The sequence below is a fragment of the Ixodes scapularis genome, unplaced genomic scaffold, assembly GCF_016920785.2.
Source record: "Ixodes scapularis isolate PalLabHiFi unplaced genomic scaffold, ASM1692078v2 PGA_scaffold2__306_contigs__length_199485367, whole genome shotgun sequence".
Taxonomy (NCBI): domain Eukaryota; kingdom Metazoa; phylum Arthropoda; class Arachnida; order Ixodida; family Ixodidae; genus Ixodes; species Ixodes scapularis.
Window position 1 is genome coordinate 5892588 of NW_024609857.1, and position 61198 is coordinate 5953785.

At 47.5% G+C, this 61198-nt stretch overlaps 1 protein-coding gene across 1 annotated transcript; it reads left to right on the forward strand.

Annotated features, from left to right (window-relative positions):
• The first annotated feature begins 25621 nt into the window (after window positions 1-25621).
• LOC115329251 (plexin-A4-like) lies at window positions 25622-59562 on the forward strand. Its single transcript, XM_042291677.1, has 12 exons — window positions 25622-26704; window positions 27252-27428; window positions 34913-35044; window positions 36102-36275; window positions 36555-36703; window positions 40693-40831; window positions 41683-41819; window positions 43757-43954; window positions 44891-45002; window positions 49497-49754; window positions 57937-58092; window positions 59328-59562. Exons 1-12 carry the CDS (start codon window positions 25622-25624, stop codon window positions 59556-59558), a joined length of 2946 nt encoding a protein of 981 aa, XP_042147611.1. The 3' UTR covers window positions 59559-59562.
• The last annotated feature ends 1636 nt before the right edge of the window (window positions 59563-61198 follow it).

Below are 61198 nucleotides of genomic sequence, written 5' to 3' on the forward strand. Positions count from 1 at the left end.
CGATGCTAACCTACAGACGCCCAAGATCTTACAAGGCTGGTCGGTCTTTGTTGCCATGGCAATCCTCTATCTTGTCCTTACAAATCTTCCAAAGGGTCGTTCTGAACCAGTCGTGCCAAGATCGCCTTGGAGCGACATCGTACTGAAAACGTTCCTTGCCAACAAAAGGGACTTTGACACTGCGTATGCCACAAACTTATCAGTCGGGATGATATCCACATATATCTCTCATAATGATATTCTTCTTTTGGTCTATTTAAAGACGGAAACATTATTTTTAAATATCGCCAAGCACCGACGCCGCTGGTGGCGGTGAGACCATATGTGCGCTTGTTTCGCTGGTGTGTGGATAACAGAATCTTGGTGTAAAAGGAATGTCTTTATAAAGCGGCCTGTCACCGCGAATTCGGACCAGGTCAGTGGAGAGGTCAAGGAGAAGCTGCTCATTCCAGGGACCAAAATGGCGACCATAAGGGGACCGTGGCCTTGACACTACCTTCCCAGGAGCAAGTGGGTTTTCTATGAAGGAGCTTATGCAGCGGCGGGGCAGAGCAAGACCAGGGCCACTAATCTGGACACTTGGCAAAAAGTGTCGACGGTGAGGGATTCGGCAGCCGTAATCGGATCGCGCCAAGCTCAAGCGCGGCGCCGACCAACCACGGCCGCTGGGTTCCTCACCAACTCTTTTGCCAAGTGCACAGATTAGATAAAGCCCCTGTATCCTGGGAAAAGTGGCGCCATTCATTGTGGTGGAAATGCTCGAGACACGTGCCGCGCGTCACTTCTGGGAAGAACACGGCGTCTGCAATCAAGCTCAATATGCTGCGCTGTGCCACCATGATCTTCTTAAGGGCTGCAGGTTGTACGTGCCTCGCGCATTGACGCACCTTGATCTGCTTTTAAAACATGAAGGGGCTTTAAGGGAGCGGTGCAACGATATTTAGTTGGAATGTTTTTCACTTGTCGCATAGTATCGGTAAGGAAACAATTTGAGCGGAAAATGGTTTGGCACTGTTCGGTGCTTCATTGAAGATCGAATCGTGTTACCAGCGTACGGCCTACATTTAAACGATCGCTTGTGTGGATGCGTCGTCTACTCCAGGTGAACTGCACTATTTATGTTTAATATGTGTTTCTTTTAAAAGAGATATGTATTGGTTCACCAGCGTGGGAATTCAACAGGACAATGAATTCCAACACGGATAACATAATACTGGTACTGCGGGCTGTGAAATCGCATGCTCTATGTATTTTGCTTTGACACTTTTAGCTTTTGCAGTAATATAAATATTTAGCACGAAGAGAAGTTAGTGCTGTATTGAAAATTACCGTGCTATTGTGTTCCACTGAAGTCAGTGCTTCCCTTTACTGTGCCAGGATGTGGGTAAATGTTTCGGGAATCGGAACAAACAAGAGAAACCGAGCAACGCAGTAGCGTGCATTTTATTAGATGCTTTTTTTGGTAGTGTTGTAGTGTAGTTCACCCGCTTCAACTTTCTCGTTGAGGGCCGCGGATGTTAAGCGGCTAATAGTATAAATTTATGGCTAAATAATCTTATATTCAAACATAGCAGACTCTGCAACATGAAATAAAAAAATGACCGGCTCCACGATACAGACGGCATCGGGTGCAGCGACATATTTTTACTGATGAGGGCTAGCGACACTCACGAGACTTTCCGATCAACCTCCGCCCACACAGAAAAGAAAGGAAGAAGAAGTGTTCAGAGCAAGAAGCTTGATTTTTCGCTCCTTCTAGAACCGAACGCTTTAGGCCAGTTAATTGAATTTTCATCTCGAAAGGAAACCATCTACCATCAGCAGTTCTGCTCAGCGACAGCCCGCCGACCACAAATGGAAGGCCAACCTCCTCTGTGAGTAGCAGAACGATTTTGACGCTCAATCCACAGAAAGCGTTTGACGCCCAATGACCGGGGCCTAAATTTGCGCTGCCTTGACCATAGCATTTTTGATGGTACGTAGATATCAATTAAAAGCTTTAATTTATATAAGAACGTATTCCAACGCGCGGCTATATTTAAAGATGAACTGAGTTCCTCAAGCTCCAAAAGAAAGGAACAGAGCTCTTCCGCAGAAGCAAACCCTTCTGGGAACACATTTATAGAAGTTTTAGCTTGAGGGCATTTCAATTTACCAATAACAACGTCGTAGACACTGATTCCTGGCAGAGCCGTTACAGAAGACATAAGAGCTTTTTGATTCGTAAAAAGGAGATCTGGCATACTGGCCCGTTGAATACCAGTTCTTTTTGGCAATAATAAGTTTTGGTAAAGATTCAAACTTGAAATAAAATTGATGAACAAAGAAGGCAACCTCTCCGTAAATGTCGCACCCCTGGACTCAGCAAACAAGCTTGTCGCTGTCACCCCTCACGGAGACATCCAGGTAACTGCTCATATTCCGGAAGCCTATCCCAGGAACTACGAAAAAGTGAACATGTGCTACTTGAATTTGTATCGCACAATTAAGCAAAAACCACGTAAAACAGCATCGTAGCCACGTGCACATTGAAACCGAAACCAACCAAATTCAAGCAACCTAATGGCGCCGAATGCGTGAGCACCCTCTATTCGCCGGTGAGGCAACTACTAAAATGAGAAGGTATATAGCGTGGGGGCCAGACGTGCTGCACGTGCCTTACAAGCTGTGTTTAGCACAAACAGATATATGACTCCGGTCTGGCTACATAAAAAGCTGGTTTTGTTTTCTCCGCCCTTTGTGCCCTGCCATTACACACCAGGTAATGGAACATCCGTTGCACCGCTAACGGACGGACTAAGGAATATCAGTTGCCATCATTACAAAATTAAGAAAATATACTGAATAAAAGGTTAGAAAGCGCGAACAAACAAGGAAAATAAAGAAACCATTTTTGCGCGTACTAATATGTTTAAGTTTTGCTTTTTCCCTCGCGCAATTAGCGACTAGAACGGTTTACCTCTCGAAGTATTTATCGACGCCAACTTTGTAGAAGGTCTCGAGCGTCTTGATAACTAGCATGTTTTGCTTTGTACATTGCTGCACCTTCATCTTTTTCGCATGGACATTAGGATTGTATAAACCTTCATACTACTTCTGGATAGGTCATTTTGTATTAGTGCATGATGGAATTACATACTGCTTGATGCTTGCTTCCCCCCCCCCCCCTCCCCTTTTTGAAATAATATATCTTGTATATTTGCTAGTTAGTTGTAATCCTTTTAATGTCGTGTTATTTGTTTTCGTTGTATGTATGAATGCATATGTTGTATCCCACACCTACTTGGGCCTTCAATGGCCTGTAGTATCCTCTAAATAAATAAAATAAAATAAATAACACGGACGACAGGCGCTTTACTCTCAACTGGTTTTTATTAACACCATTGTCACCTATATATACACATTGCCCAAACCACATCGGATTCAATCACCACAATCAGAGCCAACCTTCTAGAAACACCATCTCACTTTGAAGCACTTTGAAACACAGACGGAGCGCTGACACAATTGTTTTCCTTCTTTTTTATGTAGAATTCCTCTTTAATCTCTCTTTGCGCTTTTTCCTTTGCCTTTCTTAAAAACTTTATGCCAGTCAGGTCAGGTCAAGTTACACCCACATCGCCTACAATGGTCGGCGAGATGGCCCCCCGCGTTGTTGCACACACATAAACCTGACCTGTCTGACACCAAGTTTTTAAGAAAGGCAAAGGAAAAAACGCAAAGAGAGGTTATATAGGCATTCTAGCGCTCCGTCTGTGCATTTGCTTCAGTGTGAGATGGTGTTTCTGGAAGGTTGGCTCTGATTGTGGCGATTGAATCCGATGTGGTTTGGGCAATGTGTATATATAGGTGACAATTGTGTTAATAAAAACCAGTTGAGAGTGAAGCGCCTGTCGTCCGTGTTTCTTTACTGTCCTCGTTTGTTCGCGCTTTCTAACCTTTTATTCAGTAATGACCCAACTAGGCCCAAACCCGAGTTTTAAAGAAAATATAGTATGTAGCCAAGCACGAGTGTTCTCGATCAAAATAAATTTACCCGCTGCATTCTTACAGAAAAATAAGCATTATAATCTTTGCAGCGAAGTCGACCCTCGGATACTGAGTTTGGCCGTTTCGAGAGCGTGGGTGCGATTGCGGTCATTTCTAGAAGAAATACAAAAAAGAAAAAAAGGACGTAAAATTGCATTGAGCTAATTGAAAATTAATAGGATCGGTGGCAATAATAAAAGAGTTGAACGAAATAAAAAAAAAAATTCTCGATAAAGCGTGTTCAAAATATCGGTGAATATCATTTTTGACGATATTTCAGACTTCATAAAAATATTCTGTGAAAATTAACTAAACTAAACTTATACCCGTCGATAGCCCTAGGACTACACCTGCATAGTGTTTGGTAAGCGACAAATATATTACCTCATGAAATACAAAGCTCTGAGCATGCCAGCGAATTGTCCAAGAGACGATGTTTGGCATTTTTTACCTGAATAGAAACAAAATACAAAAATATCTTTATTTGAACTAAAAAGTAGTCGGCATGGTATACAAGCACACAAGAAATTACTGTAAGTTTTGTAAACCTTCCGTAGTCATACCAGCGCACAGAAGTGGGTAGAAAAATCACGGAGTAAAAAACAAATTTTCACCCTGCTAATATCTTTTGTGAAACGAAAGGTATTTATTTTTAGTGTTAAAAACCGGTCTTGTCCTTCACACGAATAGGAAAAATACTTATATTTAAAAAAATCGAAAGACCCACCCCGACAAGCGTGCTTCTACTTTTTTTTCCACATTTTGATCGTGATAGTTTCACTGGTAAATCAGAATTGAGAAAGCTTTTACCGCCGAATGTTTTACAGATTTTCGGACGCGGAACACTTATTATATAGTTTTAATTTTTTTGCAACTGCTTGTATAAAGCATACGTCTCCCGGTGTTCCATTCTGAAACACCAGAAAGAGGCCGCGTTCTTATAAAGTGGAGTAATTTTCTCCGGGAATTTGTGGACCATCCAATGAAGACGTGAGCACGCGAGGGACACCTGCCCGAGTTGCACAAGTGGTGAACGCCGATTTGCGCCCCCTAGCGTGCTTTTTGCTGCGATGCGTGCACAAGTGGCACACGTGCACTCGGAGTTGTCCACTTTTGGAATAGCGAAGCTACCGCGCATGCTCAGTGACCACGTCCGTTCCTCTTGTGTATGCGAACAGCCACTGATCTCTATTGCAGTAGGCTGGATCGCGGACCGCGGCCTCGGCAGCTGGGGCCCAGTGTCGCCACCGGCGGCCATTGATTGACACCAGCCAATGCATGGGACTCTATGGGAAGAACGAGAAAAAGTGCCGTTTTCCCCCATTTCTAAGCTGGTGTCGGCACTGAAACTTTTTGGATGCTTTTCGACAAGCCCGTCAAATAGCTTGCGTACAAACATTAAAACAGACAGCCCTCGCAATTCTTATAAATAAATATTTTGTGGTCGAGATTGACTCCGCCGTAGTGCAGCTCAATGAGGCGAGTTACCTAGAGTTACCGCGGAGTCGGTGGCGGTTTCGTTCAGTTGGATTTAGCAGACGACAAGATCGAAGGCTTCGCTACGCGGAATTCGCTCATTCCCGGAAAGCCGCTGTCGAAATGGAACTTCTTTGTCATTCATACACTTCTGGGCTTTCCTAAGGACGGTCTTATTTAACTCAAGTTCCTTTGTTTACTCCACTACGAGAGCAAACTTGCCAGCTCAGCCGCAGGTGCTTCCGTGCGTTTGATCTTTTTCTTCAGCGACCGGACGTCTGACAAATACCGATTCAATCTCCAAATACCCGACATAAGGATCGCAGCGCACCATAAAATACTCGCCTCCCAGTACAGCGTGCATGCTTCAATATGCTTACTTTTGTGCGTTTCTCCCATAGACTTGCGTGTATTGCCTCGTGTCAAGGGCTCTGGTGTCAAGCAATGGCCGCCGGTGGCGACACCGACGGGCTCCCGATCCGCGGTCCAGCCAAGGGGTCCAGCCTACTAAAATAGAGATCAGTGCGAACAGCGCTCGCAGCTGCCGGCGACGAGGCAACCCCGACTTGCCGTCCGGCTCTGCTCGGTCATGTCTCAGGCCAACAGTGGAGTCACGGTGGCCCTTGAGGGGTGTCCAGGAAACAGCGACCATACATGGGTTCTAAGGGGTAGCAAATTTCAGATATTGGCTCGGTGTGTATGTGTGGGTTGGGGGGGGGGGGGGGGGCGACTAATTTAGGCGGCGGGAGCGACCATCAAAGTCGCGGCGGAAGGCCCCCAGCAGATTATCTCGCTGCCTTCGTTGCCGTGTAACATGCCACCTAAACCAAAAAGACCTCAAAGCGACAGCTAACCATTCTCCTCTAAAGAGAGATGACAGAACTTAAAATAATTAGAACGAGTCGCGTTACTGTCATATCCGCGAAGTGAGAAGACACTACAGCCCGAATAGTCGTTGGTGTACTTTACAGGATGTCAGAGTCTATCTTGCACCATCAGCCGCTCGCTGTCAACGAGCTTGAGTTTACTCAAGCTCGTTGCTCGCAGTTCTATGAGTTCGCGCGTTCAAAGCTCACGCGCACCTCCGCACGCGAAACGATCCTCTTCTGTTTCTGCGCGAGTGGAACAGCGCTAGACATCACACTCCTACTCCCTCAGTCGTCGTCGCCGTATCTTTGAGGAGGCCGCCTTTGACGTTGAGGTAGGTCTAGACGTAGCCGTTGTCATAACCGCGTTTGGAACGGGGTGGATGTTCGGTTGAGCGCCTGGGGCATCTTGATCCTCGGTTGGTACCGGTCCCTCAGTGGTCGGAATGGTCCGCTTTGCTGGCAAAGCTTGTAGGCCATTATTAATATTTCGAGTCGCACTGGGTCCCGCGACCAATTTTTCTGAAGAGTCAGTGACGGTGTTCCTGATATGGTCTTTATGTCGCGGTACCCCGTGCCTTGCTCTGTTTCGATGATCCAAGAACGACATCCCAGTCTTTTTGTTACGGTTCCTCGGATCCCAGATGGCTTTCCAGCAAAGTTGTTTTTATATACTCTTCTTGGTTAGCCGAAATATTTCTTGGTGACGTAGTTGTATCCGACGTCCCTTCATCCCTTTCCTTCTGGCTTGCGGATGTAGTAGAGCGATCGCGGTTGACAACTGACGACCAAATATTAGTATAGCCGTAGTCTTTCCTGTCGTGAGACTAATCTTTGTGTGCCGTTTTAAAAGAAATCGAGCAAGTCGGCACGATAAACTTCGTGTCTTGTCTTCAGGCAACGCCTGCTTGGTTTCGTAAAGCATCCTATCCGCTTGACCATTGATCACCGGGTGATAGGGGGCACTTGTGACGTGGCGAATTTCGTTATTTTTTAAGAACTGTTCGGTCTCGCCTGACACTAAAGGCCTGTTCACACATGCAGTTGAGCGCTACAAGCATAGCGCTGACCTCACGTTCAGCGCGTGCTATCGGTAGCGTTCACCAGCTTTGAATGGCACGGTCAAAACTGTTGCTCATGGCAGACAATAAGTAGCTGACGGCACGTGAGAAGTGCTACATCAGCGCTTCGCTGCATGTGAGAACCGGCCTTAATAATGTACCATTGTCACTGACAACCTGGCGTGGTACGCCGAAAGTTCCGAACAAGTTACGAAGTTCCTGAATCAGTGAGCTTAAGTTGATACTTTTCATTTGACGAATTCCCAGCCATTTGCTGAAGGCGTCGACTACTATCAGCAACATTTTACCTTCAATGGGACCAGCGAAGTCAATGTGAAGTGTATCCCATGGTCTCGATGGTTGTTGCCATGTAAGGCAAGATGTTGCTGACAGCAGCTGACGCTTTCAGCAAACTAGCTTGTACTGATTACGGAAATAAAAATGAAACTGAAAGTTGCTAAACTACTTGGAAAAGTAGTTAAACTACAGTAACTTGAGTGGAGTAGTTGAACTACGAACAAGTCTCATTAAAACTCTGTACCGTTTTGACGTTGCATGTACGCAAACATGCCACATTAAAAAAAGAAAAAAAAAAGGAAATCGTTATGTCCACAGAAAAATTTAACATAATTGCCTTATCGCTTTTACGGATCTGATTTTGAAGGTATGTGTGATGAGCGAGAGAATTCATAACTTGGCGCCTAAAAACACGAAAATATTGAGGTGTATATTTTTACAAGTTTCGGGAAGAAGTAAGGGAGTAACGTAACTATGTTACCCGCTACTCGAAATAAGTGACGCAAGTACGCTACACATTACTGTTTTGAAGAAGGTAAGGAGCACATTACACCGCTGCCGAAAAAAATTGTAAGGCAAATTGCCAAGTAATTGCATTGCATGCCTGCAACATTCTAGCATAGCGTGAGATCAGGTCACGTGACGACAATTTCCCCGCTAAATTTAGCGGGGTAAATGAATATTCGTTGAGGTCACGAACGTCGATTTTACAGCTAAATCTAGCGGAGAAACTGAATTTTTGTTCAGGTCACGTGGCACGAAATACGACTTTACGAGATCCGGAGCAACTAGATTTGTTTACGGTAATAATTGAGGCCGGAGGCGACTTCGGCAAAACTTGTGGAGCAGCTAAGGTTGAAGCTTGGCCGAGTTGGTACAACATACTTAAGAGGTTAAGACAGCGCAAAAAAAAACGACGGACTGGATGAAGGAGGACGAATCCCGGAGAAAAGCTCACCGGAGAAAAGCTCACCGGAGAAAAGCTCACCGGAAATAAGCTCACCGGAGAAAAGCGCACCGCAAAATCGGCGGATGCGGAGAAAAGCTCACCGGCCATTGAGCGTATGCGGAAAAAAGCTCACCATTTTTTTTCTTTTTATATGGGGGCAGTTGGATCATGCGCAACCTATATCAATTTATTAACATTAAAATTCATCAGCTTTTGTAAAAAAGAAAATATCCTTTTTTGTAATATTTCTTAAGCTTATTGGGTATATTGCTCCTAATAATTGCGGGCGAGTGTTTTCTATGGCTTACCCTCTACGCAGCGAAGCCTCACTGAAAACTTTATGCACTTGAAGAACAGGAAAAAGTTGAAAACTTAATAATGTCTGCCTAAAACCTAAAAATCAAAACTCTAAATGCTATAAAGTCCGAAAGTGCATGCGCAACAACGCGGTGCCTGAAATTCTCTTTGAAGCTGTTGTTCACCTTTGAAAAGAGGTATGTATTCAGTAGGATATCGAGGCTTCTTTCTTCCGCGGACATGCACATTTTCTAGCCGTTCGTGCTGGTGTTTCCACTCGATGCCTTTGTGCGATAGTGCCCTTCTACTGCGAACCACCCATTACCTTCAGAGCTGCACACTGGCACCGTTGTTACTCGTGACCTATATAATAAGTAGTCTTGTGTGATGTAGCCAATAGCGCGAGTTGCTAAACGTTATACATGATGAAAACCGCTTTAACGACGACGACACGACGACAGAGTGAAGGCAACAAACACAACAGGACGAGGCTGTTCTTGCAACTAAAGCTTTGTTAGTGAAATTAACAGAAAGAAAACAGCGTAGCCGACACTGATTACATCAACAGATACCTACTTCTCTATTAGGCACTACAAAATATTTGGAGCTGAGCAGGGCCGTAACCAGGGGGGGGGGGGGGGGGGGGAAGGGGAAATGGTTAGGGGGTTCTGACCCCCCCCCCCCGAAATTTTTTTCTGGGTACGGCCCTGGTCGGTGCACTGGCAGCCAGCCGATTTTAATCTCCACCTCTGCGCACGCGCAGTGGCGCCGGTCGGCTACCGGGTACCAAACCAGGACCGGTTCTCCGGGTTGCTGTAACTCTCCATTATATGCCACCGATGCACACGATTCATAGGCGAAAATAAGACAATAGACACTTTTAAAATGGCCGCCGTTGTCCCCGAAACCCCCCCCCCCCCCCCCCCCCCCCCGAATTTTTTTTCTGAGTACGGCCCTGGAGCTGAGACTGTTCACCACACCGCTATTCATATTAGCTTGCAAAGAACAAACCTCTTTATCTGACAGAGCTACCGAAGGCGCACTGTCAGCTGTGAATAAATTGTTGTCTTTTCTTACCAGTGCACGATGTTCTTATTTTATACTTGCGGCTTATTTAATATACATAATGGGCGATTACTAATTTCTGAGGAATTAGTAAATATGCCCAATGAACTTCAAGAATATTACAAAGCCAGGAGATATTTTTAATGAAGTGACGAATGTGAATTGTGTTAAATTGCCACGTTTGACGCAGAACCCGCTAAGTTAAAAAAATTCGGTGAGCTTTTCTCCGCATCTGCCGGTTTTGCGGTGAGCTTTTCTCCGGTGAGCTTATCTCCGGTGAGCTTATCTCCGGTGAGCTTTTCTCCGGTGAGCTTTTCTCCGCCGCCCAAGGAGGACACAGACAGAGGGCTGACTCGCAACTAAACTTTATTGGACGCAACGGTGCAATATCTACACGCACAGCTGAGAACGTTGTTTTTCGGCGTAAATTGTTGGCGGAGAACACAACGTCGGGGTTTATGGGGTTGGAGAAAATAAAACACTTGCACGGGGATTCCCCAACCGCGTGCGTCCCGAATACTTGGCGCTACGTGAAGGAAGAGAGGTTCTTGATGAAGGAACCAGCCTTGCGGACAGTTCGTTTAGGGCCATGTTCCGGGTCAAACACAAGATAAAGCTGTAGATAAGAAATTTCTTCCCATGAGAGTGTTCTTTTGTGTGTGTGTGCGTGCGCGCGCGTGCGTGTGTGTGCGTGCGTGTGTGTGTGTGTTACAGGGTAATGCTTATCTGGGATGTTTTGGTTTTTCTGATTTTGATAAAACCAGCTTGGGGGGGGGGGGGGTACTTGTAGGGGTTTATTGGCATTTACCGAAAGCCGGGAACAGAATAGCCTTGACGGTGGCGCCAACAAAAATAGCAGCTCTTTCGCATCAGTCCCAGTTTATAAAGCCGCGGCAGTCCTCGGTAAAAGACGGGTCGTGGGTGTGAGGCACTGAGATCACGTATAAGCGAAAGGAGGAGGCGAGAGGGCGGCGAGGGACATCAAAACGCCGAGCTCTAGTCGTCCGCATTCGAATACGACTTGAAGCTTTGTCTCCGATGCACTCGTCGAACTAGCGCTGGTGACATATCAGCTAGCTCGACAGGCTTGCAGAGACGGAGGGTACGGAAGTCGCTTGGGATGGAAGCAGCGGTTCATGTTTGCAAAAGAGTAAAAGTGTCTATAGACCGTTTTTTCGTGTGTAACGCGGTTTCGAATACTCTAGCGCCATGCAGGGAGCGGCAGGTTCCGCGGCCATGCTGAGTGGTTAGAAACGTTGGCGAAAGTCTCTTCGGGGTGCCGCTCCCGCCTTGGGTCTGCTGGTTGGGTGCTTCCAAGTGCTGGGTACTCGGCTGAGGGCCTGTCTTGTGTCTTGCGTCTCGCGGATGGTGTTTTTCAGCTCATTGGGAAGGTTTCTCGCCTCGCATTATGGCGTCCACCAGCGCGGCCATGCCGAGAAGAACGGCACTGAACGCGCCACCGATAGAAATCGGAGGTGAATACTCAAAATATTGGAGAGTTTACGGCGATTAAATTTCCCTTCGTTTTTTTAATCGTTTTAGATGCAGTACATCGATACTATTTTTGTCGTTTCGTGTCGTCCACGAGCATTAAATTTAATGTGAACAAGGAGGCGCGTGAAGAGATTATTGCAAAGAACGACCGAAGGCAGCTGCCTCCGGCTTACAGATGTTTATAAAAGTTTTAATTGAGGGTCCCGTGCCGACGAGCGTGTTCTTCGTCTAGAATGGAAAACAGTAATGTCAAGGCTAATGTTACTAAACCACTCTAAATGTAAGTTTGTCTGTTTTTCTCGAAAACATTCCCCATCTCTTTTCAAATATTCTCTAGGCTCATCAGCAATTGAGTGTGTTCAATCGTACAAATACCTTGGCGTTCATTTTTCTTCCCGTATGTCTTGGACCCTCCACATTGACTCCATACATGCCGAAGCTTCCAGAACGCTTGGTTACATTTGACGTTGTCTGCACTCAGCCCCTCCAGCTTTGCGCCAGCTGGCCTACGAAACTTTTGTGCGTCCGAAGATTGAGTATGCTGCTGCCATTTGGTCCCCACACCAGATTTACCTCACTAACACCTTAGAATCTATTCAGAATCGTGCTGCCCAATTCATTGTTTCTAATTATGAACGCACTGCCAGTGTGTCGGCCATGAAGGCTTCCTTATGCCTCCCCACTCTCATTTCTCGCCGAAGAATATCACGCATCTGTCTTTTCCAGTAGATTTTTTTATTACCACCCTCTACTCAGACAGTCTCTACTGTTAGAACCGCATCGTTCATCCCGACGACTTTTTAACTCCCTTAGTGTACGTCGCATCCATGGTTCCACTGTCACCTTTAACGACTCATTTCTTCCCCTTGCCATAATAGAGTGGAACAATCTACCGGACCGTGTAGTGCTCATCGGTGACCCCGACCTCTTCAGACATGCTGTATCGTCTATATTTAATATGTAATCAGTGCGATGCTCGTACCTATGGCCAGTGCTCAGCCACATCTTGTTTCTATGTTTTATTATTTTTTTTTATTGTATAAAAGTTCTACTTGTGTGCTTCTTTGTATTGCCCCCCCCCCCTTTCCCCCTATGTAATGCCCCTGGCGGGGCCTTTAAGGGATAATAAATGAAAGGTGGGTCCATTGCCGTAGCTAGTCGATCAATTATTCAGCGATTCGGAATGGATGCATTAGGTTGTTTCAGCAATAAAAATATAAGATTTCTTTCCAGCTACGTTAAGTAGTTATTTGCAAAATAAGAAGAACCCGGTCGCCGCTGCAACGGTCAACGTAAGTGTACGGCTATTTGCCATCGCGTAGGAAATCGCGATAAAGGAAAACCGATAGAACTACCTTTTGGACAATTTCCAACCACACCGGGCTGCCGAAATGAGATTTCAACCAAACGTTGTCGATGATAAAATCGAGTCAATGTCACCACTGATATCAGCATTAAGATACATTAACTTACAAAAAGTTACAAGCAGAAACAGGCGATTATCACGAGAAAACTTGCACCCTCCTTGCGAGCGAAGCCCATGTTGATCGACGTAACCGCTGTAAGTTTGGTACGAGCTCTTTCACGAAATATTTCGCGCACTCTCGCGAGGATGCCGTCGGGTAAAGATCTTTTCGGTTTACAGACGCAACCCACTGCCGCCAGAGGTTTCGGTCATTTGGAAAGTGATGGAGCTTGGAGACATTGCAGGCGCAGTCGCAAAGGAAGACATCTGTAACAACACTCGTTGTTACAGATGTCTTCCGGTAATATTCTGCCCTTTCGGTTGTTAATCGTGCAGCCTATAATCAAACAATGATGTCCCGATGACCAGGGTCGTCGTCATTGATTCAACTAGCTGTAAAAATATCTGTATGTTAAATAAAATAGAGGAATCCGCGAAGAAAACAGCCGAACTTGAAAGAACACACGTGTGCTTTCCCTTTTCTCCCCCTCAAGCGCCATGTCGGTGCCTGTCTTTCCCTTCATCAGCCACCACAACGTAGCCCTTAAGATGCACATACGATATACACTTAGGTAATGACCGTTATTGACGTGGCCATGCTTAATTTCGGAAAGGGTCTATTCTCGGCGGCGAATCAGTTCGCGGCCCTCTGCGCATGGCGTGCGGTCAAGACCCAAGAGCGCGGGCCGACGCCGATTGCAGAGGAATCTCCACGGTGGCCGTGTAGTGGGGTATTCTCAAGACGGTGAATTCCGACAAGTGTCTTGAAGTTTAACTACTTATAATAGTCAATAAAATTGTTAGACGATGGGTAATAAGCTTCATGAAACTTCCACGGAGAAGTGCACCGTTGTTGCAGTTTATAGCGATTTGTACGAAATACTATTACTCGGTATTATAATATTATTTATTGTCAAGTAATAATACTGATATAAAAATTAAGGCGAAGGAGAATGAGTGCGCAAGCGAGAAATATAAGTACGCTATTCGTGAAAGGTAACAGTGAAGCGCGTGATGCAGAAGAGCGCGATGCAGCTAATGCGTTGATTTGTGTTCACTATACTCTGTTTCACCTTATGTTGTACCGCAGCGAAGGCTAGGAGCGCGAACTCATACCGTTGGCAGCTGCCCTTACTGCACGAGAGTTTGTGCCGCCGAGATGTGCCCCAGAACAAGGAGCTCGCGCTTGTAGCCTTTCCTTGTGTACATCATAAGGTGAAATAGGGTATAAAAAGCACTGACAATAGCATACATCAATGTGAGTGAAATGGCCCGTTGCCAGACCGGCTCGTATCGTTTTTATTTTTTTTTTATTTCTTAAGAATGGATCGAAGTGAATGGACGTCACCTAGAGGCTAAAACAAAGTTGTGGCGGCAGGTTCGCTCGATAGCCTCCCATATAAAAATGACCTATGGTCGACTTCAGCTATTCGGCCCAATCAGCGGAAGCATTTTCTATAACTGTCTTTAGCATTTTTTATGGTCGCTTTTATTGGCCTCTTTAGCTTTTTCTATGGCCCTACCGCTGTCCAGCCATAGCGCTCTTTAGCTTTTCTAATGGTTGGTTAAAGACTTGGCTTACCCTATGGCTCCCTTTAGCCAGCAAACTCATGAAAAAAAAAAAAAACTACTTCAAGTTCCCCGACCTGTAAACGCTACATGGTAGATATACTGTGCATGCGTACATCTCTCAACACACAGAATACAGGCATATGTAGAGGGGGGTAGAACACTAGCTATATATATGACAGTCTAATTTTTGAATTCAACTTTGCCGGTGACCCATCATTTGTCGCAAAAACACAGAGAGGCGGAGCAAATATTACTCGTACTTAATACTTTATTTGAATTGACTCTTGAAATAGCCCCCATCTCTAAAATATATACAGTCATGTCTCGTTAATATGGACGCCTCCGTTCCACAGAAAAATCGTCCATAATGTGAATCGTCCATAATAACGAATCAAGGTCAAAACCTCAAACATTAGGTAATAATTGTTAAAAAAAAAAGCATTGTTTATTTCGCAAAGAACGAGGAGATATGAGTTTGCACTGACGCTTTCGATCCCAGTTTAGTGTCCAAAAAGCGCAACACTTCGGCCACTTGAAGTGCACGTTCTCCGTCCCCCTCCTTCTCAAGGTAGGCGATTGCTGTCTCCAAGCCACGGCGAGCTTCACATCGAGTAACGGTTGGTCTCTCTTCTTCATCGTCTGTTTCTGTCGGCGCAAAGTTTTCGACAAGTTGATGGCCCTGTTGAGCGGATTCACCGACAAGCTCCATGATCTGCTCGTCGCTCATAGGCTCCCAGCTGTTAGTCTCTTCGTCTATATCCAAGAATGCCGATGCCTCTTCATCTGGGTTTTTCTCCCCGAGGGCTCGAAGAGCTTCACGAAGGGCCGCGAGCGGAAGTTCATCCATCGGATCCTCCACCTCCATAGCACAGCTGTTAACAAGAATACCTGCGTGACGCCAGCAGTTCACAATGGTTTGAGGCCTCACCGCGTCCCACGCCCTCTTCAGCTTTTGAAGGCACCACCTCAAGTCAAGAGTTTGCGGTTTGTTGTCTTCCGCGCAAGCGATGTAGTGCCGCACAAGTTCACCTCTGTAGTGTGCCTTAACCGCGCGAATAATTCCTGCGTCCAAGGGCTGTATTTTGGCAGTCATGTTGGGTGGAAAGAACTTCAAGGTAAGGTTTTTATAGTCCGCACGAACAGAATGGCATGATGCGTTATCAACCAACAAAACAGCCCTCCTCTTCTCAGCCTTCAAGAAGCGGTCGAATTTCGCCAAGAAGATTTCAAATATCTTTCCTGTCATCCATGCTTTCTTGTTGCAATTGTAAGAGCAATACATGTTCGGGTCAAATGTCTTTCCAAAACATCGTGGTCGCTCCGCTTTTGCCACGACAATGGGCTTCCACTTGTGGGTGCCGCTTGCGTTGCACAAAAATCCCACCGTGATTCTCTCTTTGCTTTGCTTGTTTCCAGCCGCAGGTTCGGATGCCAGAGTCGAAGATGGGCCCAACTTGTAAAAAAAGCCAGTCTCGTCGAAGTTGTAAATATCATCTGGAGAATACTGAGCAAGAAATTCCGCAAGCTGTTTCCGAGCACTGGCAACGGCGGCTGTATCCACGCTTCCACTCTCTCCATGAATACGGTGGCTTGAAATTCCATGCCTTCTCTTAAACCTGCTGAGCCAACCCCTTGAGTAGTTCAGGTCATGAATGTCTGCATAAAGACGTGAAGATTGCAGACATTAAAATAAAACCACTGAAGAGAGAACAGTTATTTTAACGTAGATGCGTAATTGCACAAGAACGAGCAACTAGAAAAATCATTAGAAGGAACAACATTTTTGGGGAGGAATGCGTAACATTTTGAGAAAACATTTTCAAACTCAGTGCTTAAAAAGATACGCTCAGAACTGACTTACCCATCGTTGTGCCGAACTCCTTCGCCTTTTCTTGCAGCATCTCGTCGCTGACGGCGGCCCCTCTGGAGCGCATTTCCGCAAACCAGATGTTGACGGCCTCCTCCAACTTCTCAAACTTTGGGGGTCGCTGCCGGCAGGAACTGGAGCTGGCTGTGGGAACGCTCATCCATTTCTTTGATTCTTTTAGAATTGCGTGGACTGTCGATTTTCCGAGATCAACGCCAAGGTGTTTTCCACTCCACTCTTTCACGTACTGAACAGACGCTGAAGGCGTTTCAATTTTGAATTTGCATATCTCCTTTTTCAGCTGAGCAGAAAGCTCTGTCCGTTTACGCTTAAAGGGAAGCTGAAACACTTCTTGAAAAAAACGAGTTAGAGGTGAATTCTGGCGTATTTTTATCTTGTGAATCTGAATATCACTTTTGTTTTCCCTGAAGATGCAACTAAAAGCGAGAAAAAGCGAAAAAACATTCGACCAGTCGTGACGTCATACTAGGATCTTCGGGCCGCCAAGCGCGTGTCGCTCGTGTGGGCAGCGCGTGCAACGGCAAGCTTGCCAGGTATATTTCCCGCACTGACACCAGTCGTGACGTCTCTTTCTGACCTTTCTGAAAATAGCAAGAGTGCGCGTGCATAACTTTGATAGGCGCTGAAGATGCACGAGAGCAGAGATTCCGAAAGCTCCTAGTGTGACGTCACGCCCCGGGAAGGAGGGGCTTCGACGGTACTTTAAAAATTAATTTCTGAAGCCTCCGTGCACCAAATTGAAAAATAATCTTGATATTCCTGATCCTGGAGGTAGAATGAAGGCAATTGAAATGTTTTTTCTCAAATAGAGAACCGCTTCAGTTTCCCTTTAACACCTGTCATCGTCTCCACCTCCGAAATGACCGGAGAAGCGTCCAGCCTTGCCTCTTGCCTCTTATGCACAACGAATGTGATTCATCACGTATGCCAACCCGGAAGGAGATGGCATACGTTTAAGCTTGAAAGACAAGAAACAAAAAAAAAAAAAAGAAAACAAAACGACCACCTTCAGGCGCGCAGCTCTTATCTCAAGGACGGAGGACAATAGTGAATTCCGGGTACAAACTGTGACCTCTACGATTCACTAACCTTTTCTTCTGTCGGGTATGTGGACTCGCCTTCAAAGTAACCAGGCGGGGAACAAAAAGGCAATGGTGAATTCCGAGTAGTACACACTGGGGTCACTAATATTTTTTTTTTCGTGGACACGTGTCCATATTGTCACGGGTGGTGAGTCGTGACCAATAAACAAGAAATAAACAGAAATAAATAAACGTTTAATGTGGCGAACTTGTGCCGAAAATAAAGAAGGAAACAGAAGAAAGCAGAGCGTCGCGGGCGTCGAAGTCGGCGTGTCAGCAGAATCGAGCGCTGGGGCGAGACTGACTCGACAAGGTCGCGGGCGGCCTCTTATCTAGAGTGAGTCAGTATCTCGAAGATTCGGCGGAGAAGATTCGAGCGTAGCGCGCTCGGGGCGAGAATGAACAAGCACTTTCTAGAACAACAAAAACAGGGATGAACGATAGTAATGTCCGCAGCAAGAGTAAACGAGAACTTTCTACAAGTCCGTGACCCTGCGCGCGGCATTATCCCCCCCTTTAAAAAGTGCATCGTCCCGATGCAGCACAAAACGAAAAACAACAAACAAAAACAAATCCAAAACGAAAAGGCAGCAGAATCGCGAGCCGCAGTTCACAGTTCACCCGTCGACGAGAGTGGAAAGTTCTATCGTTCGTAATACGGCTTCAGCCGGACGACGTGCACCACCTCGGGTCGCGGCTGACGTCTTGCAGATGGGCGCGTTCCGTCGGGGAGGACTTCGTAGTTAAGATCACCGAGGCGACGAAGCACTTTGTAGGGTCCAAAGTATCGTTTCAGCAATTTCTCACTGAGGCCGCGGCGACGGATGGGCGTCCATACCCACACCCTATCTCCGGGCTGGAAGTGGACGCCCCTGCGACGAAGGTTGTAGCGGCCGGCGTCGACGCGTTGCTGGTCTTGAATCAGGAGTCGGGCGAGCTGGCGAACTTCTTCGGCGCGTTGAGCAACCACCTGGGCGTCGTCGCTCTCGTTGTCAGATGGCTCATGGGGCAGCATGGCGTCCAGCATGATCGTCACCTTCCGACCATGTACCAGCTGGAAAGGGGTGAATCCAGTGGTCTCTTGAACCGCCGTATTGTAGGCGAACGTGACGTAGGGCAGCACCTCGTCCCACGTCTTGTGCTCTACGTCGACGTACATAGAGATCATATCGGCGATTGTCTTGTTGAGTCGCTCCGTCAGCCCGTTGGTCTGCGGGTGGTACGCAGTTGTACGACGATGGCTGGTGTGACTGAGTCGGAGGATTTCTTGGGTCAGTTGTGCAATGAACGATGATCCGCGATCTGTAATCAGAACTTCTGGAGCGCCGTGCCGGAGGACGATGGACTCAATGAAAAACTTGGCAACTTCCACAGCAGTCCCCGAAGGAAGAGCTTTCGTTTCGGCGTACCGCGTGAGATAATCTGTGGCGACGATGATCCAGCGGTTCCCCGACGTCGAAGGCGGAAAAGGACCAAGTAGATCCATTCCGATCTGCTGGAAGGGTGCAGTTGGAGGAGAAATAGGCTGCAGGAGTCCGGCCGGCCTCGTCGGAGGTTTCTTGCGTCGCTGGCACTCGTGGCATGATCGTGTGTACAGGTGGACGGTCTTGGGGAGCTTGGGCCAGTAATACTTTTCACGAATACGGGCCAGTGTCCGGCTGTATCCAAGGTGTCCGGACGTCGGGTCGTCGTGACATGCTTGAAAGATCTCCCCTCGAAGGTCGGTCGGTATTACCAGCAGCCACGGCGAGTTGTTGTTCCCGAAGTTCTCTTTGTAGAGTACACCTTGCCGAATGGTGAAGGTCGGCACGGCTCGTGAGAAAACACGGGGTACGGTACCGCCGCGCCCTTCCAGGTGCTCGATTAAGGCTCGCAGCTCCGGATCGTCTCGTTGACGTCGTGCCATGTCATCGGTGTTCACTGCCCCTAGAAAGCACTCGTCATCATCGTCGTCGCTGCTGCCGGAAGGTGTTTCGACATGGGTCCTGGACAGGCAGTCAGCGTCGCTGTGCTTGTGTCCTGACTTGTAAACCACAGTCATGTTGAACTCTTGTAGCCGGAGGCTCCATCGAGCGAGGCGTCCTGACGGGTCCTTGAGGTTCGCAAGCCAGCAGAGCGAGTGGTGGTCCGTGACTACGCGGAACGGGCTTCCGTACAAGTACGGACGAAACTTCGTTATTGCCCAGACGACCGCAAGGCATTCTTTCTCAGTCGTGGAGTAATTTCTCTCTGCCTTGGACAGTGTCCGACTTGCGTAGGCGATGACTCGTTCGGTGCCTACTTGTACTTGAACTAGTACCGCGCCAAGTCCTGCGTTACTTGCGTCAGTGTGAATCTCGGTGTCCGCATCCTGATCGCAATGTCCAAGAACCGGAGGCGTCTGGAGTCGTCGCTTCAGCTCGTCGAATGCCTGCTGCTGTTCCTCGGCCCATTCGAACCTCTCGGCGTCCTTCGTGAGGTTTGTGAGCGGTGCGGAAATCCATGCGAAATCCCGAACGAAGCGACGATAGTAGGCGCAAAGTCCGAGGAATCTTCGCACGGCCTTTTTGTCTGTCGGCACTGGAAATGACGCGACGGCGCGAGTCTTCTCAGGGTCTGGGCGCACGCCTTTGTTGCTAACCACGCGACCTAGAAACTTCAGTTCGTCATAGGCGAACCGACACTTTGACGGCTTGAGGGTGAGTCCAGCGGTCCGTATGGCTTGAAGAACAGCTCGGAGTCGTCGCAAGTGCTAGTCGAAGTCGCTGGAAAACACCACGACGTCATCGAGGTAGACCAGACAGCTTTGCCACTTCAGTCCTGCCAGTACGGTGTCCATAACACGCTGGAAAGTTGCTGGCGCCGTACATAGTCCGAAGGGCATTACCTTGAACTCGTACAGCCCATCCGGCGTGACGAAAGCTGTCTTCTCTCGGTCCCGTTCGTCGACTTCGATCTGCCAGTAGCCGCTCTTCAGGTCCATCGATGAGAAGTATCGAGAGTGGCGCAGCCGGTCTAACGTGTCGTCGTTTCGGGGGAGTTGGTAGACGTCTTTCTTCGTCACCGCGTTCAGCTGCCGGTAGTCCACGCAGAACCGAAGCGTTCCGTCCTTCTTCTTAACCAGTACGACTGGAGAGGCCCACGGACTGCTTGATGGCTGGATTATGTCGTCGTTCAGCATCTCTTGAACTTGCTCCTGGATCACCTCCCTTTCTTTAACGGAGACTCTGTAAGGTGATCGATGCACAGGGCGCGCGTCGTCCTCGGTAATGATGCGGTGCTTCGCAACGGCTGTTTGGCGTACCTTCGACGACGTCGCAAAGCAGTCACGGTATTCGGCGAGGAGGTTCATCAGCTGCCGTCGTTTTGGGTCCGGAAGCTTAGGGTCGATGTCGAGTTTCGCTGGCGACGTACCGTCTTGCTGAGGTGGCGAGGATTCATCAGTAATGGCGGCGATTTCGGCGGAGTTTCGGAGATCCTCGACGTGGCCAACGGCTGCACCTTTCGTGAGGTGTTGCGTTTCATTCCGGAAGTTCGTCACGAGGACCACAGTGCGGCCATCCTGAAGTTCAGCTACTCCTCGTGCGACGCCTATTCCTCTTCCCAGGAGCAACTGGAGGTTACCTTCCAGAAGAACTTCGCTACGGGTAGCTGCATCGGTCACGACAGGTACGACAACACTTGATCGCGGCGGCAGATTCACGTGGTCGGCAGCGACTCGGACGGCGGCTGATGCAGTTTGTAGTTTCTCTGAAGGCGGAACAGGTGTCCGCAGCGTCAATCTGTTTTCTCCAAGGTCGATGACGGCGCCGTATTCACACAAAAAGTTCATGCCGAGAATGACGTCTCTGGAACAGTCTTGTAGAATGACGAATTTCACAGGACACGTCTCGCCGTGAATTTCGACGCGAGCGGTGCACCTTCCGACAGGCGTGATGAGGTGTCCTCCGGCGGTTCGTATCTGCGGTCCATCCCACGGCGTCGTGACTTTTCGAAGGTGGCGAGAGAGCCTCCCACTCAATACTGAGTAGTCTGCCCCGGTGTCAACGAGTGCCGATGCGTTTTGGCCATCGATAACAACGTTTAGGTTGTTGGACACCGTTGCAGGCGCGTCGGTGCAATGCGGGGCGTCGAGAGAGTGGGAGCGCTCCGGCGTTCTTGGAGGCTGTTTGCTTCCGTCGTTTTCGGCAACGTCACCTCCAGGCGTTGCCGCACTCAGTTTTCCCGACGACGCAGGGGAGACAGGCTCTCTCGGCGGGATCGTGGCGCTGGGGAGGCTGAACGTCGTGGCGATGGGGGGCGGGCTTCACGGCGGAGTGACGACACTGGGGAGGGGGAACGTCGGAGGTACTCCTCGATGTCGTGAGGGCGTTCGCCGTACCTCGGGCGTGGGTCGTTCGGGTGGAAGCCACGCAGGCCCATTTGCCGGTAGGGACAACGACGGTAGATATGGTCGGCCTCCCCGCAGTGGTAGCACAACGGGCGTCGATCGGCCGTCCTCCACACGTCGGTCTTTCGTGGAGCAGCTTGTTCTGGGTGGGCGTGCGCCCGATCTTCCTGGCGTCGGGGAAACTGCGGCGCTGGAGGTTCACGTCGGGGTGGCGCGGTGTACGGGTGAGCAGGGGGCGGTGGTCGTCGGGTAGCCGCGGCGTAGCTCAGTGGTGGTTGTTCGGGAGCGGCGTTGACAAGAGCTTGTGGATGCAGCGCCTTCTGAACTTCTTCTCGGACAATCTCGGCGACTGAGGGCGTATCCAGGCTTGTGGCAGCAGGTAGCAACTTCTTCAACTCCTCCCGGACGGCTTCACGGATAAGGTCACGGATGCCGGGGAGGGTGGTGCCCAGGTCGGATCCAGATGTCGCTAGAGCAGTTACGCCAGGGTGTCGTTGGTAGTGTCTGGCGCGGGCTGGCAAGGCCCGTTCCATATTTGTCGACTCCGTGATGAACTCGTCGACTGTTGTTGGGGGATTCCGGATGAGACCGCCGAAAATCTCGCTTTTCACACCCCTCATCAGGTGGTACAGCTTCTTCTCCTCGGTAGCCTGAGGATCGGCGCGGGCGCTTAGGCGGAGAACATCCTCCACGAAGCCGGTGATGCTCTCGTTGGGGCCTTGAGTCCTGGTACGCAGTAAGTCTTCGGCTCTCTCTCGGCGGTGCTGGTTGACAAATGTCGCCTTCAGCTGGCCCTTGAAAATGTCCCAGGATGTCAATGAAGACTCGTGATTTTCGTACCAGCTTCTGGCAGTCCCCTCGAGCGAGAAATACACGTTTTGCAACCGTTGCTCGTTGGTCCAGCTATTGTGGCGGGCGACGCGTTCGAATTGGTCGATCCAATCTTCAACGTCTTCGTGGAGTTCGCCGTGGAACGGAGCCGGTGTCCGAGGAGCGACGGGTAGGTAGACGACGGCAGGAGCGGCGGGGGCCTGCGACTGGTTGTCCATCGTCGTCTTCCTCGGCTTGGGTTTATCCAGGAGCAAACCGTACTCCGGATCCTCTCCCTTGGTGCGGCGGCTGGTCCGAGTTTCAGGTTCCGCGCTGAGTGGTCTTCTCAGCGAGCTTGGAGTCGGGCTTGCACTGCGGGTCCTGGGAGGGGAACGCTGCACGGGCATGCGGTACCCCGCACCTCCACCAGAATGTCACGGGTGGTGAGTCGTGACCAATAAACAAGAAATAAACAAAAATAAATAAACGTTTAATGTGGCGAACTTGTGCCAAAAATAAAGAAGCAAACAGAAGAAAGCAGAGCGTCGCGGGCGTCGAAGTCGGCGTGTCAGCAGAATCGAGCGCTGGGGCGAGACTGACTCGACAAGGTCGCGGGCGGCCTCTTATCTAGAGTGAGTCAGTATCTCGAAGATTCGGCGGAGAAGATTCGAGCGTAGCGCGCTCGGGGCGAGAATGAACAAGCACTTTCTAGAACAACAAAAACAGGGATGAACGATAGTAATGTCCGCAGCAAGAGTAAACGAGAACTTTCTACAAGTCCGTGACCCTGCGCGCGGCAATATTAACGAGACAAAAATGCCTGTATTTTCCCGTTTCGTCCCCAAAATAGCCGTCCATAGTCCGGACTGCGGGTTTCTGTATTAACGGGACAGAATTGCATGGCGGGAGACCGGTCGCCGAAAATTTCGTCCATATTGCGGGGTGTCCCGATTAATGGGGTCCATATTAACGAGACATGACTGTACATCTACTATGACTGACATAGGACTTACGCCTCTTGAATCTAGACGTGCTGTAGAACGGCTCAAGCTCCTACATAAAATAGTGAATAATAACTGTGCACTTAATCGGGGAGGAAAAATATCTTGGTTCTGTTATTGAATCACGCACCCGAAGCTTTCATCCATTAAATCTTGTACCGTACAGAGCCCACCTTAACTCTTTTAAATATTCGTTTTTTCCTCGAACGATAGAAAATTGGAATAACATAAATGAATCAGTTCGTTGTCTCGATTTTGATAGGTTTGTATTAGAAATACAGTAGGTATTCTGGTATGGTGCCTGGAATCTGTAATTGAAGTGTGTGTGTTTGTTTTTGTACTCTTTTTATATTGCATTTTTCACGGTTTTCTATGTTTTGTTTCGTACGGTGTGTACATCTTTAATCGATGACCTTTTTGAATGTATATGTATGGTTTCTCTCCACTCCTGCGATAACCTCATCGAGGTCGCAGTATTTTGAAATAAATATAAACTAAAATATATTAATTATCTTTTTAATAAGTTTGATGAATCGTGTTGACAATGAAGTGTGGAAATGCAATACACTGATGGTGAATATTGCAATCAAGCTATTGCTTGATTGCAGTGTAATTTATCTTCAGTTCTGGTAGGGTAATAATTTTAATAGTTGCACAAGTATTGCAATGAATTTTTCAAGCAAATAATATTTCTGGTTTTCAAGACCGGTTGCAACAGCAGAGAAGATATCTTTGGACATGCTTTGCCAACGGTAATACAGAAATTTGGTACTGCTTTAATTTTCTAAGCTGGAGCGTTTTTCCTATAGAAAGTAGGTGGCGGGGATTATCAAGGCCCACGAACCATGACTTGGGTATCACAGCAGACGACTAAAACGAGACTGTTTTTAGTGATATAATGCGACCGCTTGAAAACATCAAGTTGCCCAAGTCAGAAAGTAAAAAAGCCTGTGTTGAGAGTTTTAGTAGATCGTTTAGCAGACCACCGCTGCCGCCGCGAGCATGGAGGAGGAATTTTTAGACTCGTTGCCATAAAAGTTTCATTGGACGGGTAAAGAAAATTTATTGGTTGCCAGTCTTTAGACCCGGTGCCATAGAATTTTCTAGAAGCGGGTAAAGAAAATCTATTGACTCCCAGCCTTTAGAAATAGGACCATAGAACTGGCTGTAGATGTATTTATGGATGGCCGACAATAGAAGGCCATAGGGGATGATAACCTGCCACAGAATTTTCCATAGACGTCCATAGACCATTTTTGTATGGGCTTCTTGAGCGATGCAGATATTTACGGCACCTGGCAATCTATAGAGGCTTTCAGCGCGCGTCAGACTAAGCCGCCATAGACGACCTTCTCTTGTCTTACCGTGATACCGAGCCACTGAAGCGGGCGTTGACCTGATGCTGGGCAGAAGGACAGAGTAACACTTAAAATGCCCTGTCCTGTTGCGGTAATGATGAAGTGGAGCGAATGGAATAAGAGGGAACAAAAACTAAAGGTCTGTTAAATTGGCGCCCTTGCACAGCTGCCTGAAAGCGTCTATACTTCCTCTCACCTTAGCATGGACTATTTTTAGCCGCGCATGCTAAGTGCGAGCTAGTTACTTTGGATGAAGCCTCGGCGGCTGCACGAGCGCTAATGCAGTGAGTGCTCCAGTCAAGGCAGTCAAGGCTAGCTGTTCGCGCTTGCACAGTCTTCGAAGTTAGTCCATGCTAAGGTGAGACGAAATATAAAGACGAAGCCGTTAAAGTAGGTTTAAAAACACGTAACGAAAATCGCTAATTGTTTCAAGAACAAATATTTTTGAGTTTGATGAGTTCTAGCCATGCGCTTGACCAATCGGGTGTTTTCGTGACACTCTAACCTACACCAGGTTCAACCTGGGATTGGACCTGACAGCCATGGACGGGACGCAGCGATGCACAATCTGGGTAGTGGCCTTGGTCCTCCTGGCGAGCGTTCACTCCACCGCCGAAATCGTCGAGTTCGAGGTAGAGCACGGACCGCTGCAGAACGTCATTTACCTCAGCATCGATGACGGCGTGGTCGTGGTGGGCGGCCGTAACGCCCTCTACAAGCTGTCCCCAGACCTTAAACTGGAGGCCAAAAAGTCCACGGGACCCCGTCTTGATAATCCCCAGTGCACCCCGGACCCTTTGGAGTGCGCTGAGGGCAGAACTTTAACAGACAATGACAACCAGGTACTCACAACGTTTGATCCTGTATATCCCCTTGTGCTCGCTTGCGGGACCATCTGGCAGGGTATCTGCTCGTTTCATGATGTACGCAAAAAACTGAACGTCTCTATAACAATGGATAAAAAATTGTACGTCAACTACGTTGCCTCTCGTGTCAGCACGGTGGCACTCTCCTTGGGGCACATCCTGTTAGCCGCGTCTACCTACGACGGCCGCCCGTTCAACTACCACCCATTCTCGGTGTCTGCGCGCGTCCTGAACTCGGACGGTTCCGACTTCAAGTTATACTGGTTGGAATTTTATGGGTCCTCCTCCATCAACATAAGTCGGTCGCTGAAGAAGTCCTACAAGGTGCGCTACGTGTACGGCACGAGCCGTGACAGATTCGCCTACTTCATCGCGGTGCACAACACCGGCCTGGCCCTGGAACTGTTCGAGACACGGATATCGCGGGTCTGCGTGAGCGACCGTACCTTATTGACATACACCGAGCTGCCCATCCGCTGTGGCAGGGGAGAGTTCGGGTTCCCGATCGCCCAGGCTGCGTCCGCCGGACCAGAGTTCCATGGGGGCGACGGACTGGTACTGGTGGCCTTCGGCAAGCCCTCCCGAGGCCGGATGCAGGAGAACGACGCCAGCGCCGGCTCGGCCGTCTGCTCTTTCAGGATGGACGACGTCCATGATGCCTTTTACGGAGCCATCCGAGAGTGCGATTTGGGCAAGCCGACGTCCAAGTTGTCGCAACTCTACCACCAGCGCGGCACAAACTTGGAGTGTAATCGCCAAGTAAGTTCATTGTTCTTTTCCTCGTGCAAGCAAACTGAATATTCTAATAAAAAAAAAGAAGGCGAAAGATGAAAAGGGTTATCAAACTACAGTCGTCCTGAACATCATCTTACCGTTCCTCACTCAACGAGATTTCGACATTTATCGGTAAGAGCGCCAACGAACGCCGATGTATGAACCATGGTTCAATTGCGTTCACGCGCTTCGTGCACGAAGCGCGTGAACGTAATTAAATGAAGCAGGGAGGATCAAAAGGGGAGACTTGACAGATGCGATGTATCAGCGCAGAGACCATGAGAACGTGATGCTTATTACCTGAGCGCACTTCGCCTTTCTTTGGTTAATGGTAAGTATTTTGAGCTTCACCATTTAATAAAACCCCCTCTGCCCACTCAAAAGGCCCCTTATTAAATGCGTGACCAAATTCCGTGACACGCTTCTTCATTTTAGATATATTTAGCTCGGTCACAGCTGATTTCGTCGTCAAGTTACCCACTGGGACTGCAGTGAACAATCGAACAAACATAATATTGTATTTTTCGACCAGAAATCAAGAAGGTTCTTTTGCGAGCCCATCGGGAATAGCTTCATCGAAGGAACGATTCCCCTGTCCGGAACCCTGGTGCTGCACCTTCAGGACAGGCTGGTCACGTCGGTGACTGTCCTGCGACAGAACATGAGCGTCGTCGCCTGGATTGGGGACAACAAGGGCTTCCTGTACAAGGTACGTGAACCAACTTGAACGTCCTTCAGCGGTGCCTGTACCTGTTGAGACCCCGAGTGTAGCGAGCTAAAGGGCCGAACGAAAGATGGGGTCTCAAACAAAGTGGACCATTATCAAACTTGTTTAAGTTATTGTGCACCAAGGAGTTCGTGGTATCCAAAGCTTACTTGACAAAAGGTCAGCTATTTAGTTTCAGTTTTTATGTTTTACAGGGGAGAGGAAAGGGATCCTATAATATAATTTCAGATTTCACCTTCTTACCTGTAGGCCTTATAAAACGTAAGCCGTGGAAATAGTGTTCAATTTACTCTCCAAGAAAAAATGGAGCGCGACATAGTCCCTCAGGGGACTGAATGCGCTGCCGCAACCATTAGTCCTCCGGAGACTAAGGGGGAGGAGACCGACTTTTGCCCCCCCCCCCTTCCCCCCTCCCATTAGTCTCTCAAAGTTGAGCGCACAGGACTAACTTTTGCACCCTTGCGATTAGGCCACTGGGACTTAATGTTGCGCCGTTACCTTATTTATTCCTACATTGCGCTTTTATAGACCCAGGTGGCGCAAGTCAGCGTGAAATTCAAAATTAGTAACAATATTGTTATCGTTTGGATAGACCTTTTCCACGCTCATTACAATGACATTTGAACAGCACATTTGTGTGCCTATTATACATTTAGCATAGGCAAGGGATTAGAACACAGATGACACACACACACACAACGCACGCTTAATGACACGCTAATTCAATATATTTTTTATTTTCGGTCACGCTAATACAATCGCCAGCCCCAAAGGCTACCGATGAGCCTTTTATACTGATCATTAGAAGGGTGTCGCTTGGTCAGTGACCATCTCGACCGTGAATGATGTTACAAATAAAGTGCTGCTTTCGCAGCAATATTGTGCTCAAATATTGTTGCTAAATATTCCAAGGAGTGTGTCTTTTACTCAGAAACAACGGTACTCACAGTAATTATTTGTAATAGTCTATAAAACAGCGTCCCCAAACGCTCCCAGCTGCCATGTTTTCGCTTCCCCGCATAGACTGCCTCCTCTTCTCGCTGACACGTTTCCGTGGCAACCGCATCGTGTCTTGCGAAAAAGAAACATATACTTTAAAGAATGCAAAAAGAAAACAAAACATAAAAAACCTTTTTTTGTATCTGGAAACATTTTTATCACGCGCTAGGTGACTATTTTCATCACAGTTAAACCAAAAAGAAAATACAAACGCTTCCAAATCACGTTCCAAAGAATGCAAAGGGGAAGGACGCCAGGACAGTGGTCAAAAGCCTCATGGCCAGTGCATCAAAGATGGCCGCGCTCGAGTCAGGGCTGGCTTCCACGGCGCTACAGTGTTCGTGCTGGAACAGCGGCTGGGATCGTCATAAAGTCAGCTCCCAGCGGGCGCGTGCTCTATCTATGCTTCAATGTGACAGCACGAGTTCTCGCTAGCAAAGCGCAGCTGTAGTTTACGGTCTACTAAAAGTCCTTAATCTGTCATGTTTAAAAAAAACATTTATAAAGAATCAATTTTTTGTAGCAACAGTAATTTAAATCGAAATAATCTGATTCAAATAAAATAAATCTTATTTATTTTATTCTTTTTCACATTGCTCTTAATCCGTAGCAGTTATAGATTCTCTTTGACGTCACAGTACACCATGACGTCGCGTAATGCGATTACGTAACCGTGACGTCACCTGAGGCCACCTAACACCGTGACGACATCATGGTGTCTTCTGGCGTTAAGTGACTTCATTACGTCGTTACCTCAGGCCACACGACACCCTTAAGTCAGGTGAATTTACAGTTTCACCTGAGGTTGAGGTGCCACGTGACGTCACATGACATTGACGGCGTTTTTGTATGTTCAGAAAACCCTCGAACTCTGCCCTTCAGGGGCCATTTTCACTATACCAAACGAAGACCGGGACACTTTCCTTGGTTCTCGAAACACCGGGCATTGTGCGTGCGTATGCAAACGAGTAAGACGTGGCTTAGTCACCTCACCCCACGAGTGCATCTGCGAGCTCGATGTCAGTAATCCCGTCTAGTAGCAGTAAACTACAACTGAAATTCGGTCACCTTAATTGAGCCCTACACTTACTTTATTTCGAAACGTCCGCTCTTGTTACTTCATTGGGCGAAAAGCAAGCCGCATCCTCACAGGAGTATCGAAGTTGAGCCCAGCGTTGACGCATGAGCGTATAAGGAAACGCAATAAATTCCACCTCACTTCTCCACAAAAGTTTGTGTGATCTCTTTCTTGTGTCATCGCATATCTCACACTAAAATTTTATGCTGATAGAAGATTAAGTTTTCGCAAACGTGAGACCGGCTAGCTACGACAGAGGCCTGAAATTATCTGGGCGTACCCTAGGCATACTCAGTAAAGAAGAAAGCAAACACATAACAAATATTATGGCCAGTAGCAACCGTCAAGTGCGCTTTGAATAATTTCGTTCGTTTGGCGCACCGCATGCCCGTCCGGCGGATTTCCGGCGAACGGTGCGACATTCTTCACAAAAGTGCTCGACTTTTGCTTTCTTAATACGGTTTGTATGTGCGAATGTGCCTATATGATTGCAGGATAACTTTATGCGCATACGCGATGTTCAGTATTAGTGGGATGCAAGCGGGCGGGGATTTCACTTCGTGCAGTGCTGCGGGGCAGTACAGATAAGACATGAGGAGTGGGTTCAAATGGAGCTTTTCAATTGCGCCTTTGAGTTTTACCTCGCGTTAACTGCAAATAGTTATATTTCGTCTACGGGCGCACAAAACGAACAAACTTCCTGATCAACAACACTAATGTAAAGGCGCCCAGCTGGATGCTCGCATACTTATTCGTTGCTACAGCTGGTTGATTCGTATAGATTCCCGAGCTTCGCAGCGTCGAGATTCCCAGCACTGGCTCGTCCACATACCTCGAAACTCTAACAGAAAGGCTCAAGTACAAAAATATAACAAGCATGCGTTAAGACAAGCTGTCTTGGGCTTGTGCTAAAGCTTCGAGGTCTGGCCATTTAAACCAGGTTAGAAACCACAGATGACGCTCTCGGGACCAGAAAACATGAGATAACGGCCGTTAATAGTCCATGCTCTATGTATAATTTCTTGTCGACGTGTGGATCGAAACCGAAGCCACGCCACTCTCCTCCCTAACCAACTAGTTCCCAGAGTGCAACGTGCGCCGTGTTGCATGCAGGTATTTATAGAAGTAGTCTATTTACCCCTTTCGGAGTAGAGCGCCACCTGTTGCACGCAACCACAACTAGGTCCGCCGCCATCACGCAGGGGTCCCGCCAGAACCGCCTGTATTTTACCGCCTACAACGGTGCTGCTTACACTTTGAGTCCCAGTCTGCGCGCGCCGCATCAATATGCCATCGCATTGCTGCGTACCTTTGTGTAACCAGGATGGATACGTTGACGGAGACGGAAAAAAGGTACGTGTCAGACAAATTCTAAAGTGTTCAAAAAGAAAAACCGAGTCCTCGTGTTGTTTTCAAAACTTTCGCAGGTTAGACAAGAAAACGCTCTTTTCATCCGTAAGCGGAAGCGTCGCAAACGATTATATGTTGTAGTACTGTGGCCGTGTGTCGCGCCCCGTCTTTAACTGGAGAGGTACGGCTGCGGTTCAGTGCGCGGCTCGCATGCGCGAGCGGCTCCCTCCTTCAGTGCTTCTTCACTGGAACCGAGGCCGTTTTAGGTACTAGTTCGGCGTGTAGATGCATGATTACTTCTTCCTCAAGTTCGTTTCCTTTACTTTATTTCGCAAGTTCGGTTCCTTTACATTTACAATGGCCATCCAACGACTGGCCTCGCACCCCAACTGCCTCCATCACAGTATACGGATCCTGGGTCTTCTTTTTGCTTCAGCAGCAGGAACCCTTGACGAAGAAACTTCCCGCACTGAGTGGGATAAAAAAAAATTATACACCGGTTTCACACTATAAACAGCTGTGCATATTTTCTGTGCAAATAAAGATCAGTTCCAGCACACTTTTTTTTTTTTTTTTTTTGCAATGTCGCGTTTCGAGTGGGTTCAAACAAACGTGGTACGTTTACAAACGCCGTTAAATAAACCCAATAGATCAGTGGTTCTGGAAAGTCTACTCTGTAGCTTTGTGAGGAATGCCACAAACCGCTTAACTTGTTAGTCTTCAAAAGGTTACCGAGGAAGGAATTTAAAATGCGGGGCTGCCTGCCACCCACCCCTACAACCTTTTCTGCTGTTCTGTACGATTTGCGATTGCGATTTCTTGAACACTCAAGGTTGTGACTCGTGAGGCACCTTTTGCAGTTACTGGTACGCGGTCTTAAATTTATTGGAGGGGTACGAAAAACGAAACGAGCGAGTTCTCGGCTGTCACCGAACGACAAGCGTACCGGGTCGTTCGGAGTGGCCACGCTAAAAGCGCGATCACTATGATTATCTGTATTAAAATTATGGAATGTTACTAAAAAAAAAAAACACTACAAAACAAGAAAGAGCTTGCCTGTTGCGTGAGTAGTTAGCCCTTATCGATGCGGGGACCACGTATGCTTCGACGACGAAGTTGTAGCTTCTTTCCATGCACCGGTCTGTGCCTGACCGGCTCCTGTAAAACTGCTCCACCTTTCTGTCACTTATATGTGGCAGTATCGATAGATCATTAGACCAACAGGTGATCGGGAAAACACCCGCACAAGCCATAGCTCAAAACGCTACGGCGGCTACGCTGCACGCCGACTGGTCGAACGCAAGGTCGAACGAGACGAACCCTGCGTAATGGCGGCGATTACCCAATGATGCTAGATGTTTTACAATTCCGCCTAAATTTTTTTAAGTGTTGCCAAAATTCTGAAAGGGGTCTATTGACGGACTCCTCCGCGCCAGCTGCACTCCGAAGAAAAACTGGTAGCACATGTAGCTACGTATATCTGCCATTATCTGTATAAATGTGTGTGTTATGTGCCTGTTTTCATCAACATTATCATCATCGTTTACGCCACTCCGTGCGAAGAGCACGTTTGATGAAACCTCCTGCATGTGGGGAAACTTTCAACTATGGAAGTCTAGATCAGAGCCGTGTTTACAGGTTCGCCGGGTGGCGGTGGTTATGCTAGAATGTGACCCTTTGTGTGAGTGTCCCACAGCCAAGGTCAAGGGAGATAAGAGAAAGTTTACCCAAGTGTCATTGTCCTTTTTTTTTGTGTGTTTTTTTTTAAACTTTGCAGCTGAGTTTGAGACGTTGCCTCCTCTTTTACTACCTTCTGTTGTGTTCTCTTTCTGCCCCAGTCTCAGGTTTACAGTCATGTTCAACTTACACCAGCTCGCCTGCACTCTGACTATTTTTTCGTTAAGAGGTAGTATTGTTGACACGAACGTAGGCTTGCCTATTGGGCAAATAGCTTTTTAACTAATTGTATACCTAACCACATTCTCCGTAAGAGGAAAGCTTTTTATAAGAGAATGTTGCAGTTGACTACGTCGAATGCCTTACTCAGGTAAAAAAAAAAGACGTGAAGCTGACCTATATTACAAACTACTTTAGATGCAGCAGACGTAAAAGATACAGGAGAGAAAAAGATCTCACTCTGCCGGCCATGAAGCTATGCTGATTAAGAGTGAATATACTACGAAACTTGAAGGAAAGGGATTGATGGATAACCATTTCAAAGAGTTTGAAAAAAGAAGAGAGAAGAGAAATGGGTCTGTAGTAAAGAACGTCACCACTATTTTCAGATTTCAGGACCGGAACAACCACTGCCACTCTCAAGTCGTCAGGGTATATTCTTGACGTCAAGGAGCTATTAAAAATTGTGCAGAAGATAGGCGTAAATAATTCATGATAACCCTTAACAATTGCAGCGGGTACCCCGTCAGGACCTGCAGACAATGCGGGTCTCATTTCCTTGATACATAGCCTACCATATTCCTCATCGAGAACTGCAGAACCTAATGGGTCAACAAACCCGTCCGAGTGAGGCAATACAGTTGAGGAACAGTTATTATTATTATTATTGTAGACTGACGCCAAGTGATCCGCAAACAACTCAAACATGACATTCGCACTGCCGCTATGCTGTTCGAGACGATTTCGGAGTCAATAATTTTTCCCAAGCGCGATTTAGCGTACCTCCAAATTTATTGGGATTTTTTACGAGATCTGATTCTACTGAGACACAATGCGCCTGGCGATCACGGTTTAAAATTTTTTTCATCGCTGTCTGAAAATTTTAAATTCAATTTCCCACTTTGGAAGACCACTTTTCTTAAACCTGATGTGCTAAAAATCCTTTTCTGCTTTAAAAGCTTCCTGAGTTCACAAAATAACCAGAGAGGGAAGAGAGATTTTTCAGATGTTCTGAGAGGGATATATATGGCCATGATCTCCTGAAAACACTTGTAAGGAGATATACTTGGTCGTTGACATCAGACGACTCCAAGATAGAAGCCCAGTCAACACTCGATAGGTGGTGATACATTCCATTGGAGTCCCCCGCTGAATAGTTATACGATGTGTGTGAGGAATGTCCATTAGAGGGACTGAGGACCGGAGGATCAAAAATAGAAAGAACTACATCAAGAGCAGGGTGATATCTATCTTTAGGAAGCATAGAAAGTTCACTTCGAGCCACACGTACACCGTTCGTGTTTGAAAATAATAATAATAATAATAATAATTGTGGTTCACTTTAAGATTGATTTCGGAGAGCACAGGCATTGTTGGGTCTGTCCTTGTGCTACTGCTTCGTATAGTATTCGCTTTGAGTGCGTCTCAAACTTTTTACATTACTGCAATTCCTCTTCATTGTCAACAAGACCTAGAATTTGTATTTTGTTACCATTCAGCACAGTGTACGCCATGTATGGTTATATTCAGTGCTCTTTTCTACTTGTGTGTTTTATGTATTCATTTCCATTCGGTGTGCCAGTACCAAGACCGAAAGGTTGTTCCTGGGCACTATAATAAACATTGATTGATTGATTGATTATTATTATTATTGTTATTATTATTATCATTTACCAGAATCAAGACCGCATAGGTGTTCCTGGACACCCAATACAAATTGATCGATTGATTTACAGCGGAGCTGTTAAGGACTAGGTTCCCCAGGATCATGTCGGGTACCAGACAAATGTCGACACAACACTCTGGTTGCCTCCGTTGCTCATAGATGGCGGCAGCTGTCCAGAGTGCTGTGTTTTCCCGTTGTCTGCTTGCCGCCGTCGCTCATAGATAGCCGCGACCTTTCCAGCCTTTTCACTCTGGCTTGCCGACTCGCGGACGGCCATTACATCGTTTCCCCCATAGTACAGTTTCGCTGGTCTTCCTTCTTCACCAGAGTGAAAAGGCGGAAAGTTTATTATTTTCAACTTTTGCGTGGGCGCTTGCTCGGTGTTTTATAGCTCGTTTAATGCTTCGATGTAGCCGTGCTGCATCGAAGCTAAACTGGTGCTCGATTTGTCAGATGTGCTCCACGGTCTGTTTTCAGTATAAGCTGGAAGAATCGGCCTGGACCTTGCTGTACTCCACCGACCTGAGTGGGGGCCTCGGAACGGCCATCGAGAAGTCCACAGCCGTGGATCCGGACGGAAACTTCGCATATTTTCTGACGGGCAAGAAGGTATATCGGGGCACTCCACTCAAGTCTTCATTTATCTGTATTTTCTTAACGAATTAAGCCGCTCTATTTGACACAGAGCGGGTCCCCCAAAGCAATATTTCTAAAGTTTTTTTTTCTTCTCTTTATTTTCTCCCCCTCCGAGAATGGACGACGCATTGCCCAACGCTGAGCCTCCGTCCAAAATGTAGCGCTAACAATCCGAACCAGCTGCCAAAGTTTCATAACTAACCATTATCTTATTCAAAAGCTATCAAAGGTTTTCTTTTTTTGAAACTCTTTATGGAAAAATAGGGCCCGTTTATGGGGGGTTTGCTGCCATCAAGCACCATGTATAGGAGGGCTCCGTCGGTTGCCATTTTCCCCCCGAAAATTAAAAAAAAAAATCACATAAAATTAATAAGATAACGGTTAGTTCTGAAACTTTGGCATCTGGTTCAAGCAGCTAGCTTTCCTTTTGGGTGAAGAACCAGCGTTCAACGATGCGTATGTCACTTTTGCGAAAAAAAAAAAAACCGCTAAAAAATATTTTTCTTGAATGGATGCTTGTAGATAGTGGTGTTCAATCCTTTATAAAAGCATATGTATATATATATAAATATAAAAAAAGTGTTGCACCCCGTTTCGAACACGGAGCGCAGCCAGTTTTAGTTTGAAACGGGTACGGGTTCGGGTTCGGGCTCCAAAAGCGTGCTTCCCCGCGAACTATTCGACAACGACGCCACGGTTTCAAAAATAATCTACGAAGGACTGCTTCAGCCCTTTTTAGGCCACCGCAATTGTTCCAAATTGCCACAAGCGTTGTTCTTTGTTGCAGTCACTTATGGCCTCAAGAAAAGAAACATCAACTGATATGGCTCATGCATGTGATATCACTAAGGTACATGTATATTACACCGAAAATACGAACATCATACAACTGGAAATTTACGCGGAACTCCGGTGGCCGGCCTTCAAAATATGCGCTCTCAATCTGCGGCCAAAAGGGTGTTAAAAGGATTTGTTTGGCTAAGTTCGTCATCACAAAGGAATCTTAAACCGAGTGGCGGTCTTCTTTCAGGTGGTGCGTGTTCCGGTGGGCTTGTGTTCTCTCTACGAGAGGTGCTCGGACTGCATGAACAGCACCGAAGACCCGCTGGTGTGCGGCTGGTGCGGCTCTTATTGCGCCACTTTTGACGAGTGCCCTCCCACTACAAACTTCATCGTGCAAGGCTGTCCCATTCTCCTGAAGAAGGCGAGTGACACACTACAGCGCTGGCAAAGCGGTCCAGCTTGTGCGAATTATGTCAGTATTCGTATAAAAAATCCCTCGAAACTTTTTTTTTTTTTTTAATTTTTTGGGGAATCGAGAATTAGCGGTGGCCTCATAACGGTTGCAAAAAGAAAAAAAAAATAGGAAACTGTTTGATAGCGTTTAATGGGGTTGGTAAACAAACTTAATCGAAATCCTTGATGCCTCAGTGAATCGATAGTCCGGACGAAGGTTCTCCAAACGCCGCATGTGTCTCCGCAGGTGTCTCCGACCAAGGGTCCCAGTTCCGGAGGCACGCTCCTGACCCTGGAGGGCGACAACTTTGGCTCCCCCGCGCACAAACCTCACAGCTCCATCCAGATCACCCTGGGCAACAAGCCCTGCACACTGGTCCACTGGAATTTCACCTTGTCAGTAGCGCCTTTCATCTGAGTCTTAGCGTGGGCAATGGTCCACGAAACTCGCTTTATCGGGCAGCAACCAGCACCTTGGAGAAATAATCATGCGTGTAAGCTGGAGAAGTGTACGCTATCATGTCATGTGGGCATGCCAAAGATCATCGAAATTTAGAGGCGTTGGCGATTCATGCAAGTAGGAATCAAAAGCGTATACATTATACAGCGTGTCTGGCGCACTTGATGAACCAGGAACATTTCTATTTCTGGAAAGGGTATGTCAACATAGCAGCTGATGGCAAATGTCACTTTTTATGAGCATAACGACTTGCATGATATACTGTAGGCCCCTAAAGGTTGCACAGGGAATTTTATAAGCAACGTTTATGATAACAGTTCTTGCCATTTCATTAAAACAAAGTTTATTTTCAAAGGCTCCCATCTACTAGAGGTTTTATGAGTGCATTTCCTATGGTATATTCCTGCATATAATGATAACCAGAGACCAAGAACTGTTTCGGTCAAAACTTGTGATGCTGGCCTCAAGTTGTAGCAATGCTAAATAGTTTTTTTTTTTCTGAAACATCGTCGACCAGAAGACTAACAATCCAGACAAGTAGGAGTAACGGTCGTAGTCGATTGTGATAGGGACAACTTAAAAATAAACCTCCTAGTATCCTTAAATTGGCATTCGACGTTTCCCTAAGCCGTCTGCTTCAGGACCCAGAGAACTTTAAGTCTCTCAGCTTAACGTCCTCTGAACTCGTACAACTGCAGTCGCTTAGAACCGTAAAAAAAAGTTTATATATCGTCGTTTATGTACTATAATTTCTGAATTTCTTTTGCTGTCTGGTTAGGTTGTCATGTGTTTTAAAGCGGTAGCCTTGAAGCCCAACCACGCACAAGATCACGTAATGCCCGTGGCGAAAGTGTAAGCTCCAGTCGGGTAAGTTTCGGTCGCGTAAGCTCGTAAGCGCCGGTAGCTAAAGCTGGCGTGACCTTACGTTGCTGACGTCGTCCTAGAGGTAATCCCTGAAGTCTTCCTAGACGCCGTCTTTGAGGTCGTCCCAGAGGTCGTCCAAGACGTCGTCAATAACACTGACCTATAAGACGTCGTCCTAGACGCCGCCTTTGACGTCGTCCTTGACGTCATCCTTGAGGTTGCCCTAAAGGTAGTCCTCGACGTAGTCCTACACGCCGTTCTTGACGTTGTGTTCGACGTTGTCCAAGAGGTCTTCCTAGGCGTCGTACATCATATCGTCCTCTATAACGTTACCCTTGACGTCCTCGTAGACATCGTTCTTGACGTTGTCCTCGACGTCGTCCCAGATATTGTCCTTGAAGTCGTCATAGACGTCGTTTTCGACGTCGTCCTCAAGGATGTCGTCCTATTCGTCGTTGTTGAGGTCGTCCTAGAGGTCTACCTAAACGTCGTTTTTGAAGCTGTAATTTAGGGCCTTGTCCTTGACGCCGTCCCTGACGTCGTCCTCGATGTGTGTACGGCATTACAACCATTTAATAACTGTACCATTTCCTTTCCTAATATTTTTCACTAACGATCCTCCTGTAAAGCTACAGCATTCCATCGCATTTAGCAGAATGTCAATAGAGAGAGCCAATTTTAAAGCGGTAGCTTTATAGGCCCAACCATGCTCAAGGTGACTTTAGTATCCTTAAGGTTACGTGCCGCCCGTCGCTGAACTCTAAGTTCGCGGAATCAAGGTGACGAAGTGCCCGTGGCAGAAGTGCAAGGCCGCGTAATCAAAGTCACGTAAGCGTCGGTTGCGTAAGCTCCGTTCACGTAAGCTAAGTTGCGTAAGCTCGTCAGCGCCAGTAGCTGAAGCTGACGTGACCTGACGTCCTGACTTCGTTCTCGACGTCGTCGGAGAGGTCGTCCAAGAGGAGGCTTTTGAGGTCATTGCAGAGTTCGTCCTTGAGGCACATTCTTTACGTCGTTTTCTGGGACGTCATGCTCGACGTCATCATTGACGGCGTCTTTGACGTCGCCCTAGAGGTCGTCCTACACGTCGTTCTTGTCGTCCTCTAGGATATTATCCTCGACGTCACCCGAGGCGACGTCCTTGAGGTCGTCTCAGAGGTCGTCTTTGATATAGTCTAAGACGCAGTCCTTGACGTCGCTCTCAACGCTGCACTTGACATTGTCCTAGAAGGCGTCCTCGATGAGTACACGGCATATTACAACCATCTCATCACCGTACCTTTTCCTTTCCTAACTGTTTTCACTAACAATGTTCCTGAGAAGCTACCGAATTTCATCGCGTTTGGTTGAATGAACAAAGCTGAAACAATTTTTTTCTGTGTGGTATTTTTGCTTTATAGCGACGCTGTTTATGGCTACGGTCCAGTGGGATTTTCGTGTGCGGCAACAAAAATGACGTCACGGTGTCGTGATCTCATTTTTGTTGGCACACACATAAATGATGTCACGTCTTTGTGGCGTCATTTTTGGATGCAAGAAAAATGACGTCACGACTTCGTGTCATGTCACCCCCGAACAAATTCAGCGGCAGGAGGAGAGGAGGAAATGAGGAGGAGGAGGAAAGCGCACCGCCCTCACCTTGTTGTTCCAAGTGTTTGAGGGCCTAGTTTCCTTTCCTTCCACCGGGTGGCGGTTCCGTCATGCGAGTCTAGTTCCCTCCGGCTCCTCGGGGAGGCGTTAGTCCTCGACATGTATGAGCGTACCGTTCGTCACGACGATCACCGATCAAGGCAAAAATCTGTTCGTACCTTTGTTCAAAACTCTGTGTCACATCTGTGTCGCGTGCTAAAACAGCTTTGCTGGTTATCCACCTTCACAAGTGTGAGAATCGGCCCGCCATCACCGTGAATGGACGCGGGAACAGGCTCTTTGCTTGGCGTGTTTGCGTTTGCACGTGTGCCCCGGTGTGTGGGTGAACTGGCGACGCTCGTGCGAGCTGGGGCAGGGAACATTTTGGAGAAGAGAAGAAGACGAGGAGAGCGCGTGGTGGAACCTTTTTGAGACGTTCGGAAATTAGCTTCACTTGTAAATAGACGTGTTTTTCTGTAGAAGGCACAGTTTTACACGCCTCTCCCGGTATCGGTATCTTTGGGACTACTGAACGAAAAACTTTCAGCCTTTCCCCCCTGGTGAAGAACGAAGACCAGCAAAGCAGTACCATGGTGGGAGGACCTCAAGGACGTCTTCTTGAACGACCTCAAGGATGACGCCTAGAGGACGACGTCTAGGACGATTTCAAGTACGACATCTTGGACGACTTCTAGGATTACCTCAAGGACAGCGTCTGGGACAATCTCAAGGACGACCTCGAGGACGACCTCGAGGATGACATCAAGGACGACCCCAAGGATGACGTCTAGGACGACCTCAAGGACGACTTCTAGGGCGACCTCAAGGACGACGCCTAGAGAAATTCAGCCTTTCCAGTCCGGTGAAAACCAGAATGGAAAGGGAAAGGTTGCCGCCATCTATGAGTGACGGCGCAACCAGACAACCGGTTTCCTCATAGTTGGCGGTAGCTGTTCAGAGTTTTTTGCCGACATTTATTTGGTGGTCCGACATGAAACTGAGAAAACTAGCCCTTAACAGCTCCGCTGTAAAAAAGGTCGCTGGTTCGATGCCAGCCGAGGGAAAAGAGCGAAAATTCTTTTCGGGGGAATATTAAAATTATCAGACGTTACGTAAAAGTTTTGGTACCTTTGGTGTCGCCAGCGTGTTTCCGCTCAAGGACATTGAAGGTCTACTGAGCGATGAGACATATAAGCCTTTCGCCTTCATAAAAACAACCGCAAAGTACTAGCCGGCCTATGTGCGGGTGGAAACTGAGGAAGGGGAGGCTGGCTTTGAATCTTCCCACTAATCATTTCCAACCGGAGCTCGACGTTGTGACGCCTCCGCGCATTCTCCTCTCCTCCTCTCCCTCACTTTCTGCCCGCAATAGTTTCAGCAGCGTGCGAAATACGAAGCACCTTGGGACGAAAGTTTGACGTGACCGCTCGCGCAGTGTGCAGTGCAAGACGCCGGCCGGCAAGAGCGACACCCTGGTGGACATCATGGTAAACGTGAACGACACCTACTGGGACACGGAAAAGTCCTTCGACATCCTGGACAGGAAAGTGGCTGCCACGGCATTCCAGTACCAGGTGGGCGGTGCTCGTTCGGAGCAATCCGTCTACGCATTAACCCTACGGAACGCTAGAGTGTGGTACAGCCTGTTAGCCACAAATTCGAACAGGGAGATCATCGCCCCGCAGAAATGAACCACGCGACGCCAAAATCTCTTTGCTCGAACGTGGCGCTATACTTGGTTTCACGGAAGGTTCGACTACGATCCGATGGAATCCGATCAAGCTACCCCAAAAGTGTATCGTGACGGCACTCGTCGCCTCTGCGCGTTTGATATCTGGCGACTAACCAATCGCTCACAGAGAAAGCGCCCCCATCCTGCGTGTTTATCTCCGCATGATTGATTCAGCCGGTGACACGCACAGAGACGACGAACGCAGCTACGATGCAATTTTGCCGTTGCTTAACTCTGTTTCATACTTAGTGTGCACCGCTGTCAAAGCTATTGGAGCAAGCGTGGGGCTTAATCTCGTTGATCATTTGCATGCGTTCTCGCGCAAACAAAACCATATATGAAGCCACGCGCTCACGCCAGAATAGCTTTGACAGCGTTGCACGCTAAGCATGAAAACCGAGTATACCTAAATCAGATAGCAATGTCGGCTAGGTGCGATCGGAGTGAAACGGAGGATAGCTATTTGGATAACGTGCGACGGTATTTGAAAAATGGCAACTTGCGGAGCCAGTGGGTACGTTGGATACGAATTGCATCTGCTACCAAGTAGCGGACGTTGTTTTCTTGTTTACAAATTTCCAGAATACAACCGCTAGCGTTTCACTTGGGTGAACTTGAAACTTTCGGCGCGGCATGGTCTATCGTTTGCGTTCGCTTTCCTTGGCTGACGCTGCATACGTTTCGTGCCTGCAGATGTCCACGTTCAGCGGCATAACCCCGAGCTACGGGCCCAGAGCGGGCGGCACGAGCATTGCGGTGCACGGGACAAACCTGGACAGCGGCGCTTCGCAGACGGTCAGCGTCGGAAGCCACCCGTGTCACATCCACAGGTGGGTCTGGGGAGTCTCTTTCAACGAGGCACTTGATAAAACGGGCTCTGGGGGTCTTCCCCGAGGCTCGTAACCTAAGGTTTTACATCTTTTTTTATGTGTGCGAATTCGACGATCAAACAAATAAACTTAATTCGTGTTTTTTTTTTTTATCTCTTCTTGCATACAAAACCTCCAGTTTGTAACAAAATGTCAAATTTGGGAGTTTTACCCTCCAAACCAACGACGGGAATCCGGCATGCCCCAGCGGAGGACTGACGATTAATTAGACCGCCCGGGGATCTTTTGACGCGCAACCGAAAGCTCGGTTACACGGCGCCTTCTCCGCAATAATTCTCCATCAGATGGCGGGAACCTCGGCCGGTGTTCCAACCCGCCACATAGCTCCAGTTTCATATTAAACGGAAGGAATCAATAAGGTTTTTGTTGTTATTGTTGTCATTGTCGTTAACACGTTCTTTATATGGCCTTGTATACGTGCACTCTTGCAATAAACACCTCTGCAGGCCTGTGTTGCGATAATCATGAATAAATAATGAATGTATAAGGAAATGCCAGAAATAGACTCCAATTTGTTTGGTATTTAGTCAGTGAGAAGGGCGAGCGGTGACCGGTCCCAGTGGTTATGTTGACTGGCAGAAAAACGTCCACGCCTTTCCCCACTGAAGCGCCGTGATCTTTGTAGTGTACCGAGCATCCGTCATCGCAGAGCAGTTTATACTCGGAATGCTTTAGGGCTGTAATCAATAGTGAGCGCGAAACGAACATTCCTTCGTTATATTCAATGTTCCGCTATTCCGCTGTTGAACACTTCGTTTTAAGTATGTACCGCTTAGGGGGACATACAGTCGTACTGAAAAGGTTGCCCAGCGGAACAAACTTCTTACTGGAGCATATGTGGCTGGTAGCAAAACATTTTTGACAGCCGATCAAGGCTGGTAACGAAATGTGTGGTTGATAGTGAAACATATTTGGTGGTGAACATTAAAAGCGAAACATAGTGGGTATTGAAACGTAGTTAGTGAAACTGTTGAGACTTGGTAGGTTTTACCAATAGAAGCATAGTTTCTCTTAGTTAAAATATTTGCTATACTCCAGCATAGCTGCTAGTGGCGGACACCGCTGGTAGTGCAGTATATCTCGTAGTCGAACATACTATAATCGGTAAGAAACACAGTTGGTGGTAGAACAAGGTTGCTAGTCCAATGCATTTGATCGACACAGTCGGTGGTCGTAGCAGTACTGTTGATGGCCGTTCACAGCTGGTGCTGCACCATAGACCAGTCGCCGTCTCGTGTGTGTCTTTTCTCGTCTCCATCTATAAAAAGCCAACAGTCTTGCTCCCCTGACTCCCCAGTGAACGAACGCGCAACAAAGGTGCGCCATACTTCTCATGATAAATGTAGGGCGATATCTTCGCGTCTGTACCACCTAGGAGCGGGACTGCTGGCCCAAAGATGTACAAAGATAGGCTCCGATAGGAAACCGGAACCTATAGAAAAGCGTCCAAATCGAGTCCCTTTTTCAGAGCGTCGTTACATCCTGCCCCCGCAGGTGCCTTATATTGTATCTTTCTAAAGGGGGTTAATTTAGTTTTTTTTTGATGATGCTTAACAATTTTCTCATTGAAGCTATTTGTCTATTTTAGCTAATTAAAAAGCTAATTAGTAAACTTTACCTAATTATTTAGCTTATCGGTATGTTTTTGCAATCCGTAACGTCCGCCACGGCTGGCAGTTTGATCCCGGAAAAAGTTCATTTTTGGCAAACCTCCTAATTATAGGGAGTTTTGAAAGCCTTCCGGTCAAACACCCTATACATGAACGTGACCAATAAACATATCTATACACGCCTTATATAATTTTCCTATGTGCTGATACAGCAAAGTTGATAACAGTCAGACATAAACAGCGCGGCATTTACTTCGTGTATGGCAGCGTTACCAACGTGACCATCCTCTGTTCTACGAGTCGACTGAAGGGTTCTCATCCCGGAGGTGACGAGACTCATCGGGTGACCTTGAGGATCGACGGACAAAAAGTTCCCTACGTTTCCACGGAGGGACTCACCGGAACCTTCTCTTACAAGCCGAATCCTGTGGTTAACAAAATCCGCCCTGCGTCTGCCCCATTCAAGTGAGCAATGTCAAACAAATATACAGTGTTTACGCAAACCGTTCACATTAATGGGACGCCTCAGAGAAGCTCACTACATGCGTCGCTGTGGTGTTAGCTTATGGAGCTCTTCCTTCTTTTTACCATAAACTTATTCTTCCCCTCGGATGTGATTATGATTGTTTGAATCAACGTACCTGCTTAATCACTTTCCTTATTCGATCGTATAATGTCAATTACCACAGTATCATGTGAGTCATCTAGCTCGGAGAATAAATCAATGCGCTCATTGTCATTCGAGCCTATTACTCTAAAGAGTGTTGTTTTAGATATTCTCGGGAAAAGAAGAAGACGAGGGACACGTGACCGACCCTTGGAGGCTGCTGGTGGTTGCGCTCGTTTCAAAGGATCGCTAGCCCGAACTGTCAAGTTGTCACCCGATCTCCCTTCACTGTAAATCCCGCTAGCATAAAATCAACGTATGTCTAAGACCCTCGCAAGGTATTGACATTCCCCAACCTGGTAGAGGCTGCGAAAAAAGAACGCGTGTTGAAATGACGGCGCGCAAGGAAAAGGGGGAATATCTTCCTTGGAAACTGTGAAGAGTAGCTCTGTTAGCCTCGCTGGCGCGACGCGTTATGTATTATGAGACAAGTTGCATTGAGAGGCTTTAAAGATGTAGGTCTTATAGCTTGTGACAGATCGAATTCTGAAAATTCCATGTGGGAATGCAAGCATGAAACAATTCCTTCGGTATAACCAGAACATTGTAATAATGATAGATTTCTCTCTTAATTACTACAAATCTTTTGTGTGCCACGTAATTTCGTGCATTATGTTCCAAAAAGTAGATTTTCTTCAAACCCCAGGGCACGTTCAGACCTTCTAAAAGCTGTTATTACTACTTTGACGTGTTTCGAGATGCATCTCGTTCATAAGCGGATTTTCGCGTTGCAGAGGGAGGTCTAAGGTTCTGGTGCTGGGAGAGAATTTGGACAGCGTCGTCAAGCCGGTCATGGTGACGCGCGTCATATCCCTCAACAACAAGAATCATGAAAACATCTCCAAGGTTCGTCAACAGTGCCCTTTGTAAAAAAACAGACAAAAAGTGCATATATTTCCGCTTTTAAATATGCTTCATATGTGCCGTCCAGTGACTTCGATCAATCGCATGTCAATCGTCGCGTCTGCAAGGAAACTATAGTCGGTTGCAAGCTAAGAAAAAACCGCAAATGCCTCTTATACCCTTGTTACACGGGCACACTTAACTGCAGTTACGCTAAACCACAATTAGCGCACAATACTTGCCGACAACATTCTGCGGCGATGCAGTCAGAGCTATGGGCGAACGTGCGCTTGAGCATCTTGAGCACCCATGAATGCAGTGCACGCGCTCTCTTCACTTCTTTTGAAATAGCTGTCCGAGGGCATAGTGCGGCATCTGTGCTGCCACGTAACCGCAGTTAAAGCTGAGTTAACCGCGGTTAAGGGTGCCCGTGTAACAGGGGTATCAGAGGAAAATGTAATCCTACGCCGAGAAACGCCAGCCAATCGTTTTCATGACGTCACGATTCCGCGGACCAATCGCGATTCTTTTGAAAAAAAAAGAAAGAAAAGCCCAACATGGCTGCTGGCCTTAGCAACGCGATGCTAGTTTCTCGTGACAATTATTCTGCTTTTTTGCACCGTGTTTTACGTGCCCGAGGTTACGCCACGAAATCTTAATGGTATCGGCTTGCGTTTGCAGCAGTTTTTGCGCGACAACGTGAGAATCCAGTGACGCTATCGCCAACGAAAATTTCGAAGCGGGCGCGAGGCTTAGCACTGCTGAGAGGTATGTTAGACGGTATGTTAGACAGTATCTTGGACAGAAAATGAATTGGGAAGACGGTACATTGGACATGACTTTCTTTCTTTAATAAACAGCTATTTCGTTGACAAAAACGTATTCTAAATTATTTAAATGTCCTGAATGAATTAAATAAATATTGTAGTAGTTTAAGACACGTTTCCTGAGGGAAGAAAAAGCAACGTTGCTAGCGAACTACTTTCTCGACGGCGGAGGCACTTCAGATGGGCGCAATGCGCTTGTGGGTGGAGCTAAAAGATTGTTCTCAGGTTGCATCCGACTATAGCAGGTCTAATTTTGTGCCAGCTACTAACCAACCAAGCTCAACATGAAAAAAACAAAAACAAAACAAAAAAAAACATAATTTGTGCAAAATTGCGTTTTGCCTTTTAAAGAGCCGTTGATTCTGCCTTGAGGTGGCCCAAAGAAAAATACGTAACATGGTGACTTCTACAAAAGAGTTTATTTCATTTTGTTCTTGAAAGTTTAATTAAAGTAATTTTGTTCTGAAGAGGAAAAATTACAGCCGATCTTCTCTCTTTTTATAAGCTTCTCTTTTTCTTTTGTGAGGGGAAGGCAGACTGATGTTTATGGGTTATGTATATCAGAAAGGAGGACATTTCACTCTATACGTTACTGTGTCTGTCCCAGAAGGAAGCAAAGGCAGGTACTGTATTTTTTTCTTTAATTAGCGGGTTCATTCAAAGTATGCACTGAAGGCCTCATGCGAAGAGAATGTGAAAGAAGGAAATACCGCATCTCCACGGTGGTGAATGATGTTGATTGGGGCCAAGCTCGGGTGGTGCTGATGATACTGATTTTGGTCATAGGTAGTGCTGATGGTGCCGTTTTCAATCATGTCAGTAGAAGAATGTGTAATTTTCTTCTTTTTTTTTTTAAGAAGACAGATGGGATGGCAACTCGGAACCCCCTACTCTTTTTTTCTTCTTTTTCTTTTTTCAATAATTTTTTATCTTTTTTTATTTATTTTTTTCTTGCTCTCGCTGCCGAACTCACGAGCAGGAGCTCGTGAGCTCCTGCTCGTGAGCTCACGAGCAGGGGCACTCTGGACGTTTTTTTTTTTTTCTTTTTTTTTTCTTGCTCTCGCTGTTGAACTCAGGAGCAGGAGCTCGAGAGCTCCTGCTTGTGAGGTCACGAGCAGGGGCACGCCGGACGGCGGACGGACATACGGACATGGTTAGCCCCTAAAGGGGTATTCACACGAGAGAGAAATCCCGGGGATTTCTCCCTCGTGTGAATACCCCTTAAAGGAGCTGTGCAACGATATTCATTTGGAATGTTTTTTTCTGTACACGAGCTTACTGGCACACCAGGGACTCAAGGATACTCACACGCAACGCCATTGGCCAAGAAACTCCTTTGCTGCGGTGTAATTTCAAGGACAAAAGCGATCATTTTCATTCAATCTCTCCTTTGCAAAATTTGATGACGTAACTCGGGGATTGCAGTACACCCAAGTGACGATATTTGAATGCGGTTCATAGATTGGACCCGACCATTGCGTGGGCACTCGACTTGTGCTCGTGACAATTGCTAGCTCGAGAAGCATTCGGGTTGTGACCCGTGTCCAATCGCTGCAACGGCGACAACAGCCGAGCCATAACAATGTCTGGAACTCAGCGCGTGTCCTGCGCTTTGCCAACCCCAGCGCGTGGCTTTGATCAACACTGGCGGCATATAATCGGCTCCAGATCACGTGGCCGCTTGTTCTGGCTGCGAGTTGAGGGGGTGAACGCTGCTCATTTTTCTTTAATTTTTTTCTGAGTCTTCTATTGCGTGGGGTGAAAAACGAACGCGTGTTTTATAGGTCATTAACGTCAGGGATCCGTTTTAAGCGGTATTTGCGCAAAGTACAAAAATTGTTGCATTGCTCCTTTAAGGAGCTTCGCCCCTAAAACAATGTTTCTTCAAATCAGTATTGTGCACATTGTCTCTGTACAGTTGAGCAGAACATACAGTACCCCGAAGTCGTTCTAGTATATCTTAAATTTAATTCTTTATTAGGACATTGAAAGCAGGATACTGGCGCTATAAAATTGAGGCAAGCACTGAGACGTATAAGCATTTTCCGCACAGTGTTCATCAGTTTATGTGTGGATGAACTCATTGTTTTTTAACGAACGCAATTCCAGACAGCGTCACCGCCTTTTTGTTGCTTCAGAAGCACGAGGGGAAGGGCTTCAATCAGGTCGTTTTTCTTTCCATCTCAGTCTCGTCCAGCATTGAAGGTCGAACCCATCCTCGGAGAGTTTCATGACACTGGACATTTCCGGATTCTACAAAATGTTTTCTTGTAACAGATCTTACGATATCTCCACAATTGTTTCGCAGCAATCAGGGAGCCCAATTAAGATAGAAAAGATTAAACCGCATAAAGAAGAACCTGCACTTTTCGGGATGAGTAATGTTCCACACACGACGACGCGTGCTCCACGACCGGTAATGGCTATACGCTGTGAGATATTGCTAACTACCAACACTGGTACCGAAAGAGTAACCAAAGGGTTGTCTCAACAGCGGCGATATCTCAAAGGAGACGTCAAACCTAGTAACGCGGTCCCCTCATGTCCGCGGCAATATAGACGACATTTATGGCTACATTACTGCGGGTCGGTTCGATTAATTACCTCCGTCGGTGCCAGTGATCGACTATACCTTGTCTCACTCTCGAATATAGCGGAAGAGAAGACACACGTACCAGAGTAAGGACAGAGTTCAAGAGCATTTATTAGAACACTCTTCTAAATGAACTACCATGTCCCCATCCAAAATGCCCCCCGCGCCGGCAAAGTAAGAAAAGGTCCTTACCTGCCAGACGCGGGGTTCCGGAGAGCAAAGACCGGGAAGCATCGGAGAAGTCGCCGACACACGTCCTATCTCTTTCGCGGTCGCCGGACGAGTCCCCCTCCCGAAAGCGGGAAAAGTCGAGGCACACGCCTCCTCGACTGTCAGCTGTGATTCGCATCCGAGCGGGGGCACGGAAAGAGGTCCCCCGGGAGAGAGTGAGAGGAGAGCCCCCCAAGTTAGGGGGCCCTCCGCCTCACGAACAGGTCGGATCTTACGGCGAAGGCTGCCGAGCGCTCCGACCCGCGGCCGTTATCACAGCCATCAGAGATGGGAGACTGCAGGAATCCCCACAACGCACGACACTTCGACTAATTTGCGAAAAAAAAAAAAAGGGGGGGGGGGGGGGTATTGAGTAAGTGATAAAAGCAACATTCGTTCTTTCCATTTTTTTTTACGAATTTCCTTGACTGAACTTCCCATACGTTCCGTTCTTTTTCAATCCGTCTCGCGTCGAGGTTGCAGTCGAGGGTCGTAACTGCTAGATTTCCGAGAGCGAACAACTGAAACCATAAAAATACCTCGCAATGCAATGGCGGACGCCTTCTGGGCAAATGAATTGCTAGTGCGCGTGCGTTACGTTGTCGCGTGAAAAGGGGAAAAGAGGACAGAAAGTCAGAGACGTTTGCAGACGATCAATGCTCTAGTCGCAGTTTGTATAGACGATTGCAAGCGCAGCGACTGGCCGCTGCCATGTCTCTGTTTGTGCTCGAAATCCCGTTCCATTGCAAGCTTGCCAAGGCTATGTTCACGCGCACGCTGCACGTGCTTGCACGCAGGGGGTACCAGACGGGGCGTGACCCTAATGGACAGGGCAGTTGGAAACACTCTGCATTGTCTCCTTGCCAGGAGTGCGTCCCGGCGGACGACGGCCACAGCCTGGCGTGTCCCGTGGCCTCGCTGTTCGACTCCTCGGTCATCCCCAGGGACGAGCTGCAGAACCGCAAGGACCCGATCTGGGTGCAGGTGCACTTCCAGATGGACGGGCTCCGACTGCCCGAGAGGGCCGCCGGCATGGAGTTCGCGTACAGGCCCTCGCCCAAGTTCTACCTCTTGCCGCCGGGCGGGCTCGACGTGCGCGACGACGACCCCACCGTACTTATCAGGGTAGGGATTATGATTTCACCGGCTCATCACCCCGCGCAAAGACACCCACAACACCGCCGATACACATCCCCGGCACATCCCTGGAGACCATGCATCGAGGGGAATTGTGGGGCTCTCCGGATGTACACTCGTGCAGGCTCGAACGCTTCGCTTATCCTGGTAGCGGCACAATGGATTCTTTCTTATCATTAGGAGCTCGGAAGACACGCAAAAATGAGATCGAACGCAAAAGAAGGTCATCACATGCTCTGTTTTGCTTTTATTTTCGCCTTCTCTGCGTTGTGAAACCTCAACCTCAACTTCGCTTTTTGGATTATTTCACGTGCCGTACATCTGAACGTCACAACGCGTGAAGCACACGCTGGGATCCTCACATATTTCCGGAAAGGTCTTTGCTGCTACATGACACGCATTTAAAGGGACACAATTGAAACCTAATGCAATTGAGAAGAACGGGGGGGGGGGGGGGGGGGGGGACGGGAGGGGAGGGGGAAGGGGGCAGCCGTCAAACTTTTTCTCGTGACTGTTCAAACTGCATGGAAGCGAAGCAGCTTGTCAGTTAGTCGCCAGCTGCCAGCTTGGCAGATGCAATTTTGGTTAGTTTCGGTAACACTGTAGCTTACGAGTTACAACTGGATTTCAGGAGCTGCGTCACTGCTAAGCCATATTTATTAATATTATTGCGAAAGGATTAACGATCCGATGGAGCGAAGCCGGCGTTTTCCGTAACCGTTTTCTGTAGCCGTCTGTAGCAGAAAAACGGCACCTAAATTCCTATCCCCAATAAAACACAAAGAAAACCTCAGCAACGCAGATGCCTCGTCGCGCCTGAGCAGTGAGAGAGCGCGATTTCGCCCCCGGAGCGCCGTGTGCTAAAGGAAAACGTGGCGCGCTGATTGTAGGAATGCTTTGGCATTCCTACACGTAAGCAGTCTTAAGCGTCTCTGCCAAACTTTGTGCAACAATTGATACCACGTTTCTTTTTCTTTTTTTTTTCCATACCACACTTACAGTCACTGACATCTCTAGATACGCAGGCTATGACGAATTCCGAGCCTCTTATTATCTCTCCTTCGCTAAGGACGTTTTGATAATAGGTGAAAAGAACGCAAGAAAAAGGAAATAACAAAGCAAAAAGAAAAAGTTCTGGCAAAGCTGCTGGGCAATTGCCTTGCATACATGACACGTTCTGGCATCACAAACGTTAAGCGATACTCTGAGTTTCCGGGCGCAAGACGCCTACGTCCATTGCGCTATGCGCTATTCGTCTGATAGTGTAACGCGTACCATGCGTACACTTGATAGTGTTTTCTAGAATGAGGCGATACTGCCGCTAATCGGGCTGATAACTCCGGCTATCTTCTTGCGCCTTCCATGCTCTCGAGCTCCTCTTCCTCGGTGTGCACAGGTGGTAGAGCTCCTCCTCGCCCACCCCTTAGGTCACGTGACCTCCCCGTTAACCAATCTGCGCCGAGCACCTCACTCCTCGTCTTCCACCCGTCCTCCAACCAGTGTCGAGTCTCGCGGCCACGCTTTTATCTGGGCTTCACGAAGTGCCGATCGCCTGGCCAAATAATGTCTAGCGTTAAAGGGGCACTGACACCCCAAAGGTCGTATTTATTTTCATTGTCTAAAACGATGCAAGTTGCAGTCATAGACACGCAAAAAAAAAACGCATCGCAAAAAAAAATTTTCCCGCGCGCGCGCGCGCCTTTTTATTTTTGGCGTTTGATTTTCCCGCCTCTCGCCTCCTCGCTTCTTTTGATCGGTGACGTCAAGAATCATGAAATTTAGAAGCTTTGTAGGCGACATCTCTATAACATTTAATTACGGCAATCCTAAAACATTTTTTAACGCAATTACGAACGCACTACGGCCCTTCTTTTTGAAATACCAAAAATCGGGAGTTCGTTGTGGTGCCGTCTCCTGGATTTGTATCCTCCAACGGAAAACAGGCGACACCGCTCAAAACCGGTCCGCCGCAACGCCGGCGCCCGCTCCTTTTCTCCTCGCTTTGGGTCGCCATGGCAACAGCAGGGAGTGGTGAAAGAAAGTGGAGTCTCAGGACTCCGCAATTTTTGACGTCAAGGCAACGGCGCCGATCGCGCGGGAACTTCGAATTCGGCATTTGGAAATTGTTTTTTTACTTCACAAATACTGAATTCCCAAATTTCAAATTTTGAGGGTAATGTCCCGGCATCGTTTTCAATCGTTTCGGATAATAAAAAAAAATATGATTTTGATGTGTCAGTGCCCCTTTAAGAACGTGATGATATTAGGCCACGTCCTGCGTTTCCTAAGCTGTCATTGGATAAATTGACCCCTCGCCACTATAATTCATCTCATTGAAAAGACCGAAATTTCTAGAATATCAACGTTTACACTCGGTAAGGCACTCACTCAATCAATCATTCCAAATGTTCATTCAAGTATCAGTCACGCCCTGCCTATATAAATAGTAAAAAACAGTGCTTTGTTTGTGTGTTTTTTTTTAACTAGCCACACATCACGTAAATTTGCGATTTTATGAATACTGCAAATGACTCGAATTTCGCGGGCTCGAATGGTCGCGAATGGGTCAAAGCCGGAAAAATTAGAATTATTCGTTGGCTCTAAATTTTGCTAATCGAAAATTAAAACCCACAATGACCGCAGATTGGATGACCATGAATTCTGACCCAGTACGTAATTTTATTTCAAATATTTCGAATGATTTGTTTTAGCTCATTAGAGCCGATAAATAAAATAACATATGTAATGATCACGTGAGAGCCTCTGCAGGCGTGTTTTTTCGTTCTTAAAGTGTTGCTCAAGGAAGCACAGTCTCTCAATGTAGCTTCCGTAAGTGTCAACATTTTGTTCGAATTGTTCGCGGTATCTATATTTCTTTTCGGGAATTACAGGCGATTAGAAAAGTTCGCAATAATGAGGTGCTCGCAAAAATTGAGTCGTTTACAGTATGCATTCATTTTTTTTTTCTTGAACGGAATGAGCTGAAAATTTTACTTATCACCATTGGCATTGGATATGCAGGGTGTTTCACGTAAAAGTGGCGGTATTAAAAAAAAAAGGAACTTGAAAAATTCGGAGGAGACGCTTAAAGGGACCATGAAATGATTTTAAAATCGAGTTTCATCCACCGCACGTCGTAAAAGGTGCGAAAAGAAACACAAAAACACAAAAATAGGGAGCCAAAAAAAATTATTTGCTATAGAACTTTTAAAAGAAAACTGGACTCTTTTGCGCCTTCCTTCCTTCGCCTGTTCACTACGATGCATACGCGGAAATGGAGCACGTCAGCCAAATCCAGGTCGCCTATTGGGTAAGAGCCTACCTCACCAGCACCGCGATCGTAAACAATAAATAGCCGGCGAATGTTTCCTAAAAGTTTTGTTAAATAATATTCAGATCCACATTTTGTAGCATAATTAGAGATGTGTGGCGAAAATTGCCAAATTTGATAATGCTGAGAGCCAAGCGCCATCTATGGTGTGGTAAACGAAGCAACTACTGCGCGTGCGCAGTAGGGCAGGGCCGACAGTTACTTGGGTGGCGGCGACCGACGAACGTTTATTTTCTTTGTTTTCCTTCCTCTCAAAACTTTGACTGACTGAACGTTTATTTTTCTACGTGTTCTTCCCGCGCGTGCCGACTTCAAGCAGCAAGAAAACAGTACTTAAAACAGACCACGACGAACAAGAACGCTGGATCCACCGACTCCGACGAAGCGAGCTGCTCAGAATATAAGGCTAGCAGGCATTCCGACTCGGCGCTGCGTTACTTCGTCGCAAGACCGCCTGCCTAAGACCGGCTGGCGTGCTGAATGGAATATGCCCGCGCGACCCTTGTGGACCCTTCCCGTATTATAGTTTGATCGCTGACCTCAATTCTAGATTAAGAGGTGAGGTCAATCTCTTCCCCTTGTTTTCCGAGGCAGTGTTGACGAACACTCGTCGAAAAGGGACTCTCGTCGATTCTATCTTCTTGTTTTGTGTGATATAGAGCTGAAATAAACGCCGTATGGATTACCTTGGTAACACGGTATGTACTATCGTGGACACTGTTAGCTATAACACGGCAGCGGCGGCCGTCCCGTACCCCCAGCGCCCCATAGCAGGCGCCGTCCGAAACTCCGCGCATGCGCCGTGTGGCGGATTTGCTCTTCCCGCCCACGAGCACACCCTCGCTGTGCCGTCTGCTAGGCACAAAGCAGACGACGCCACAGCGCTCGCCAATTTTCGCTGAACACGGTTCAGCGAACCACCGAGTAAGAAGTGCCCACGGTGTATTCCCTGACTCCGCTGGCTGAGGATAATCATCACCACTAAATGTAACATCACGGTAGATTAATTTTTTTTTATGAGACAAACTTGCAGTTGTTCTGCGCTTCACTTTAGGTCTAAACGCAGCGGACGCTACGAGACGATAGCACAAACCAAGCAGCGACAAAAGCACCTTATCGTGTCCCCCGGTGATGCACTCCGTGACATTGCACCTTTGCCGCTATTTGATTGGCTCTGTCGTTTTGTAGCGTACGCTTCGGTCGGAATTAAGGTGAAACGGGGTATAACATTCTATTTCTGTATCACACCTGCTGCGCTCATACTGGTTTGCGAACGCATATTGGTAAAAATGCATTGCGCACGCCTGTTCTTAAAAAAAAGCAAAAAAAAAAAAAAAAACTTACACGGGAATGTGCCCCAATGACTCTGCAATCTGCCCCAATAAGAATCACCGGTTGAAAATGAGTTTGAGACAAGTTCGTTATTGCGAGGGTACCAGACGAGCAGCACTGTGGCATCGCCTGCTCTACGCCTAGCAGACGACAAAGTGAGGGTGTGCTCACAAATGGGAAGAGCGAGTCCGCCACACGGCGTATGCGCGGAGTTTCGGACGGCGCCTGCTATGAGGCGCTGGGGGTACGGGACGGCTAGAGTTCCTGTATATGCTACCTATAGACCGTTTTACTGAAAGAGGGCGAGAGAGAAAAGGGGAAAGGGCTACCGGCGCTTTCCCCCTTTCTGATTGTGTAGAAAGAGTGAAAATCCCGGATGAGGAGGCTCGGCCGGTGTTGGGTGTCTGCTGTGCCCCTACTTCGTTCCAGCTTTCTTTTTTGTTTTGAATTCGCAAACTTAATTAGAATAACAGGCTTTGATGGCAACAGTTCCCCGGTCATCGGGACACCATTGCTCGGTCATAGGGTGCACGAATAACGACAGAAAGCATCGAATACTGTCCGAGGACCTATGTAGCTTGCATGGAATCCGGCAAGGCGAGAGCGGCTGCAATGTCTTTAAGCTCCATCGCTTTCCACATGACCCCGGTCTTGGCGGCAGTGGGTTGCGTTCGTAAACCGAAAAGACATTTCCTCAACACCATCTTCTCGACTGTGCTCGGAACAGTTTTCTCGTGATAATTGCTGTTTCAGCTTGTAAAATTTTGTAACTGAATTTATCTTAATATTGATAATTTGCAGTGGTGACTGACTCGATTTCATCATTTACAACACTTAGTTGAAGGCTTATTTCCGCCGCCGGGTGAGGCTAGATATTGTTGAAAAGGTAGTTCTATCGGTTTTCGTGAATAGTGATCCCCTGTGCGATACCAGAGAGCCGGCAAAAGCGCTCCTTGGAGTGCCGCTGGTGGGTTTTTTCGGTTGTTTCCGTTGATTGGGCGCTTTGAAGCGCTGGATAGTCGCTCCAGGGAACGACTCGTGTGTTGCGATCTGCGTCTTCGAGCCCAGTGTGTACGTTTCTTTGTCCGAGTCATTGCATCCGCCAGTGCGGCAACGGGTGGAACAGCGGCAGCGAACGTGTCAGTGATTGAAATTAGAGGTTAGTACTCAAAATGTTGCATCAAAAAGTAAAATAATTCGTGGCTGCTTTGACGCTTTCTGCGGTTCGATATAAGCACATCTAGAACGTCTTCGTCGTTCAACCACAATGAAATATGAGAACACGGACACGCAAGATAAAAGCAGCGCAGCAAAGCGATATGTAGCAGCTCCGGGTGTTTACAAAAGTTAATTGAGGTTCCCGTTTCGTGTATCGCTTGTTCATTACTAAAAACGGCTGCGTTGAAATGGGCCTATTGCAAGCAAAAATTTATGAATGGTTCATCATTTCCAGTCACGCGGAAAGCGGTGGAGCTTCGAAACATTGCAGCCGCACGTGCGTTGCCGAATTCCATGCAAGCTACGAGGTCCTTGGGTGGTATTCGACGCTTTCTGTCGTTATTCGTGCACCTATATGACCGAGCAATGGCGTCCCGATGACCGGGGGACTGTTGCCATCGAAGCCCGCGGCTCTAATTAAGTTTGCGAGTTCAAAACAGAAAAGAAAGCGCGAAAGAAGTTGGGGCACAGCAGACACCCAACACCGGCCAAGCCTCTCATCCGGGACTTTTACTCTTTCTACACAATCAGAAAGGGGGAAAGCGCCGGTAGCCCTTTCCCCTTTTCTCTCTCGCTCTCAAAATGGCGCTACCCACGATAAAACGGTCTATACAGGAACTCTAGGGACGGCCAGAGCCGTATATTGGGAGAGTTTGGCCAGTGGGTGTGGCGACGAAGGCGCCGGAGAGGAGAAAAGTAAATGAAAGGGAGGAGAGCGCCGAAGGAGCGAGAGAGAAAGAAGGGAGCAGAGAGGAGACGACCGCCATTTTTGAGCAACGCTATCGGAGACTGGTCGGAGAAGAGCGCTGCTGAGGCTACGCGTCGTCTGCTACGGGCCGGCTTTCTTTCGCCTGAATAAAAGTTTGTGGCCAAGCGCCGAAAAATCTTCATTTATTAGCTTTTTAACCCACCGAGGAAAAACAGAATGTCATTTTCTTGCCAGAGCCAGCGATATAAAAGGCAATAATCGAGATTTAGATGCCGATCCCACGCATTCCACGCGGGAGAATGATCGAAGATGGCGGCCCTCCCCACTCAGCTGCGAGCAGCCGGGAGTTCGCGCGCATGCGCTCATGCCTCTCGCTCTGCCCCGCGTGCTGATTCGCTCGCTCGGGAGGAGAGCGTTACGGCGGCGAGATCATAGACTCACCAAACTCTCCCCATATACGGCTCTGGGGACGGCCGCCGCTGCCGTGTTATAGCTAACAGTGTCCACGATAGTACACTTTGTTATTGGTATGCCATTTTTATTGTGACAGACTGCACGTCACTGTCGAGCTATAACAGTTCGTGGGAGGTATACGTACAACCCCGGTCCAACCTTTCTTTGCCGAGTGTCGCGTCAGTATCGGATTGCAATCGTAAAAGAACGGTCCCGAAGCGCTTACAAACAGCGCGAATACAGCACTTCCATCAAGCGCGCGCGTCCGCTCCGAGTGTAAACAGGTATTTACGTGGCTCTTGCTGACACTCGTAGTTCAAACATATCTTTTTTAACGTCGGCTCGCTCCTGCATCTTTGAGGCCGCGAAAAACGCCATCTACGTCGCTTTGCAAACGACTGGCACGGGCCGGCCCTTCTGCCAACAATGACAGGGTGGTTGACTTCTGGAGTCTTCACCGGAAGACTCGCTGCACTTCCCAACAGGCATACCGGCGTATGGGACTAGACCCATGCTGTCGCTGTAGCGCAACATATTTCATTGAATTTCGCTCAGCTGCGATGCGGCGATGAGAGGCACCGATTCAGGAAATACGTCGGTGACATCAGCGCAGTAAAACCCACCGGCGCACCCCAACTCGTTGCCGCTAACACTCCCATTCTCCTACTGCCGAGAGAACTTCCGGTTCCGGAAACGGCCTACGTCACGGCTTGTTTTGCGGTCAGTTGGAGAGAATGAAAAAGTCGATATTTAAATAATTTTTTGTGTAGAAGTTAATAAACCGAGACGAAAACTGATGCCTGTTCGGCATTCAGTGAACATTGACGGTTTAATGTAAAAGTTATCTGGAAAAAGTAAAAAGGTCATTTCATGGTCCCTTTAAGCCTATTTACGTGTAGGAATGCGAACGCATTCCTACAAGCAGCGCGCCACGTCTTCCTATTGACCACGGTGCACCGGCGGTGACATCACGCTGCGCCGCCGCGGAAAACCGCAGTGCATGATGGGGCCCCCTCAATTTTGCCGGCTGCACTACAGTGACGGGCCCCCTCACCATAGCGAGTGCCCTTCCGAACTGCTCGGTCTTTTTCTATGGGGTGGTTCTAACATATAGCTTTCTTTTCCAGGGCCACAACTTCCAAGTGCTGGAGCACGACGACGAGTTTAGCGTAAAGGTAGACGAGGTGGATCAGGCGTGCAAGGTGACAAATATTACGTCGACCACCATTCTGTGCTCCTACAAAATCCATGAAGAGAGCGAAGACGCCGCCCATACCGTAGATGTAAGTCGCTGTAATCGTTCACCTTGACCTTGATCCCTTGTTTCTTCCGCTTAATTTCTCCTAATACCTTTCCCCCCTTTTTAACCTGTCACTGCACTCTGCCTGCCACGTCTCTGCGGTAGAATATGTTAGCACGAATCTCTTGGAAGCCCACTTTAGGGAACTCCTCCACCCACCTAACTTCTTTAAATACAGACTTGTGTAAAGCGTTGTTGTTATTGTTGTTTTTTTTTTCTCACGTTTTGTATAAAGAAAGTAGTACCCGATCCTTGTGCGAGGACACAAAGTGCATACAATATTCACGAGCTGCACCCCAGTAGCAAAAAAGTCTCCCCTTTCTTCTTTAAAAGTAGAAACGACAAGAACGAAATAGTTTCGAAATTGGTTGCTTTCCTTTTTCATTTGTACGGCTTGCCGTGTTTGCATGCATGCGACTGTTGCGGATTTGACGACAATGAATGGGTAGAAGAGTGAAAGGAGGATTGGGAGCCCGGGATTGATCTGTCCTCGTTGCAATGCGCTTGGTCGTATTCATGCAAACCTAGAATATTACAATTTCGGCCGATGTCTCGACGTCCCTTGTATGCCGTATGCCAAGAACACTCTCTCCGAAGCGCCTGCGTGTATTTTGGCCCGCGGTGCACTCGAAACACCATTCGCTGGTCTTTCAATCACCAAGCGCCTTGTTTGTCTACCTTCTTGTTCTTGTCCGTGTCCTTGCACTGTTTTAATCTTTAATCATGAAATACCAACTAGCCCAAACTTCTGCTTTAATCAACTTTCAATCAACTTAACCATTGAGAAGGGCAAAAGGTGTACCGCATTTGGTCGTGCAGTTTGAGCGACCGAAAAACGCCACCCTTTCTGGCTCTGAGCGCGCATGCTTCTTGAGCATCATATATTGTCCTTCTCATTGATTGAAATGATGGAAAGATTAGTGATCGGAGTCACGAGTGCATCGCAGGCCAGTACACATGCAGGAGCTACTGCTCACCAAGCGCAACGTTTCAATATGTCTCGCTTTATGTAAACGGGTTATATGAGTTATATGTAGCGTTTTATTTAATGCTAATTAGGCAGCACGATTGTTGCACGACGAAGTGGCCATGGTTGGGGCTGGTGACGGTGCAGGGATGTGTACGGTCAAGCCTCTTGATCACCGTGAATGCAGTAAATTCCCTAGCTGTGTGCTCTATTGTCTCCGCGGTTGTTTGCTAAGGCGCCTTCCCTCGCAGGTGGTTATGGGCAACAAGACCTTCAGGCTGGGCACGTTTAAACTCGTCTCGGTCCAGGATTCGTGCCACTTGGGTACCATCTTAGGTGTCGTCATCACCATTATCGTGATCACGCTCATCCTCGACGGGGCCTTCTTCTACTACAAGCGCAGGCCACCGAACAAGAGGACTCCCGGAAAATTCGTCGAGGACGACAACCGCACTGGCGAAAATGGCGAAATACCTTTATGAAATATCGATCAATCAATCTATTTTATTTCCTTTCCATCTGAGAGAAGCCCCGTCCCCCGACATTTATTGTTGATGAATTCGCGGTGGTTCAATCGTTTAAACTCTGCGAGAATTGATTTGCTCTTCCTATAATGACGTCAATACTAGTTCCAGAGAAAAAACAAGTTTGTATCATCTGCGTATATTATGTAGTTTACGCTATTATCTAAGATGACTACGTCATTTATACAAATATTGAAAAGACGGGGCCCAAAAATACTCCCTTGCGGCACACCTGCCTTTATTTGGCGCATGTTTGAACGCTCCCCATCAATTTCAACGTACTGACAACGGTCTTGTAAATAGCTTCCGATTAGGTTCAAGGCAACAGCCCTTATGCCACAAAGTTTCTGCGGTAACGTTTGGTGGTGAAGGCGATCGAATGCCTCCGAAAAATCGACAAATATGCCTAATGTTTGTTTTTGATGATGGTTAGTATCATTTCTTTTTGTTTTAGTAGCGCGAACTCGGTCTAGTACCCCTTTTGGAAGCCAAATTGACAAGGGGTAATATTTGAGTTTTTTTCACAAAAAGCAAATAGTCTCATGTGCAAAATCTTTTCTAGTCCTTTAGAAAATACGGGCAGTACAGACACAGTCCTGTGATTACCCATGTTGTTCTTATCCCCTGCCCTGTGGAGGACGGACACCTTGCCCCTTTGCATTCTTTTAGGTAACAGCCCATCATGAAGGGCGAGGTTCTAAATGTCGGTCAAATAAGGGACCATAGAATGAATTATACCCGTTTCACACGGCAGCTTAAAGGTGCCTTTAGCACAGGTACCTGTAGTAAAGGGAGCTGGAGATCCTAATCACACGGCGCATAAAGGTTCCTTTCGCTAAGGGAGGTCCTGTGTTAAACGGAGCTCGCCAAGCTCCCTTTACAGGTACAGGGAGTAGCCTCAGACCTATGAACTCAAAATAATATCAGACATATATAAATATATCTTGTTTAATGCTTTATAACAATTTGGATACTATATATAAGTATCAAATTATGAAATGGTTGTGAACACAAATGTGATGGAATGATACATTAACGAGGAACGCATACTCTAGCTAGCAGGTGGCAGCGGCGGGAGCGGCGGCACGTGGAAAGCAATGTCTGCTACGAACCCGAATGCCCGAACGCGATGGACCACTGCGAGCTCTTTTTCGAGGCTGCAGACGAGTCGCCTGACTCTCCCGCCCAGGACCCTTTTTCTTCGTCGTCGTTCATCGCTTTCGATCGCGTGACTGGCGTAACCGTGAGACTCCGTCGTGGTTCGTTTCTGTCGGGCATTATTTAGCTACCTCAGTCAGAACTTTGCAAGAAAATGGAGCTGCTAAACAGAAAATGGTTGTCCACCTCGCATGTCAAACTCGTAAACGCAAATAATTTAGGGCCACTGTGGCCAGACGGGTTGGACGTTTTAAAGCAAGACTCATTTAGGTGCGCCCTTAGACTTAGAAAAAAGTCAAGTGTCGCAAAAGCAGACAGAAATATCATTTAAGTTTTAAATGTGATATTTCACACACGATAATAAAAAAAAACTGCGCGTCAAACCGATTTTGAAGAATAATTGCTTATCATGTGCTCCTCTCGCAGTTAAGCTGGAATGC

What these genes read in the sequence shown, in the direction of transcription:
- LOC115329251 (XM_042291677.1), top strand. Translation starts at nt 25,622, where the DNA reads ATGGACGGGACGCAGCGATGCACAATCTGGGTAGTGGCCTTGGTCCTC. An exon ending in ACTTGGAGTGTAATCGCCAA is followed by an intron (nt 26,705 to 27,251) that starts GTAAGTTCATTG and finishes TTTTTCGACCAG; the next exon opens with AAATCAAGAAGGTTCTTTTG. An exon ending in CACCCGTGTCACATCCACAG is followed by an intron (nt 41,820 to 43,756) that starts GTGGGTCTGGGG and finishes CGTGTATGGCAG; the next exon opens with CGTTACCAACGTGACCATCC.